The following is a 72,089-nucleotide window of genomic DNA, read 5'->3' on the forward strand; positions in this document are numbered from 1 at the left end:
TAAAAACCATCGAGAAAGTCGGGATAGAAGGACTTAATCATCATAAAATCCATTTGTGAAAAGCCCACAGCTAATATCATCCTCAATGGGGAAAAACTGAGAGCTTTCCCCCTGAGATCAGGAACATGACAGGGATGTCCACTCTCACCTCTGTTGTTTACCATAGTGTTGGAGGTTCTAGCGTCAGCAATCAGACCACAAAAGGAAATCAAAGGCATCCAAATTGGCAAAGATGAAGTCAAGCTTTCACTTTTTGCAGATGACATGATAATATACATGGAAAACCCGATAGACTCCACCAGTACTCTGCTAGAACTGATATGTGAATTCAGCAAAGTCGCAGGATGCAAAATTAATGTACAAAAATCAGTTACATTGTTATACACTAATAATGAAGCAACAGAAAGACAAATAAAGAAACTGATCCCATTCACAGTTTCACCAAGAATCATAAAATGCTTAGGAATAAACCTAATCAAAGATGTAAAAGATCTGTATGCAAAAAAATATAGAAAGCTTATGAAGGAAATTGAAGAAGATATAAAGGAATAGAAAAATCCATTCTGTACTAACGCGTTGGAAGAATAAATATTGCTAAAATGTCAATATTACCCAAAACGATCTACACATTCAATGCAGTTCCAATCAAAATTGCACCAGCATTCTTCTTGAAGCTAGAACAAGTAATCCTACAATTTGTATGAAACCACAAAAGACCCTGAATAGCCAAATATTGAAGAAGAAGACCAAAGCGGGAGGCATCACAATCCCAGACTTTAGACACATAGACCAATGGAATAGAATAGAAACCCCAGAATTGGATCCACAAATGTATGGCCAACTAATCTTTGACAAAGCAGGAAAGAATATCCAATGGAAAAAAGACAGTCTCTTTAACAAATGGTACTGGGAAAACTGTACAGCAACATGCAGAAGGATGAAACTAGACCACTTTCTTATACCATACACAAAAAGAAACTCAAAATGGATAAAGGACCTGAATGTGAGGCAGGAAACCATCAAAACCCTAGAAAAGAAAGCAGGAAAAAACCTCTCTGACCTCAGCTGCAGCAATTTCTTACTTGATACATCTCCAAAGCAAGGGAATTAAAATCCAAAATGAACTATTTGTACCTCATGAAGATAAAAAGCTTCTGCAGAGCAAAGGAAACAATCAACAAAACTAAAAGGCAACAGACGGAATGGGAAAACATATTTGCAAATTACATACTGGACAAAGGGGTAGTATCCAAAATCTATAAAGAAATCACCAAACTCCACACCTGATAAACAAATAATTCAGTGAACAAATGGGCAGAAGACATGAATAGACACTTATCTAAAGAAGACACCCAGATGGCCAACAGTCATATGAAAAGATGCTCAACGTCACTCCTCATCAGGGAAATCAAAACTGCACTGAGATATCACCTCACGCCAGTCAGTGGCTAAAATGAACAACCCAGGAGACTATAGGTGCTGGAGAGGGTGTGAAGCAATGGGATTCTTCTTGCACTGTTGGTGAGAATGCAAACTTGTGCAGCCGCTCCTGAAAACAGTGTGGTGGTTTCTCAAAAAATTGAAAATAGAACTACCCTATGACCCAGCAATAGCACTGTTAGGAATTTACCCAACGGATACAGGAGTGCTGATGCATAGGGGTATTTGTACCCCAATGTTTATAACAGCACTTTCAACAGTAGCCAAGTTATGGAAAGAGCCTAAATGTCCATCAATTGATGAATGGATAAAGAAATTGTGGTTTATATACACAATGGAATACTATGTGGCAGTGAGAAAGCATGAAATATGGGCTTTTGTAGCAACATGGATGAAACTGGAGAGTGTTATGCTAAGTGAAATTAGTCATACAGAGAAAGACAGATACCATATGTTTTCACTCTTATGTGGATCCTGAGAAACTTAACAGAAGACCATGGGGGAGGGGAAGGAAAAAAAAAGTGGGAGGGAGGGAGACAAACCATAAGAGACTCTTAAAAACTGAGTACAAACTGAGAGTTGATGTGGGGTGGGAGGGTGGGGAGGGTGGGTGATGGGTATTGAGGAGGGCACCTGTTGGGATGACTACTGGGTGTTGTATGGAAACCAATTTAACAATAAATTTCATATTAAAAAAAAAGAAAGAAAAAAATTCCTTTAACCCCTTAAAACTCTCAAGAGATAATTATCTGCTAAACAGAGGAAATTACTAAAGTTTTCTCCAAGTGGTTAACCTTTTTCTGTCCTTAATCAACTTCATAGGACATTCTCCACCACTCCATTGAATCCTCTCTGTCAAGAACAAAAAAAAGACTATTAATTTCCCTATCACACCATACTCCCCTGGGTGTTCTACTTCTTTTCTATTCCCTTATTATCACCACTTCTTCCACGGCTTGGCATTTATCCATTGAAATATTTTGACCTATTATTTAGTTCTTTCTTTTGTATGTATTCAGTCCCTCCCTAGTTGATCTCCTAATCATTATGTACCATCTGCTTATCAATGACTCCTAAAATCTATGTTCACACTTAACTCAAATGATATACAAACTAAAATATCTAGCTTCTTTTCTGAAATTTCCACTTATATATTCAATAAATATTTCAAACTTAATATTTCAACTTCACTGTCCAGTCTTCTGAATACACCTTCCCCATTTCAGCACACCTGCTATTCTGCCTACCTGGAAGCCTCTTTACCTGGATTTTCCAATGCCTGGCTCTTTTAATGCCCAAATAGAGTCTCCCCTTAAAGGGAGAGAGTCTCCTTAAAGGAAGAGAATAGTCTCCTTAAAGGAAGGAAAGTCCTTCCTTAAACATGGTAGCTTCAGTAGTCCTCCACTGATGTCCATTATCACACTGTGTTATTGTATTTCTTGTCTACACTTCATTATATCACGTTATATTTTCTGAGTTTTAAGACATAATTGACATATAGCATTGTATTAGTTTAAGGTGTACAACACAATGAGCTAGAACTTTGCCCTTGTTAAAATGGCTGTCATCAAAAAGACAGGAGATAACAAGTGTTGTCAAGGGCACCCTTGTGCAGTATTTGGAGAATGTAAACTGGTTCAGCCACTGTAGAAAACAAGATAAATTTCCTCAAAAATTAATACAATAATATTTCCATTTCCACTTCTGGAAACATATCCGAAGGAAACAAAATCACTGATGTGGAAAAGAGCCCTGTATCTCCATGTTTATTGAAACATTGGTCACAAAACCAAGGCATGGAAGCAATTTAAGCGGTCATTGATGCATTAACGGATAAAGAAAATATGATATATATTTAATATGACTTATATTTTAACTTTTTTGAATATTTATTTATTTTTATTTAATTTATATCCAAGTTAGTTAGCATATAGTGCAACAATGATTTCAGGAATAGATTTCTTAATGCCCCTTACCCATTTAGCTTATCTCCCCTCCAACAACCCCTCCAGTAACCCTCTGTTTGTTCTCCATATTTAAGGGTCTTATGTTTTTGCCTTCTTCCCTGTTTTTATATTATTTTTGCTTCCCTTCCTTTATATTCATCTGTTTTTATCTTAAATTCCTCATGTGAATGAAGTCATATGATATTTGTCTTTCTCTGACTGATGAATTTCGCTTAGCATAATTCCCTTTAGTTCCATCCACATAGTTGCCAATGGCAAGATTTCATTCTTTTTTTTTTGAGATATATTTTTATTTATTTTATTTTAATTTTTAAATTTACATAAAAATAGTTAGCATATAGTGCAACAATGATTTCAGGAGTAGATTTCTTAGTGCCCCTTACCCATTTAGCCCATCCCCTCTCCCACAACCCCTCTAGTAACCCTGTTTGTTCTCCATATTTTTGAGTCTCTTATGTTTTGTCTTCCTCCCTGTTTTTATATTATTTTTGTTTCCCTTCCCTTAAGTTCATATGTTTTTTCTCTTAAAGTTCTCATATGAATGAAGTCATATGATATTTATTTTTCTCTGACTGACTAATTTCACTTCACATAATACTTTCCAGTTCCATCCACGTAGTTGCAAATGGCAAGATTTCTTTCTTTTTGATTGCCAAGTAATACTCAATTGTGTGTGTGTGTATATATATATATATACATACATATACGTATATATATACATACATACATGTATGTATATATATATATATATATATATATATATATATATACATACATATATATATATACACACACAAAAGTATATATATATATATATATATATATATATATATATATATATGATGTGGTGTGTGTGTGTGGGTGTGTGTATATGTATATATATATATATATATATATATATATATATATATATATATATCACATCTTCTTTATCCATTCATCCATTGATGGATATTTTAGCTCTTTCCATACTTGGCTATTGTTGATAGTGCTGCTATAAACATGGGGGGGTGCATGTGTCTCTTCAAAACAACACACCTGTATCCCTTGGATAAATACTTAGTAGTGCAATTGCTGGGTCATAGGGTAGTTCTATTTTTAGTTTTTTGAGGAACCTCCATATTGTTTTACAGAGTGGATGCACCAACTAGCATTGCCACCAACAATATAAAAGGTATCCTCGTTCTCCGCATCCTTGCCAACATCTGTTGTTGCCTGAGTTGTTAATGTTGGCCATCCTGACAGGTGTAAGGTGGTATCTCATTGTGGTCTTGATTTGTATTTCCTTGATGATGAGTGATGTCGATAATTTTTTCATGTGTCAGTTGGCCATCTGGATGTCTTCCTTGGAGAAGTGTCTATGCATGTCTTTTGCCCATTTCTTCACTGGATTATTTGTTTTTGGGGGTGTTGAGTTTGATAAGTTCTTTATAGATTTTGGATACTAGCCCTTTATCTGATACGTCATTTACAAATATCTTCTCGCATTCTGTCCATTGCCTTTTAGTTTTGCTGATTGTTTCCTTCACTGTGCAGAAGACTTTTGTTGTGATGAGATCCCAGAAGTTCATTTTTGCTTTTGTTTCCCTTGCCTCCAGAGACGTGTTGAATAAGAAATTGCTGCAGCCATGATCAAAGAGGTTTTTGCCTGCTTTCTCTTCGAGGATTTTGATGGCTTCCTGTCTTTCATCCGTTTTGAGTTTATTTTTGTGTGTAAGAAAGTGGTCCAGTTTCATTCTTCTGCATGTTGTTGTCGTTTTCCCAGCACCACTTGCTGAAGAGACTGTCTCATTCCATTGGATGTTCTTTCCTGCTTTGTCAAATATTACTTGGCCATACGTTTGTAGGTCCATTTCTGGGTTCTCTATTCTGTTGCATTGATCTGAGTGTCTGTTCTTGTGCTGGTACCACACTGTACCAGCTTTGTAGTATAGCTTGAAGTCTACGATTGTGATGCCTCCTGCTTTGGTTTTCTTTTTCAAGATTGCTTTGGCTATTCGGGGTCTTTTCTGGTTCCATACAAATTTTAGGATTATTTGTTCTAGCTCTGTGAAGAATGCTGGTCTTATTGTGATAGGGATTTCATTGAATATGTAGATTGCTTTGGGTAGTATCGAAATTTAACAATATTTGTTCTTCTTATCCAGGAGCATGGAATATTTTTTTTTCTATTTTGAATGTGTCTTCTTCAGTTTCTTTCATCAGCTTTCTATAGTTTTCAGTGTATAAATTTTTCATCTCTTTGGTTAGATTTATTTCTAGGTATTTTATGGTTTTTGTGCAACTGCAAATGGGATTGATTCCTTGATTTCTTTTACTGTCGCTTCATTTTTGGTGTATAGGAATGCAACCTATTTCTGTGTGTTGATTTTATATCCTGATTTTGTATGTGGTGTATATATGTATATACCCCATATACATATATACATAACATCTTCTTTATCCATTCACCCATCTATAGATATTTGAGCTCTTTCCATACTTTGGCTATTGTTTATTGTGCTGCTGTAAACATTGGGGTGCATGTGCCCCTTCGAAACAGCACACTTGTATCTCTTGGAAAAATACCTAGTAGTGCATTTGCTGGGTCACAGTGTAATTCTATTTTTAATATTTTGAAGAACCTCCATACTGTTTTCTGGAGTGACTGTACCAGTTTGCATTCCTACCAGCAGTGCAAAAGAGATCCTCCCCCCCCCCCCACCGCATCCTCGCCAACATCTGTTGTTCCTGAGTTGTTAATGCTAGCCATTCTTACAGGTGTGATGTGATATCTCATTGTGGTTTTGAGTTGTATTTCCCTGATGATGAGTGAAGTTGAGCATTTTTTCATGTGTCGGTTAGCCATCTGGATGTCTTCTTTGGAGAAGTGTCTCTTCATGTCTTTTGCCCATTTCTTTACTGGATTATTTATTTTTTTGGCATGTTGAGTTTGATAAGTTCTTTATAGACTTAGGGTGAAAGATCTCAATATTTCCTCATTAAAGATAATATTAGTATTGGGTTGTCATATATGGCTTTATGATTGTGATGTATCATCCTTCTATCTCTACTTTCTTAAGGGTTTTTATCAAGAAAGGATGATGTATTTTCTCAAAAGCTTTCTCTGTATCTATTGAGAGGATCATGTGGTTCTTGTACTTTATTTTATTCGTGTGATGAATCACATTGATTATTTTATAGATATTCAAACAGTTCTGTATCCCAGATGTAAGTCCTAGTTGGTCATGGTGAATAATTCTTTTAACATATTGTTGGATTTTGTTGTCTAATATCTTGTTGAGGATTATTGCATTCATGTTCATCAGGGAAATTGTTTTATAGTTCTCCTTTCTAGTGTTTTTTTTTTTTTTGGTCTTGTTTAGGAATCAAGGTAATTCTGGCTTCATAGAAAAGATTTGGAAGTTTTCCTTCCATTTCTATTTTTTTGGAACAGCTTCAAGAGAATAGGTGTTAACTCTTCCTTACATGCTTGATAGAATTCCTCTGGAAAGCCATCTGGTTCTGGACTTTTGTTTTGGGGGATTTTTTTCATTACTAATTCTATTTCTTTACTTGTAATGGGTGTGTTCAAATTTTATATTTCTTTCTGTTTCAATTTTGGTATTTTATATGTTTCTAGGAATTTGTCCACTTTTTTCAGATTGCCCATTTTATTGGTGTATAACTGCTCACAATATTCTCCTATTGTTGTTTTTATTTCTATCCTGTTGGTTGTGTTCTCTCCTCTTTCATTCTTGATTTTATTTATTTGAGTCCTTTCTTTTTTCTTTTTGATCAAACTGGCTAGTGGTTTATCAATTTTATTAATTGTTTCAAAGAACCAGCTTCTGGTTTCATTGATCTGTTCTAAGGCTGCTTTATGTTTGTTTGTTTGTTTTTGTTTTTGTTTCAATAGCATTGGTTTCTGCTCTAATCTTTATTATTTTGTGTATTCTGATGGCTTTTGGTTTTATTTGTTGTTCTTTTTCCAGATCTTTGAGGTGTAAGGTTACGTTGTGTATTTGAGACATTTGTTCCTTCCTTAGGAAGGCCTGGATTGCTATATGCATCCCTCTTATAACCGCCTTTCCTGAGTCCCAGAGGTTTTGGGCTTTGGTTTTATCATTTTCACTGGGTTCCATGTACTTTTTAATTTCCTCCTTAACTTCCTGGTTAACCCATTCATTCTTTAGTTGATGTTCTTTATTCTCCAAGTATTTGTTACCTTTACAATTTTTTTCTTGGGGCTGATATCGCTTTCATAGAGTTGTGGTTTGAAAACATGTGTGGTATGATCTTGATAATTTTTTACTTGTTGAAGGCTGATTTCTGTCTCAGTAGGTGACCTATTCTGGAGAACTTTCCATGTGCACTGAGAAGAATGTATATTCTGCTGCTTTATGAGGAAATGTTCTGAATATATCTGTTAAGTCCATCTGGTCCAGTGTGTCATTCAAAACCATTGTTTCCTTGTTGATTTTCTGTTTAGATGATCTGTCCATTGCTATAAGTGGGGTGTTGAAGTCCTCTACTATTACGGTATTACTATCAAGGAGTTTCTTTATGTCTGTGATTAATCGATTTATATATTTTGGTGTTTTCACGTTTGGAGCTTAAATGTTTGCAATTGTTATGTCTTCTTGGTGGATAGACCACTTATATGATAAAATGCCCTTCCTCATTTCTTATTACAGTCTTTATTTTAAAGTCTAGATTGTTTGATATATGTATGGCTACTCCAGCATTCTTTTGTCGACCATTAACATGAAAGATGGTTCTCCATCCCTTTACTTTCAATCTAAAGATGTCTTTGGGTCTAAAGTGGGTCTCTTATAAACAGCATATAGATGGATCTTATTTTCTTATCCATTCTGTTACCCTATGCTTTTGATTGGAGCATTTGTCATTGACATTTCAGGTGAGTACTAAAAGGTATGAGTTTATTGCCATTATGTTTCTTGTAGAGTTGGAGTTTCTGGTGGTGCTCTCTGGCCCTTTCTAGTCTTTGTTGCTATTGTTTTTATGTGTTTTTTTTTCTCCCCTCAGAGAGTCCCCCTTAAAATTTCTTGCAGGGCTGCTTTAGTGGTCATGAACTCCTTTAATTTATCTTTGTCTGGGAAACTTTTAATCTTTCTTTCTATTTTGGATGACAGCCTTGCTCAATAAAGAATTCTTGGCTGTATATTTTTCTGATTCAGCACATTGACTATTCTGCCATTCCTTTCTGGCCTGCCAAATTTCTGCGGATTGGTTTTGCCACAAACCTGATCTGTCTTCCCTTGTAGGTTAGGGACTGTTTTTTCCTTGCTGCTTTCATGATTCTCTCCTTGCCTGAGTATTTTGTGAACTTGATTATGATATGCCCTGTTGATGGTTGATTTTTGTTCAATCGAGTGGGGGTCCTCTGTGCTTCCTGGATTTTGATATCTGTGTCTTTCCCCAGGTTAGGAAAGTTTTATGCTATGATTTGTTCACATAATGCTTCTATCCTCATTTCTCTCTCTTCCTCTTCTGGGACCCCTATGATTCTGATGTTGTTCCTTTTAATGAGTCACTGATTTCTCTAATTCTTAAATCACACTTTTTTGCCTTCATCTCCCTCTTTTTTTCTGCTTCATTGTTCTCCATAATTTTGTCCTCTATATCACTGATTTTCTGCTCTGTCTCATCTATCCTTGCCACCATGGCATCAATTCGCGATTGCAGCTCAGTTATAACATTTTTTATTTCATCTTGACTAGTTTTACTTCTTTTATCTCCTGAGAAAGGGATTCTAATATATTTTTGACTCCACCTAGTAGTATTCTTATCGTGATTCTAAATTCTGGTTCAGATTTCTTGCTTGTATCGGTGTTGTTGAAGTCCCTGGCTTTCGTTTCTTCCTACTCTTTCTTTTGGGGTGAATTCTTTTGTTTCATTATTTTGAAGGAAGAAGAGAAATTGATAAGGTAAAAATATAAAATTAAATAAAAATTAAAAACAACACACACACACACACACACACACACACAAAATCAAATAAATGATGCCAGATTCTAGATGGGTCTGTGTCTGGTTATTGAAAGGAGTTTGATAGATTAGAGAAAAAGGGGAAAAAAGGAAAACATTTGAAAATTTGTGAAAATTAATGCAATGAACTAGAATAAAATAAAATGTTGGACGTAAAACAGAACTTGAAAAATTTACAAAAAATAAAAAATATAGTAGAAAAAATAAAGAAAAATGTTTTGAATAAAAATTGAAAATAAAAATAATTTTCCTCTTTCTGTATTCAAGAAGAAGAAAAGAAACAATAAAGAAAAAAATGAATAGATGAACTAGCTAAAAGACTGAAATACAATTGAAATTATGTCAGGTTTATTGTATGTCACAATTTATTTATCCATGTCACCACCAGTGAGCTTTTGAATAGCTTCTATTTTTTTTTCTGTTACTATATATCTTTTGGTAAAGATTATGAATACATGTTTGTTATAAATTCACCTGAGTGTGTTTATTCTGTGGTGCAGGGAACAGATATGTTCAGCTTTAGTCACTGTTGCTTCATACCATGTGGTAGGGATTCAAGCTGTTTGCTTGATTGCTTGTTTGTGTTTTATTTTTATTGCTTTCCCCCATTGGAATGTAAACTTTTCTGAGTATAGGTGCTTTATCTATCTTGCTCACAGCTATGATGAACAAATGAATGCCTGGACAAATGAGTGAGAAAGCTATATCTGAAAGATATAGTGTTCAATCAACCACACGTCTTTTTTGCAATCCAGTGAACTAATTTAAAATGTTACCATACAGAAGTCCCTCACTTCCCTGAAACTCACTGTTATCATCTGTAATTACAACTCTTAGTATGTGCTTTATTTTTATGAAGTTATTAGATGATGATGAATGTATGTGAATTTTTAAGTTTTAGAGAGATTAGTATGATTGATTATGATTATTAATAATTTCATAAAGTAACCCCTATGATACTTAAGTAAACTTCTTATATAATCAAATGCAACATTGAACATGATTTGCTATACACTTATTGTCCTCAATTCTTGGATCATGGGGAGCATGAATATGGAATATAAACAAACTTCTACTATCCAACTGTAGTATGGTTTACCCTGATGACATTGTGACATATTTGAAAATTCACTTTAGTATCCTCCCAAACCATACTCCTGTATGTTTAGTAAATGTTTAGGCATATAATATCCTCATGTTGCCTTTTTTGGGCGAGGTTCTTTGCTCTCATCCATGAATGTTAACTTATCTGACAAATAGTTTTCACTTATGTGTTGCAAATAAAAGTTAAATACTACATTTCTACTTAAAGTAAAACATGCCTAATTATTGCAGGAGTATAATGGCTATTAAAAAAAAAACTATATTCAGTGACTCTTCCTACCAACTGAAAAACTGGAACAAACAGAGCTTCACAACTATCTTCCTAAAGGCTATGTCAGGTATTAGTCTTCAAAATAGAGAAGATAATATTTCTCTTATACTTAGATGGTAAGTATAATTATACAGGATTATCACATATACAGAAATTACCATCTTGCCTCCTGCACTCTTCAACACAGTTCATGCAATTTAAAATTGCATGCAATTTATTTTTATCTCTAAAATGTAAAAACTTCAAGCAAGATTTTTTTTATTTCTTAAAAACACTGGGCATTTATTTTGAATGCAAGTGAACAGGTCATAATAAATGGAAGATATAAGAAAGGAAAGAAGAGATGAAGGAATGAAGATTAAGAGGATACATTTCTTATATTGCTCTTTTTCTTTTCCTTTTTCTTCTTCTGCACAATTATATCTTCCCTCCAGGTTAATCCTTCATTAAGAGCATGGCCACAATGTCCACAAAGGCTCCTATTTGTCATCCACATGAGAAGAAGACATTGTCAAAACACATCTCCTGACACTTTTTGTGTACATTTGAACCTGCCCATTGCCCTCTTCAGAGCTCCAGTCACATCCTTGTTCCTCAGACTGTAGATGAGTGGATTCAGCATTGGTGTAAGGATTGTGTAGAACACAGAGAAGACTGTATCCTGGGCTGGGCTATGGTAAGAGTGTGGCAGCATGTAGGTGTACATGGCAGCCCCATAGAACAAGGTCACTACTGTCATGTGAGATGAACAGGTGGCAAATGCCTTCTTTCTTCCCTCAACTGAACTCATGTGGTGGACTGTGGTCAGGATTTGGGCATAAGAAGCCATCACCACAGAGAAAGGAATCAGCAACATCAGGACACAGCACACATACATTACTGTTTCATAGAGGGCTGTGTCTGCACATGCCAAACTCAAGACTGCAGGTGCCTCACAAAAGAAATGGTTAATTTCCCGTGAGTTGCAGAAAGGAAAGGTCATGGTTATGGGAGTTAGAAGGAAGCCATCCAAAAAGCCTCCAAACCAGGAACCTGCTATGATCATCCAACAGACCTGGCGACTCATAAGGACAGGATAGCGAAGGGGGTTACAGATGGCCACATAGCGGTCATAGGCCATGAGGCCCAGTAGGAAGAACTCAGCTCCCACAAGGGTGAGGTAGAGGAAGTGCTGAGCTGTGCACCCCATAAAGGATATGGTTCTTTGACCCAGCAGATAATCAACCAGCATCTTGGGCACAATGGTGGAGATGTACATCATGTCAATGAAGGAGAGATGGCTGAGAAGGAAGTACATAGGAGTGTGCAGTCGAGAATCAGTGTGGATCAGGAAGATCATAATCCCATTGGCCATCAATGCAGTGAAAAAGATGATAGAGACAATGGCAAAGAGAAGGCCTGAGATGTCCTTCTTGTTGAACAGTCCCATCAAGGTGAAGTCTGTAGAGGATGTGTTGTACACTTCCATGGATCCCATGATGGTGCTGCTGTGACCTAGAATCTTCCAAATAAAATGAGAATATTCGCAGGGAATTAATATAAGGACATATAGGTTGATTGTTAAGCAAAAACTTGTAAAAGTCTGAAGAAAATACCTAAAAATATTTCCTTACAATTTTGATGCTGGTATCTATCATTTAATCTATTATAGAATGTTTTTACATAAAATTGATCACCTTAAATCAATAATTCTTTAAATACATTTGACAAGATTATGTCAACAGATGCTATTGTACTATAGTGATACATATAACAACACATAGTGTATAAACCATATTGTTATTCTGTTAAACATACCCTAGTCTGGTGTGTGCATGTGTGTGTGCGTGTGCGTGTGTAACTACTATGTTAGTTTAAATTGGCATCCTTATTAAATGAATCTTTTTTTTTAAGTTTATTTATTTATTTTGAGAGAAAGGGAGAGAGAGAGAGTGAGCAAGGGAGGGGCAGAGAGAGAAGTTGAGAGAGAATCCCAAGCAGGCTCCACATTGTGCAGTGCCTAATGCATGGCTCCATCCCACAAACCATGAGATCATGACCGGAGCCCAAATCAGGAGTCAGACCTTCAACTGACTGAACCACCGGAGTGCCCCAAACGAATCATTATCATAATCAACAATACCACCATCTTAAAAATATCCCAGCACTGACGATAAGTAGTCTATCTCTGCCATTTAGCTACAAATGAGTGATTGTCAATGTGGACTGTGAGAATTTGAGAATTATGAGTATTCTTTTGATACCATTTCATCTGTGTTGCAGACAAAATTGTATGGGAGAAAATGGGAAATAGAAACCACTCTTGCAAACTCAGAAAAAAAAAAGAGGCAATCACTCTTATAGAATTATTTTTGTTTATTTTTAAGAAATAAATTTAAATTTAGGATGATGAAGAATTGGCATTAGGATTATGTATCAGCATCAGCATTCGCTATTTATTAGTATTTAGTATTTGCAATTAGGATTCAGAGGAAATAACACAGGGACATACATGGTTAGCCATAAACCACCTGCTATTTTTGGAAATTGAATTTTTTTCATATAGATTGGTAATTAAAAATACTGATCATATTTTACTTAATTTCAAGTGGTGATAAAAGAAAAAATCTACAAGCTTTTTTGAAAGTTAATTAATTTTTCATATGTTTAACATTAAGTATGTCAAGGTAAGATATATTTTACCAATGTGTTTTAAGGTAGATTGACCAAACTAATCCATTCCTGTAAATATTATGCAAATATGAGCATTTGAATTAATTGCACAGAAAAGAAAATGCTATTAAGAATAATTACAGGGGCACCCGGGTGGCTTAGTCAGTTGAATGTCTGACTCTTGATTTTTGGCTCAAATCATGATCCAAGGTTGGTGGAATCAAGCCCCGCATCGGACTCCATACTGAGTATGGAGAGAGATTCTCTCTCTCTCTCTCTCTCTCTCTCTGCTCCTCTTCCCTGTTGTGCACACTCTCTCTACCTATTCTATCTTATTTAAAAATTTAAAAAGAATAATTAGAACAACACTGTGAAGAGTTTACTTTGTGCCAAGTGCTTCATTTCGATTGACTTGTTGAGCTTCACAATAAACCTAAGAAGTGAGGAACTATAACCCTCATATCACTGATGGCAGAATTGTGAATAATGTTCTTCTGGTCACACATACTCTTAATAGCAGGGATGTTTGGACCAGGCAGCCTCAAATCATTCTGTGCTCTTACCTACAATCAAAAAATTAGGCATTTACATTATCTGTCAAATTAAATGTGCCAACAATGTAAATTTGTGAATTTTTTAACTATATGCAATAATTAATATTGCTAATGAAAATATGTCATAATTGAGAATATACCACACAAATTATTACACTCAAGACTGCTGTTTTTAATAGAATAAACTCTATTTTTTCTCTTTTATCTTTTTATGTGTATGAATTTCAAACTATTTGAAACTCATTTTATAAATTTCCCTGACACCATATACCATGTCATCATCATTTCCAATCGGCCTCATTTCCTTTACCTTTCTAATTAAAATATATATCTAAAGGGAAACTGCTGTCAAGTTTATGGAATAGCCTAAATATAAGTTGTATTCTGTTTCTACACCTTTCACATTTTCAGTCTAACTCTTATGATGCACGAAATTCCCAGTAACAGAGGCAAAATTATGTATTCCTTTACAAGGTCAAGTAGTTTTCCCTGTTCATCATTCACATGCATTCCAAAATATTTTAAAAATATCTATCTTTCTGTTTTTTTTTTTTCTCTATCTCATCCTATAGTCCTAGCATAACAAAGGCAAACTCTAAAGTCTTCTCTATTTTGCATCTGGCTGGCCTTACTCTCCTTTTTGCACGTAAAAGTTCTAAATGGTCAGAGAGCAAGTCCTGTTTGGTTAAATCTGCTATTTTACTATGAGGAAATATGATGAGAAGGACCCATACTTATTAAATTTCTGCTGAGAACAGATTGTATTACTTTGTTATGGTTAGTACAAATGAAAATAATCAGAAAATGTCTAGAATAATTATGTGACCATATACAGGAATTTCCTTCTGCAATATTATAGTAGACATAGAGTAAAGCAAAATTTAGAATCAGATGAATTGAGTTCTTCTACTCATGTTAATGCTGTTACCTTGGATTCTCTCCCCCAAACACTCTGAGCCTCAGTTTCCATTTATATTAGATTTATTTTTTTAAAAATTTTTAATGTTTATTTATTTTCAGAGAGAGAGAGGGAGAGAGTGAGGAGACAGAGTGAGTGAGGGAGGAGCAAAGAGAGAGGGAGACACTAAATCTGAAACAGGCTTCAGGCTCTGATGTCAGCAAAGAGCCCGATGTGGGGCTCGAACTCAGGAACCATGAGATCATGACCTGAGTTGAAGTGGGACACTTAAATGACTGAGCCACCCAGATGCCCCTAGATTTAGATAATATAATATACAGGGCTACTCTATGGATCAAATGAGAAATTCTTAGATGATAATATTTTATACAATGCAAAGTAAAATGCCAATGTTTTACCCATATATGTTAGTTATTTCAAAACTATTGGTATGTGAGAATCTCCAATTTCTTATTTAAGTAGTCCACATATTCAACTAAAATACATGGATTTGAATTGCAAAATAGTCTTTGAATTCAATTGTATGGGCTCTGGAATTCCTGGAAAAACTATTTCAGCCATTAAATTCTATATTTTTTCTCTAATTATGTCTTCACTTGAAGGAAATCTCCTTTAGCATAAATTCTCAGAAATATGTACATCACATTTAAGCCTGAAGAGAATCTGAACATCTATGGAAATCGTATATATGCTTGGGCTGGAAATTATGAGAACATAAGAAAAAAGTTATTAAGTAGCACCAGAGTGGCTCAGTAAGTTAAGCATCTGACTCTTGACTTCAGCTCAGGTCATGATCTCATGGTCCATGGGTTCCAGCCTTGCATCGGGCTCCATACTGATAGTATGGAGCCTGCTTGGGATTCTCTCTCCTCTCTCTGCCTCTCTCTCTCTTTCTTTCTCTTTCTCTCTTTCAAAATAAATAAATAAATAAAATTGAAAAAAAAGAAAAAATATTAAATGAAATTGACATGACTTTATTGGATGAAATTGTCTTCAGAACTTACTTAAATTATATTTGTTACACTATATCACAAATTTTTAAAAAATGTAATACATTTATTTTATCTTGACATTTGCAAATATTCCCTTATTTTGTAAGGAGTACACATTTGATTGAGTAGAGATGTTTGAAATTACTTCTCCTACCTAACTTGAAGTCAGGATATGATTCTTGCTCAGGCCTGGGATGATCACTAAGCCCATCCTTTTAATAAAATTACAATGGAATCTCTAAGTTGTAAGTTGCAGCCTTTCCCTGATTCTATATGACCACTGGTGAACTTTCTGCCAAATGAAAGAACATACTTCATGTTCTTTCAGTGCAACAGGTCCATTGCTAGGAAGCTCTGTGCTCACTTGCATTAAGAATTGCCTCATGAAACTTCCATCTTTGGCTTCTAGATCTGCTCAGAAGCAGCTTCTTCCCTTTTTAACTTTCAGCCTTTCATAATGTGAATATGGTTATAATCTTTCTTCATGTTTTTCTGTGTCAAGCTTCCTGATTACCATATGACTGCACTCATGAAGACCTTGCCAAAATGCTCAAGTTTCAGACACTAACTTGAGATGGTCTTTGACAATGTCCATTTTAAAACGCAATATCTCAATTTCAGCAACTACTTCATGTGAAGCTTTTCCGATGCAGAATACACTAAGAATATTACTTTTATATTTTTATATCAGATTAATCACACTGTTGACACATTATGTACACATTAAAACTCTTCTGGTTGAATTATTATATGAGAGTTCCCCAGCCAGGTCAATTCTTAGTTGTGCAGTTGTTTTTTTTTTTTTTAATGTTTATTTATTTTTGAGAAAGAGAGAGAGAGACAGAATGCGAGTGAGGGCAGGGCAGAGAGAGAGAGAGAGAGAGAATCTGAAACAGGCTCCAGGCTCTGAGCTGTCAGACACGGAGTCTGATGTGGGGCTCAAATCCATGAGCTGTGAGATCATGACCTCAGCCCAAGTCAGATGCTTAACTGAATGAGCCATCCAGGAACCCTCACTTGTGAAGTTTTTAAAATAAATGCAAAACCTTACATTTAACCCTGAATCTTCTTTATATTTCTAAATTCTGCAAAAATTGTAATCATCCATAATCAAATCAAATAGAATAAGAAAGACAAAATTATTAGACAGTAAAATGTCAATGTAATCAGACAATTTCACCAAGTGTCTATTATTGTTTACAACATCAATCCAAGAAGTGACTTAGAACTATATTCCTTTGTTGACCATGTAGTCCTCCTGCCAGAACCTCTAAAGAGATCACACACTTGGATAACCATTGGATAACCATAATTAGAGAGACCCACTCTTTCTGATTAAAGTTTATTCCATGGTACAGTGGACATTTATAAAAATGTTTCTGAACCACTATCAGAGTGGAACTGAAATATACAAGTATCTGTACAACCTTTAAGATCATTATGGAAAAGTGATATGTAAAATGTTTGCATTACTGACAATGCAAGAGCTCTGGGCTTGAAGTCAGAGGACCTACAACTGAAATATACAGTTGCCTGTATGACCTTTAAAATCATTATGGAAGAGTGATATGTAAAATGTTTGCATCACTGACAAGGCAAGAGCTCTGAGCTTGAAGTCAGAGGACCTACAGGAGTCTGTCTATGTGTCATTAAGGCAAGGACCTCCATCTTCCAAACTTCAGTTTTCTTTTCTGTAAAAAGAGTGCAAGGATACAAAGGCAATCATGCCAGTGCTGGTGGTGATGGGAGCTCCAGCAGGGAATTAGGAAGACTTTTCATAATTGATGCCCTATAAACTAAGACTAAATGCAACTTTTTCATTTAAATTTTCTGTGTCTTTCCAATAATATTGCCCTTTTCCCATCCAATTAATAAGGTCAATTTTTGCTTAAGTCATTAAAAAAGAAAAAAAAAGAGAAAAGGAAAGATTTTGCTAAGATCATGTACACACAGACATAAACAGGTATTATTAGGAAAGAATATTCTTTGCACTGTTCCACTCAATAGCACCATTACAACTGTATATTTGAAATGCATTCTCTAGATAATTTCCAGAAATAATTAAACAAGCAGTCTGCTTCTCAATGTATTTGAGGTGGGGGACGTGGGGCAGTCATCACATCACTAAGTTTCCACCTGAGATTTGCATCCCGTGAGTTGTAGACAGCACTGTCTCCATTTCCTTAAATTTAACTTGCATAAGTCTTTGATTTATTGAGACCCTTAAAAAATGTTGTGGAAGCTCATTTATTTCCTTATTCAACAAATATTTAAAGTGTCATTTGAAGAGCCAGGCTATGTGCTCATCAGCATTTGATTAGTCACCTGTGATCTTGGTGGACACCTTCAATAGACCTGGATTTTCATTAAAGAAATAGGAATTAACAATAAACAGAGTTGGTCTAGTATTTCAGCAGCCCCTAGATAATCACTAAATTGCTTAATAATGAATTTTGCATTGTGCAGAAAATAATAATGAATTTTGCATTGTGCAGAAAAACTTCAAACTATTTAATCCAACCATTTAATTTCCAAAGAGCTTCAAAATGATTTATTCATTTACCCAATATCTTCCCATTTTAACCCCATCAATTTACAGTCCTCGATACTTTTCTCAGGCATGCAATTTGACTGCTATGTATTAAAAGCAGCTTGCTACACACATTTCTTGGTATGCGTAAAAGAAGGGAATGCACATCATCAATATAAAAAATCACCTGATGCCTAAGTTTATACTAAACTTAGGTTCAACTAAGATAATCTCCGTCACTTACTTAGAGGTGAATCCCCTCCACACAGTCATTCAGAGTAGGGTGCGTTGTCCAAAGGTAAAGACGGTTATACAAAATTTGTTAAAAATGAATGAATAAATGAATGAATGAATGAATACATAAATACAAAAAAAAAAACTCAGCAGGAAAGCATAAGAACTTTCTATAACTAAGAAAGAAATGGGAATTGAACAAAGACTTCAGAAAACAGAAAGTGATCTGTTACTAGAAGAGAAATTATTGTTTAATGAATTTGATTTATCCTCTAGTTTATGTTAACAAATTAAAAACACAAAGCTATTCACAGTCATAGGTATCCATGGTAGGAGAGATTTCAAGATCTGGCCAGTCTGTATGCCCAGATGTCTGCTGCATGAAAATCCAGCACACAGAGGTTTTTAATTTGTATTTATGAACTTGAATTTTCTGAACTATAGACTAAAAGTATCCTTAGCAACTCGTGATGGAATTAGCATAAAGAGATATGCACAGCAAGTTATCAAGAGCTATTTTGCAATATAACTCTGCAGAAGGAAGTATCATTAAAAGAAAATTCCCATACTAAAACTCCTGAGACATTTTGCAATGCCAGGACAAATCATACAAATTTTCCATTCTTCTATAAAGGTGTGTTAATTCTTGCATTCTATCTTTACAAGAAAATAGCTAGAAACCAAAAAGAGACAATTATGAAAGATTAAGAAGGAAGAAAGCTGCAGACCATTAAAGAATGCTAAATCATCTCTGGGTGTTCTGTGTTTGGATTCCCTAGCACAAAGGGGAGCACCCAGAGTGAAAAGAGGCAGGAATTTAAATAGTTTTATGACAATGACAGAAAATGAGGTGCTCTTAAAAAGAGCACATCTCATCCCTATGGATTTCAGTATATATTAATGAGACAGATTTGTCACAGCTAATTAGAATTGTATTCATGGGGTGGAAGAGAGTGAGCCCTAAAGTCATATTGGGCTTTGAAAAAATGTTTCCAACACTTGGTTCCCAAGTGCAAGTCCCTGATATTCTGACCATTTCATCAGAAATTTCCTCCAGCATCTTTTCCTACTAGAGAAATGTGGGAATTACCATGAAAAACAATAAAAAATATTAAAAATAGCCTAATTCATGCTATTTTTTAACATTTTATTGATGTAATAATAATTATTACATCTGTGTATTATGGCAATACATACCTTGAGGAAAATATGAATTGTTTAAAAATTTAGAATATTCCTTAATATCCAGAGATAGTTGCCAGAAACATATCATATAGAAAGTTATCTGTACAGGGGCACCTGTGTGGCTCAGTTGGTTGGGCTTTGTGGGTTCGAACCCTGCATCCGGCTCTGTGCTGACAGCTCAAAGTCTGGAACCTGCTTCAGATTCTGTCTCCTTCTCTTTCTGCTCCTACCCCACTCATTCTCTCTCTCTCTCTCTCTCTCTGTCTCTGTCTTTCTTTCTCTCAAAAATAAGTAAACATATTAAAAAAAAGATTATCTGGGGGCTCCTAGGTGGCTCAGTCATTTGGGCGTCCAGCTTCGGCTCAGGTCTTGGTCTCCCAGTTCATGAATTTGAGCCCTGTGTCAGACTCTGTGCTTACACCTCAGAGCCTGGAGCCCGTTTCAGATTCTGTGTCTCCCTCTCTCTCTGACCCTCCCCCATTCATGCTCTGTCTCTCTCTGTCTCAAAAATAAACATTAAAAAAATTATAAAAAAAATAAAAAAAGATTATCTGTACAAAATTGCATTTCCATTGTGTGTATACATACATGCATAAGTACAGTGTATGTGTGCATACACACACATACTGTATAATATTTATATACTAACACATATATATGCATGGGTATGTTTATGTATTACATATAGTTTGGCAATTTATATTGTTCACGAACTACTTCTTAAGAAGTGTCCTTCATGTGAAATACTCTTCCAAATGTAACAGTCAATGTCCACAGGATATTCTATCTTATGGATATACTCCATTATATTTAACCAATATTTCAATTTTGATGCACACATTGTTTTAACAGTGGCAGTAATAAATCATGTAATGATAAAAATTCTTATACTTAATTTTGAGTGTGGATCCTTGAGTGTTTTTTTTCACAACGTTTTCTTCCATCAGAACTATTTAATCATTTTGTGTAAATGTATTTAAAGTTTTTATTTATTTTTTAAGTTTGTATTTATTTTGAGATTGTATATATATGTATGCATATATATGTATATATATACATACATATATATATATATATATATATACACATATATGAGAGAGAGCACGAGAGAGAGAGAGCTAGTAGGGGAAGCGCAAAGAGAGAGGGAGAGAGAGAATCCCAAGCAGATTCTGCGCCGTTAGCTCAGAACCTCATGTGGGGCTGGATCACGTAACTGTGATGTCATGACCTGATCCAAAATCAAGAGTTGGATGTTTAACTTACTGAGACACCCAGGTGCCTCTTTATTTCACTTTTAAGTTGCATTTTTACAATTTCCCACTTTACTTTTCTACTGCCTATCAGTTCCCATTTCCCTGGTGCATTCTCATAACACTGTAAAATTAAATAAACACACAAATTTACATGTCTGGTAATTCTGGCGTAAGATGACTTAATATAATTATTTTTAAATTTTTTGAGTAAGGTTAAAACTTTGAATATCTGTCCATTTGTTTTTATTTATTATAAATGCTATTTTTTTAACTTTCTCTTTGAATATTTAAGTATGAATATGTGTCTTCCCTGTATGTCTCAAGTATTGCTTGCATTTTCTTGTTTTTTTTTTAATTTTGTTATTGTTCATAGCTTTTTTTTGTTAATCAATAATATTTTTTTAATTATGGAGTAAAAGTCATCATTACATCTGTAGTTTCTTCTGCTGATTCTATACTTTGAAATCCTTGAATAGCTTCATTGTGAGAAACTTGTTTTTTAACTTTTATCAGTTTTCATTTGTCTGTATGTGGGGATGTTTTACACTTAATTCTTCAAAGTCTAGAAATTGGAGATATGAATATGAAGCAGAGATTTACTGTATTGTCTCTGAAAATTATGTATTTGTCTTAAAATCAACTATTGATAATTTATTCCTTTATCCAGTCAGTTTCAATGTCATTTTTTTTCATATACTAAATCTTTATAATTTTCAGGAACTTAACTCTTCTAATTCTTAAAACTGTAACTAAAAACTAACATTTTATCAGATATGTCATTTGAAATATTTTTCCCCATTCTGAAGGCTGCCTTTTAGTTTTTTTATTGTTTCCTTTGCTGTTCAGAGATTTTTATTTTGATAAAGTCCCAATAGTTCATTTTTGGTTTTGTTTCCCTTGCCTCAGGAGACACATCTACAAAGAAGTTACAAGGCTGTTGTTCTCCTCTAGGATTTTGTTTCAAGTCTTACATTTAGGTCATCAATCCATTTTGAATTTATTTTTCTGTATGGTATAAGAAAGTGGTCCAGTTTCATTTTTCTGCATGTTCCTATCATGTATGTTGGTTTTCCCAACATCATTCGTTGAAAAGACTGTCTTTTTCCCATTAAATATTATTTCCTGCTTTGTCAAAGATGAGTTGACTATATAGTTGTGGGTCTATTTCTGGGTTTTCTATTCTGTTCCATTAGCATGTGTGTTTATATTTGTGTTTGTACCCTGGTGTATGATCATTACAGATTTTTAATATAACTTGAACTCTGTTACATTGATCCATGTGCCTGTTTTTGCCTAAAGAAAGCAGAAGAAATAATATAATAAAGATTAGAGCAGAAATAAATACTTTTTTAGAAAAAAAATAAGTAATTGTATTAAAAAAAAACTAAGAGCTGGTTCTTTGAAAGACTTAACAAATTGATAAATCTTTAGCCAGACTCATCAAAAGAAAAAGAAACAGATAAAATCACAAATTAAAAAGGAGAGATCACAACCATCACCACAAAATGCAATTATAATAGCATACTACGAAAAATTATATGCCAACAAACTAGGCAATCTGGGTAAATGGACAAAATCCTAGAAACTCACTATTATTACTGAAACAGGAAGAATTAGAAAATTTGAACTGATCCATAACCATCACAGACATTGAATCTGTAATCAACAATCTCCCAACAAACAAGACTCCTGGGTCTGATGGTTTCCCAGGGGAATTCAACCAGACATTAAAGGAGAGTTAATACCTGTTCTTCTCAAACTGTTCCAAAATATATAAATAGAAGGAAAAAGTCCAAGCTCTTTCTATGAAGCCAACATTACATTGATTCCAAAACCAAACAAAGGCCCCACTACACAGGATAACTATAGGCCAATGCTTTTGATGAGCTTGGGTGCAAAAATTCTCAACAATTCAACAGTACATTAAGAGAATTATCCACCATGATTAAGTGGGATCTCTCCTGGGCTCTAGGGCTGGTTCAATATTCACAAATCAATCAATGTAGTACACCACATTAATAAAAGAAAAGATAATAACCTTATGATCTTGTCAATAGATGCAGAAAAAGCATTTGACAAAATACAGCATTCATTCTTGATTAAAAAAAAAAAAAAACCTCAACAAAGTAGGGACACATAGAACATATCTTAACATCATAAAGACCATATATGAAAAACCCACAGCTAACATCAGTCTTAGCAAAAACTGAAAGACTTTCCCGGGTCAGGAATAAGACAGGGATGTCCACTCTTACCATTACTATTTAAGATAGCACTGGAAGTGCTAGCCTAAGCATCAGACAACAAAAAGAAATAAAAGGCATCCAAATCAGCAAGGAAGAAGTAAAAATTTCACTATTTGTGGAGGTCATGATACTCTATGGAGAAAAACCTGTAAGACTCCACCAAAAAATTGTAGAAGTAATACATGAATTCAGCAAAATCATAGATATAAAATCAATGTGCAGAAATCTGTTGCATTTCCATACACCAATAACGAAGCAGCAGAAATAGGAATCAAGGAATCAATTCCAATTGCAATTGCACTAAAAACAGTAAAATACCTACGAATAAACCTCACTAAAAAGGTGAAAGGTTTGTATTCCGAAAACGATAGAACATTTATGAAAGAAACTGAAGAGGACATAAAGAAATGGAAAAGCATTCCATGCTCATGGATTAGAAGAACAAACATTGTTACAATGTCTATACTATCCAAAATAATTTACACATTTAATGCAGTCTCTATCAAAATACCACAAGCATTTTTCACAGAGTTAGAACAAGCAATCCCAAAATTTGTATGGAACCCGAAAAGACCCCAAATATCCAAAACAATACTGAAAAATAAAAACAAAACTGGAAACACCAAAATTCTAGATTTCAAGCTATATTACAAAGCTGTCGATGCACAGTACGATACTTGCGCAACAGATTTTTGTGTGTTGATTTGTATCCTTTGTGTTTACTGAATTCATTTACCAGTTCTTGCAGCTTTTTGGTGGAGTCTCAGATTTTCTATATAGAGTGTCATATGATCTGCAAATAGTGAAAGTTTAACTTGTTGTATTGGTCACCATTCTTTACAAACTATGTGTGTGTGTGTGTGTGTGTGCGTGCGCGCGCACGCAAGCGAATGCAAGTATGCGTGCACACGGGTGTGAATTCTCCTGAGCCTCAGAAAACACAAAATTTTATTTTTTTTCAATTGTTACTGATTTTTCTCATCAACAAAAAAATGGTTCTATAGATAAAAACATTCGATGCAAGACATCTGAATTTTTTGCCAATGCTGCTCTTGACAGCAGATTGTGTAACCCAGTATAGCTTGCTGGAACTCTGTTTCCTTATCTTTAGAATAATCATTTTGAACAAATCAGTAATAACAAATACAGGGTATTTGTGCCTGGCAACTACACCCTGGCACTCACCCCCAGGAGCACGCCTGTATCCATCCTGGTTGATGAGATTATACCACTCTTCTTACAAACCTTAACTCTGGCCTTGTCCTTGATGAAATTCTCAACACAGAAATCCAAGAAGCCACTGTCAATTGTTGAAATCAGCACATGTCATAAACCCATTGATCAGTCATTGTACTTACTCCCTTGAACTTTCTTCCTGTATGAAAGATTCCTCACATTTCCTTTGGACATCATCTACACAGTGCTTGCTGATTGTCAGGCCCTTGGCAGGTCCTGGAAGACCACTGGATTCCTTGTCTCACCACAGTGTTCAATTCACCTGTACTCCTTCCCATGGATGGTCTTGTTCTTCTTAGGGACACCAATTAATGCCAAAAATCACTCTATCTGCTATATACAGGTGCATTATTTTTAAGCAAATCATGTGTTCATGATGTTCTAAACATCAGAATAGAAACCACAGTTTAAAACTTTGGTCATATACTTCCTGAAGTTGCTGAAAGGGCCGGTGCACTACTCAAACTATTGTCAAGTTTTTTTTTTTGAAAGAATTAGCAATTATATCTGCAGGAATATTACCCATTTCATTTACGAAGAAACAGGCTGAGATGGCAGAGTCATATAAGTGACAGCATGAGTGATTAGCAGGACTAAAAGTCAAATTAATCACTGTTCTAGGCATTACTAATTCTTCTATGAATACAAGTTATGTATTTTCCTTATAGGTTTCCACCAGAGGAAGCACAAATTCCTGACCTTATCCATTGGCTCTAGCACTGATGTTCAACCTGATTTTTCTGCTCCACGCCTGAACAGCTCACAAGTGGAGAAATGACTACATACTCCTTTAAAGGACTTAAAAAATTTGCACTATATTTGCACAGCTATTATGGTCTGAGCTACATAACTTTTAGTATTTGAAACTTGTATTGAATGATAAAATACTCTCTGAGAAGAAAACCATTCCACTCACTCTAATGAAGACTTTTCCTTGCAGTAACAGCTTTCATTTGAGATTGTTTTCTCCTAGTGTGGAGAAGACAGAGATCAGGGAAATATTGACCATTTATTTCTCCTCCACACACAGATTCTGCATTACCAGTACCCTCTTACATATTCAGGAGGGGGAAGGAATGCTGACTTGAATTGTGGAATGCTAAGGAAATGTTACCTACCATATGCACAAGTGAAACTAAATGACATTTGGTCCAAGTTCTACTAATTATTCTTTCTAAAAAATATTATCCTCATTGCTACCCACTCCCAAAATGCACACAGCCAAATCCTAAAAGTAAGGCTAATAAAATTAACAAACTTTTATTATTTAATGCCCATCCCCACCCCACTTTTACCAGCTCCATTATATCTTGTGACAGCTTCTAGTGATTTCTTGAGTGAAATACAGTATCAGAGGGTTACATGGGTTTTAAGAAGGTTTTTATTAATAAAGTTTAAATCTTACTTTTTTTGGTTCACAGAAAGTTCAGCAGATGGTTCAGTGAGTTACCATATATTCCTTCTCTTTCTCCTATTATTTATATCCTGTATTAGTGTGGTTCATATATTATAATTGATGCGCTAATTTTCATACATTATTATTAGTTACGATCTATAGTTTATATCAGGATTCACTCATCCTGTTCTATGAGTTTGGACAAATGCATGTCATGTAACTTCCACTACAGCATCATACAGAATAGTTTAACTGCCCCAAATCCTGCGTGTTCTCCCTATTCATCCTTTCCTCTCCCTAAGCCCTTGGCAGTCCTAATCTTTTTATTTCTATAGAGCTTCTTTTTCTAGGATGTCATATAGCTGGAATCATATAGTATGTAGCTTTTTCAGATTATCTTCTTTCACTTTGTCCTATACGTTGAAGATTCCTTCATGTCTTTCCATGGTTTGATAGCTCAATTCTTTTTATTGCTGTATCATATTCTATTGTCTAAATGTACTGTAGTTTGTCCATTCACCTACTAAAGATAACTTGATTAATTCTAAGTTTTGGGTGATTATGAAAAAAAATTCTATAAACATCCACTTGCAGGTTTTTGTATAAACATAAGTTTCCGAATCAGTTGGGTAAATCATGAGAAACACAATTTCCAGGTCATATGGTACGGCTATGTTTCATTTTGTAATAAACTACCAAACTGTCTCTTCAAGTAGATGTACGATTTTGCATCCCCACCAGCAATGAATGTGAATTCCTGTATTTTAGAATTTTGGTATTGCCAGCAGTTTGAATTACAGCCATTCTAAAATTTTTTTTAACGTTTATTTATTTTTGAGACAGAGAGAGACAGAGCATGAACGGGGGAGGGTCAGAGAGAGGGAGACACAGAATCCGAAACAAGCTCCAGGCTGTCAGCACAGAGCCCGACGTTGGGCTCGAACTCAAGGACTGCAAGATCCGTGACCTGAGCCAAAGTCGGCCGCTCAACCGACTGAGCCACCCAGGTGCCCCAAATTATAGCCATTCTAGTATGAGTGTGATTCAATATAATTGTTGTTTTAATTATTATATTTTGAAAGTATGCTTATTTATCCTTTTTCTAATCATTCTAATAACATTTACTTTCAATTCCTGTAGTTGGGATATTAAATTTACCTATTATCAATCCTTTGTACCTTAGTATAATTAACAAGGGAGTATGATTATGTAAGCTAAGGATAGATAAAGGAAAATGGGGGAAGTAAGAAAAAAAAGCACGGATATTATGAAGATGAAAAGCAATTACATTTGTTAAAAATAGCTAAAATAATACTAACATTAATTACATTTTTCATATTTGATCTTTAAAATCTTATAAAGAAAAATATATATTAGCTAAAATGTCACAGGAAAGGAAATTTGGTTCCATTGATATTAAGTGATGGGCAGAGTTTCTTGAAAAAAATGGACCTGAAATTAATGCTCAGTTTTCAGGATCAGTCCCCTCTTTCTTTTCTGTTTTATGTATTGTGTTTCTTGTACTTCACCATCTTTGAGTTGGAAAGAAACTCCCTAATATCTAACACATGATGCTCCCCAAGCCAGTCTGAAAAGATCGAAGGATATGAGATCTTCCAGAAAGAAAGACTCAAAAAGATTAACTCTGGTTTGCAACTGATAGCCTTGCTGAATTAGATGCAAGCAGGTCTGTTTTCCTGATTAACTGGTAGTCCAATCCACAGTGTTCCAACATGTACTGTTTCATTGGTTAAATATTTTGTCTGCCACTCAACAGCTTTTATAGTGCAGTAGAAGGCTTGGGTGTATTTACCTCACCCACCACAACAAGTGCCTGTCAGCAGCAAAACATCACTGAACCCAGTCAGGATTTTTTCAGACTGGTAAGAACACAAAGCCTGGCATAGCACCATGCAGAAATGGCCCAAGAGGTCTGGGATATGGTTCAAGTTCTTCAACTGGGTCTACAATTAAACCTAAACACATGCATTCTCTGGATTTCAGCTTCCTAAAGAAATTGTACTAAGTCATTTCCAAAGAATTTGCCAGCTCTAGCTTTCAAATGAAAAACTACTTCTTTTCTTCCATTTTGAAATGTTATCCAATGGAAAACCAAATGTTGCAACAAAGAAAAAGTGGGCTATTCACTTTTTCTTTGAAAGAGAAAGATTTATAAAAACATCCCCACACAACTTACATCTAGAGAGACATTCCAGAAATCTAATAATTTTAATGAATTGAAGACACTTAAAATGGATTAGTGAATTTGTGAATTAACTGAGCACTTTTTTCTCTCTTATCTCTCAATGTCTTCTGATGTAATAATTAATTACCATTTAACAAATATAACATCATAGAATTGACCTACAGAGGATTAGTCTGCATTTCTGCAATAATATATGATTCATTTTCTCCAGCTCTAAATTTACATAAAGGAAGAATGTTTTCAGTTGCTAATCAAAGAAAGATGTCTGGGTTTCTAAATACTGATTTGTGTGTACTTAAGTATTCCCTTTGAAGTGTTCTGACACTTTAGTCTCTTTCAAATGTATACACCTCTAACCCTTTCATAAACCCCATCAATATGCTTTTAAACAATGTAATAAACATCACTAATTTTTATGAGAACACTGACAGTGATCAGACTATGTAATATTAACCAGACACTTGGGAGCATTTATATAAATTAATTACAATCAGAGGAGTGGTGTGAGATAAGAATTGGAGTTGTATAGTTTGTTGTCACCTTGGTTTCCATACAACACCTAGTGCTCATCCCAACAAGTGCCCTCCTCCCCGCCCACCACCCACTTTCCCCTCTTCTCCAACCCCCCATCTACCCTCAGTTTGTTCTCAGTCCTTAAGAGTCTCTTATGGTTTGCCCCCCTCTCTCTCTGTAACTTTTTTCCCCTTCCCCTCCTCCATGGTCTTCTGTTAAGTTTCTCAAGATCCACATATGAGTGAAAACATATGATGTCTGTTTTTCTCTGCCTGGCTTATTTCATTTAGCATAATACCCTCCAGTTCCATTCACATTGCTACAAATAGCCAGATTTCATTCTTTCTCATTTCCAGGTAGTTTTCCATCGTATATATAAGCCACATCTTCTTTATCCATTCATCAGTTGATGGACACTTAGGCTCTTTCCATAATTTGGCTATTGTTGAAAGTGCTGCTATGAACATTGGGGTACATGTGCCCCTATTCATCAGCACACATATTTATTTCTATCAATGATCAAAGCAATAGAAAAGTAAAACAACAATTAAAAAAAAAAGAACTGGAATCGTAACCAGCATAGAGGGTTGCTCCAGGTGGTATGTAAAGTTTTTTCTATAAGATGTTTTTCAGGAACCCAACTCAGAAGACCCACATGAAAAGGCAAAGCACCAAGACCTTTAGAACAGGACATGATATGTGCAGACATGGGATTTAACACAGAACTATTTTGAGCCAGATCAGAGCTGAAGCATGTGCAGAATTCCCCTGAACTTCTCTACCTTTAACTTTAGAGGATTACAACACTAAAATCTGCTCTGGAGGCAGATCCTAGGCAATTTTTTGAACTTGAGACATATGCACTATCATGTAAATGTGGTAAGTATGCCTAAGTAATAGAATATGTATAAGTTCCCTAGTGTATATGCAAGCTTCTGGCCTCTGCCCCATCTGCATACTAAATAAAATCTAATTGCACTATCCCCAAAGAGATACAATGCTTTAGGAAATATCCCCAGTATTCTCCTTAGTTACTGCAAGGAAATAAAAGCTTCCATACCAGACTGACTGTATGCCTTGTATGTGCTACTGGCTTGCATTCACCAAGCAAAGGGACCCATTGCGTCCAGTAACAGAATGGGAGGACATGGAGAAATAATAAACACCAGCGGTATTTAGGCACTCTGGCATTATTCATGTTACAAGGTTTCACATTTTTGACAAAATTAGTGCTGATGCACTTTTCAGCATAACTGGCATTAGCAGTTGCTGAATACATTAGTAATATTACCTATGGTATAACCCCAAGTAACAGCACCCATGCACCCCTGAGCAGATGTGGATGATTTAGACTGTCAGAATCCTTCCCGTGTCACACCATGAACTCCTTGACATCTTGCCAAGACCCTTTTAAAGGCCCCAGTTACATCTGTGTTTCTCAAGCTGTAAATGAGAGGATTTAACAAAGGAGTGAGAATGGTGTAAAAGGCGGAGAAGACCTTGTCTTTGATCGGTGTGTGGTAGGATTGGGGAAGCATATATGTATACAGGGCGGCCCCATAAAACAAGGTCACCACCATTATGTGTGATGAGCAGGTGGCAAAAGCCTTCTTCTTCCCTTCTGCTGACTTCATCTGGTGCACTGTGATGAGAATTCGGGCATAGGAAGCAATTATCACAGAGAAGGGGATCAGCAGCATCATGACACAGCAAACATACATTACCATTTCATAGGCAGCTTTGTCACCACAGGCCAGCCTCAGCATGGTAGGTGCTTCACAGAAGAAGTGATTGATCTTGCGGGAACTGCAGAATGGGAGACTCATGGTGATCGGAGTGAGGAGGAAGCTGTCCAAAGCACCACCAAACCAAGAGCTGGCCAAGATCATCCAACAGACCCGGTGGCTCATAAGAACAGGATAGCGAAGCGGGTTGCAGATGGCCACATAGCGGTCATAAGCCATGAGTCCTAGCAGGAAAAATTCAGCCCCCACAAAGCCCATGTAGAGAAAGTGCTGGGCTGTACAGGCAGCGAAGGAGATAGTCCCCTTGCCCACAAGATAATTGACCAGCATCTTGGGCACAATGGTAGAGATGTACATCATGTCAATGAAGGAGAGGTGGCTGAGCAGGAAGTACATGGGGGTATGGAGGTAAGGGTCTATATGGATCAGGAAGATCATGACCCCATTAACTATCATGGCCATGAAGAATACAGCACAAATTATGCTGAAAAGGAAGCCTGAGGTTGCACCATGAGTGAAGAGCCCTATGAGGGTGAAGTCACTGGAACAGGTTTTATTGTCTCCAACCATGGTGTTAAGTTGGACCTAGAGTGGTAAGGAAATAAGTGGGGGGTTAAAGAAAATTCCAGTAGATAATATGAATCATTTAAGATGTAAGTATAAGCATTAGTAAATTAAAATTACTTGTATAATATTAAACATTTTGTTCATGTGTATATGTTGTGGGGTGGATTTGCAGGTTCTTTCTTGGATATTTCTTCTTGTTGAGGAACAATTTTGAAGCTGAGTCTCCATGGCATGAAGACGAATGGATATTTGGCAATTGATCAGTTTAAGGGAGTGCAGTTATTATTGAAGAATGTGTGGACCCCACAGATCTTCACCTAGAGTTGGCTTCATGTTTATTTAAAACACAGATAGAGCTGTAAAACAATTGATTGAGTTAATTAAAATAACCAAATAATTTAGGAAGATGTTTTATTGAATTGGGAAGTTTATGGCAACTATGAAACTGACCTGCCTCATCTAGACATAACCATTAAGTTGTAGATATGGCTGAAAATTATGCAATATAGTAAATTGAATCACTGCATTGTCCATCTGATCATTATTCAACCTTATTTTTTTCTTCACTCATTTGTTGAATTAGTAAATTGTACACCTGAAACTACTATTATACTGTATGTTAACTAACTGGAATTTAAATAAAAACAAACCAACAAAAAGATAAAGTGATTCTATTATATAATAAAACACACTAAATAAAATTACAGGCATTGTTCATTAAAATATCAGAGAACCTGGGGTGCCTGGGTGGCTCAGTCAGTTGAGTGTCTGATTTTGGCTCAGGTCATGATCTCATGATCAGTGAGCTGGAGCCCCGCACTGGGCTCTGTGCTGACAGCTCAGAACCTAGAGCCTGCTTCAGATTCTGTCTCCCTCTCTCTCTCTGCCCCTCCCCCACTCATGCTCTGTTCTCTGTCAGAAATGAATAAACGTTATTTTTTTTAATATCAGAGAACCTGAAAAACGCACACACGCACTAATGCCCCATAATTATGAACTACTCTCAATTATAAATGTGGATTAAAATCTTCCCCGAATTAATATTAGTTATTAAACTAATGCATTAAAAAACCATATCTGCAAATCTGTTCATATAAACCCACTCCCCCTCTTTTTGTTAAAAAAAATGTTTATTTTTGAGAGAGAGAGAGAGAGAGAGAGAGAGAAAGAGGGAGAGTGAGCACAAACAGGGGCTGAAGCTCAGAGCCCGACACAGGTTTCAAACTCATGAGCTGTGAGATCATGACCTGATCCAAAGTCAGACGCTTAAGTGACTGAGTCATGGGCGCCCCTCCCTCTCCCTCCTAATATGCTTTAAAGTTCAGCATTATTTTTGGGCTAACGATAAAAGTCCTGAATGTGGTTTGCATGACCTTTGGTAGCCTGAATATTCAGGACTCTGTTCTCTAGTGCTTTGCCAGTTTCTCACATTTGTCTCCAAGAAAATAACCAGACTCAAAAGTCCCCCCTGCCTGGAACACAATTATTCTCTATGTGGTTTCTATAATCCTAGGTCTCAGCTCACATAACTTCCCACATGGACCCTTTCTGGTGTCAGTTATAGTGTCAAATACTCTCATATGTTAACATATTTGTTCATAACATCAACAAAATATTGATACACAATATCAACAAAAATGATGAAATAGCTGGTACTAAACTTGGAGAAAAGTGTAAAATTAACAAAATGCACCCTTAATTGAAATTCTAATAGGAACTTTTTTCTGGAGAAACTTGGTGAAATAATTCTAAAGTGTATCTGAAAGAATGAGCATATGTTAAATGTCCAGAGGGAAAAATGTTAAAAATTGACAGTACATTCACCTCTGTAACACCTATGCAAAATACAGAAGCTGAACAACTAGACAGAAAAGACGGATTAGAAATAAACATCCCTCACCACCACCACTCTCCAAAATATACAGAAAATCATAGCATGTAAATGGTTGCTGCACATAAGAATTCAAACAAATGGAAGGATTAATTTAATAATATATATATGGAAGTGAAGGAAAACCAAAAATATCACCCCAAACTCTTTCTCTGACATAAAAGTTATTTTGAGCTGAAGGAAATAAAGCAGAAGCAAACTCAGATAATTCTCTTTTCTACCTAAGGGCAGAATATAAATTATCCTTTTCCTAGAGACAGACTCTTATCAGCCCAGAGATGGCCCCTAATAAATCTGCAAAAAATCTTACTCTATTTGTTCCCTCCCTTATATTTACATTTCCAATGTGCTGCTCTTGGAAGTCTAAGAGTCCTATAATTTCTCTACAAACTCATTGTTCTTTTTTGAAGATGCTATATAAGTCTCAGTTTTAAGACATCACCTTGAGTTACTTTTTTTGTTTTGGTTTCTCCTAGGTGTTATACACTGCATGCATTAATAAACTGTTTTTCTTTTCTTGATTTGTCATTTTGTTAAAGAATCTCACCTAAACATTACATGAATAGAGGTAAAATTTTGTCTCCCCTACAGATTAAAAAAAAAAAAATTACAATTTAGAGTTAAAGGTTAAGACTTTTCTTTTAAACTCACAATTTTTACATCAGGTGGCTCAAAAGCTTGAGTAAAAAACATATTACATTTCTAAAAGAAAACTTTTAGACAAAGAAATATTATTTTTCATAAGAAAAAGGTATTTTCAAAGAATGACAGTAACACTTAGAATATTCTTTAAGATTTCATTTTTAAGTAATCTCTATACCAAACGTGGGGCTCAAATTTACAACTCCAAAATCAAGAATTGCACCCTCCACCAACTGAGGAAGCCAGGTACCCCATACATTTAGGATTTTCAGTATGAGAAAGCGGGTTCTAGAGAAAATTAAAAGATTTTCTCTAGATGTTTTTGGCAACATTTATTTTTTTTTTAATTTTTTCAATGTTTTTTATTTATTTTTTTGGGGACAGAGAGAGACAGAGCATGAAAGGGGGAGGGGCAGAGAGAGAGAGGGAGACACAGAATCGGAAACAGGCTCCAGGCTCTGAGCCATCAGCCCAGAGCCCGACGCGGGGCTCGAACTCACGGACCGCGAGATCGTGACCTGGCTGAAGTTGGAGGCTTAACCGACTGCGCCACCCAGGCGCCCCCATTTATTTTATATAAAACATCTTTTATAAACATCTACACTTTAGCTATTTTTACAAATTTATTCTGAGGAAAAAATAGTATGAAGATGTGAGTATATGCAAAGATGCTAATCAATCATTGCTTTTGACAGTAAAAATAAACTGGAAACAATCTAAATAATCAACATCACCAGACTGACAAAATTAAACTCTCTGCAGCTTACCTTGTACCTATTGATAATAGTGATGTAGTTTAGGGTTTCTGGTCATGTAAATATGTGCAGGATGTATTTTTTATTAAAAACACATACTACTACTCATTTACAGAAATACATATGTATAGAAAAATTATAATACTCTATACATAGTTTAGCAATTTTAGCACAGAGATAAGAAAGAATGAGCCCAAGGGCAGAGGCTCAAGAAACAGCAACCTTGAGGCTCTGCAGAATTGAATGGCGTTTGAGGAATCAGGAAGACACTTTACCAGAGCATCATAGAATCTGGTTTATTTTACTTACTGAATATTATAAACTTTATATTTAGTCCCTTTCCAAGTAAAATGGACTAGATCCTGATGGTAATCAGAGTCCCATAAACATATCTTGAATCTCTCCCTGATCCTCTCAATCTTCTGACCAGGGAGAACACCATCCTCTTACCCCCATGATAGCTTTTCCACTTGATTCCACAACTTGTAGCAGTGTGCCTAGGGTTTCTATTTGCTCCTTCTATCTTCCCAACTACAATGTGACATATTTGAGAGTAGAGCCATCATCTAAATAGTCTTTATATTTGCAGTTATTAGAACAGTCTTGCATATAACAGATGGTCTACATATCAATAGATTACTCCTAGAATTTAATGACTCCTATACTTAATATTTTCCCATTTCAAATGTGTACATGAGGGGACAATAAATATAAATATTTGCTTTTGCTACTCCCTGTGAAATCACACTGTACCAAAAAGGCTAACTTTGAAGACCTCTTAAGTCAGAACAAAACTGGGTCTCTGGGGAAGAAAGAAAGTGAATGATATCAGTCAGAGAGATGATGTTGTCAGCCATTGGTTCCCTTCTAACCACATAAATACATTATCCATGCACTTTCAACACAGCTTAACAGCATCTTTCCAACCAACAGCTACAACCATTAATGAAAAGCACTCCCACCTTTTGGATACTGCCTCTTGATGTGTCTAAAATGGGCCACAAAATGCAATACATAGAATCAGTTCATAAAATAGTTATTGGCTTTGTCACAATGCTACCAGAATGATTTTCCATTTGATTATCTTTATCCTAAGCCCTTCTGCAAGAAAGTGATATTTGTTTTAAACAAGTGAATGGATATTTGTAGTTGAAGCAACAGAAAATTTGCAGCCCTCTCTCAATGTTTCTATGATTATTATTACACTCTACCTATATATCTATATTATATTATAGCTATACAGCATATACACATATAGTATACCTATTATACTATATTTATATACCTATATTATACTATATCTATATATATATACTATATCTATTATTATACTGATGATCCCATTTTAAGTATTCCATTTTCACCTGAAAAACCTACCTTTATGTGTGCTAAATGAGTAATGTGACAGTAGTCAGAAATAGTTAAATAATAGCCTATGTTTTAAGGTTTGAAAACTAGTTTTTAGTCTACAATTTGGGCTTTATTAGTTCAGTCAAAAATATTTGCCTTTGGACTCCTGGCTTGTGCTTCATCTACTTCCAGTCCATTCTTCTTAAGGTAGATCACCCTAATTCCTTAAACCTCCACCAAAATTTCTACTTTACAAACCTATTCAATTTAATTGTTTTGGCATCTTACTTAAGTCTTTATGTTTTAAGTTTATATCAAGTTTGTTGTAAATGGAGGTGCAAAAAATATCTGAATTTTATCAAACCATTGACCTTTCTTATCCATTCTCCCGCCCATACCCCACCCTAGCCCCATGCACATTATTTAAGAGATACAAATGGTTTTCTTACCCTTAGAATGTAGGTGAAGAAGGTGATAACAGCAGATGACTTATATCTAGAAAAAGGTATATGAATCAAAAGCAAAACTAGTTACAGACAACATCACAAGAGATAAGACCTTAGAAAATAAGCAGATAAAATGGAACTTCCTTTGTTTCCTTATTTCTTATCCTCATAGAGGTCTCCTTCCTTCCTTGAAGTGATGGCAGGAGATTCAGGTTGAAAGACACAAACCATCAAAAAGAAGATTGTTAGAAGTATTTAAAGATGAAACCTTAACTGGAGCCATGGATTTTACACTTCAGTGCCACAAAAACTTTGGGGCACATTGCACCAGAGAACCCAAGAGAACGTTTAAATAACCTGCAGAATGTCGTCATAATCATTCTGAGATTTCTTATGGAGACATCTCCTTCTAAGAATCCAAGGGTTATCAATTAAACTGGCTCTGGTTGGTATTGAACCAGACTGAGACTTCACTCAAATGTCTAAATTGTAAGCAAACGTTCCACAGCTAAAGTGATTGGGTTGAATTCTCTCCAGTATTTTTTTTTAATTAGTAGCTTGAGAACAACTATTTTATGGATGTTTCATCACCAAACACTTATGTCTTTTATTCCTCTAGAGAACAGATTAGTAATAATGGGAAAATTGCCAACGGAAGAAAAGAGAAGTTTTCATTTGGTCATTTAATTTCTCACTTCAAGAACAATTGTCAGCTCTAATTCTGTCATTTTTCTCTTTCAATAATCACCTTCTCATAAAGACCACTCATTAACTAAATGCCACCAAAATAACTTGTACAATCACCAATTTAATAAAAGTACTGGCCAATTTGATAAGAAAGTATGTTTTTATTTAGCCTATTGTCAGTGTAATGGATGTAAAAACCCAATTTAAGAAAGTGATTATTATGAAACTTTATTTAACATATGGTTAGAAAACAAAGTTGGTGAAAATACTTTATTCCAGATTGGTAATTCTTGGCTGGGGGATGGGCGAGGGAGATGGCGCTGGCGAGCGCCTTTGTTCCCCACCAAACTGAGCTCTGTCATTCGGGGGCTCAGCAGCTCTCCCTCCCTTTGTCCTCCATCCTTCCCGCTTTCCGAGCAGAGCTGTTAACTTATGACCTCCCAGACGCTAAGTCGCGCTTGCTGTCAGAACACACTCCGTCTGGCCCCTCCGCTTTTGCCAGCCAGACTCGGAGGCTCTGCTTGGCCGGCAGGCTGCCCCTCCGCCTTGGCTCCCTCCCGCCAATCCGTGGAGCGCGCACCACCTCGTCGCCCTTCCTACCCTCTTCCATGGGCCTCTCGTCTGCACTTGGTTCCGGAGACTCCGTTCTGCTAATCCTCTGGCGGTTTTCTGGGTTATTTAGGCAGGTGTAGGTGGAATCTAAGTGATCAGCAGGACGCGCGGTGAGCCCAGAGTCCTCCTATGCCACCATCTTCCTCAACCCCACAGATTGGTAATTCTTAATTCATGTACAAGCCACCTTTGTTTGAAAAAAAAAAAAAAAAGGCATTGCTTTCTTTTTTTAAAACAACAATTCATTTAAAAAATGCAAAAACATGGAAAATAGTTCATCACTACAAAAAGCAAAAAATGTGCTAGTTCAATCTGAAAACTTTGATATGTTCAATTTATCTCTGGGAACACCAGACTTTGTGGTTTCAGATTAACACTTCTTGTGATTATTTAGGTATGGCCAAGATGGCAGAACAGCATGGAAGTTTTGTTATTGTTCCTGTTGTTGTTGTTGTTGTTGTCGTTGTTGTTGTTTTGTTTTGCATCTCTCGTCTCTGACATGCAGCCAGATCAACACAAAACAATCTTGCACACCTAGAAAACTGATTTTAGGATTAACACAGCAATCTGCACAGCCTGAACCACAGAACTTGGCAAGTATGCAGTGCGTAGAGGTGAACTGGGGAGAGAGAAGCCACAGAGGGCAGGGAGCCCTTTTTGCTTGTGGGGAGAGGACGGAGATGGAGGTAGAGTACAGGATTTATCCCTCCCCCCCCAAAAAAAAAGCATCTGGAGAGAAAGTGGAAAAATAGAAGCAGCCACAGGGACTGAACAAAAACGGGAGAAAGGAGAGGGTTTAAATTCCATGAAGACTATAAACAGCAGGAGTGCAGAGTCTGAAACTCTGCAGCCCAATACCTGGAGGTGCTCTGGTGGGAAGGGAAAATCCCCGGGATCAGAGAGTGAGGCTCTCAGGGTCCTCAGGCTACATGGAGACAGGCGGTTCCCCTGCTGGGATGACATTTGGTACAAGTTGTATGGTCACCCCACAGGCAAAGTTCCCAGTGGGCCCCAGAGAACAACCACATTCGCTGGTGCTGGAACAAGGACATTAAGGGGGAAGCCTGGTGCCAGATGTGTGTTGCGATTTTCCATAAACCCTGAAAAGATGCTTCTACAAGATTGTGCAAACTTTTTGGCGGCAGCCTGGTCACCCAGCCACAGGTTCTGGGCATTGGTAGCAGTATGGTCTTGTGAAAGTTCCTGGGGGTGGGCCATCACCCAGCCATTTCTTAGCAAGACCCTCCCCCAGAAGGTCTGAGTGGGTCAAAATCACAGTCCCTCAGAAGTGAGGGGTTGGGAAACACAGTCCCATTTGAGATAAAACTCAGGACTGATGTGCTATCTGGCAGCCTGACAGCTTGGTCACAGTCAGTGTAGAAGCACAAAGTATACAGAAGCTGGAGACAAAGGAGGGGTGCTTGATTGTCGGTGGTGGATAGCACTAGAGACTAGGAAGCTGAGTGACACCATTTTCACTCCTTCTGCACATGCGCATACATGCTTATACAAGCCACAGCCATCTACTCCAGTAAGCTAAGCAGCACCAACTAGTGGAGAATGGATCATTACATTAAATCCAGCCCAAATGGGCCAACAGCACTCTTGACAAAAACAAGTCTCAGCCTGCTTAGTTTACGGACTATAAAGTGCTTCAGAACTTAACTTCTATGGGAAATCAGATGTAAATTCAATTGTACTTCATTCTGTTCTCTGGTCTTTTTATTCATTTTTTTTCTTTTCTTATTCTTGAATATAGAAAGGAAAAATTCTATTTTTTTTTCCATTTTATTAAAAACATTTTTGTTCCATTTTTTTTCTATTATATTTTTTCCTTTTTTGTGAATTTTTGAAATTGTTTTTTACTTTCATTATTTCATTTTATTCTATTGTATTGTATTCATTTCTTTCAAACTTTTGAAAATTTGAAAATTCAATGAATTAATAAAGTAAAAAAAATTTGAATTTCCTTTTTTTTCTTCTCCTTTTTTTTCTTACTTTCCCTTTTTTCTCTAATCTATCAAGCTTCTTTCAACAACCACACCAAAACATACCTAAGATCTTGCATCTCTATTTTGATTTCTTTGTGTTGTTTTTAATTTTTTAATTGTATTTTTTTACTTTATTAATTCATTTTCTTACTCCAAAATGATGAAAGGAAGGAATTCACCCCAAAAGAAGAAACAGAAAGAAATGACAACCAGGGACTTAATCAACACAGGTACAAGCAAGATGTCTGAACCAGAATATAGAATCATGATAATAAGAATACTAGTTGGAGTTGAAAATAGATTAGAATCTCTTTCTGCAGAGATAAAAGAAGTAAAAGCTAATCATGATGAAATAAAAAATGTTGTAACTGAGCTGCAATCTCGAATGGATGCCATGGTGGCAAGGAAGGATGAGGCAGAACAGAGAATCAGTGATACAGAGAACAAAATTGTGGAGAATAATGAAGCAGAAAAAAAAGAGGGAGACTAAGGTAAAATAACAAGATTTAAGAATTAGAGAAATCAGTGACTCATTAAAAAGGAACAACATCAGAATCATAGGGGTCCCAGAAGATGAAGAGAGAGCAAAAGGGCTGACAGAAAACTTTCCTAACCTGGGGAAAGAAACAGACATCAAAATCCAGGAAGCACAGAGAGCTCCCATTAGATTCAACAACAACAACAAAAAGACCATCAACAAGGCATATCATAGTCAAATTCATAAAATACTCAGGCAAAGAAAGAATCATGGAAGCAGCAAGGGAAAAACAGTCCTTAACTTACAAGGGAAGACAGATCAGGTTTGCAGCAGATCTATCCACAGAAACTTGGCAGGCCAGAAAGGAGTGGCAGAACATACTCAATGTGCTGAGTTGGAAATATATGCAGCCAAGAATTCTTTCCCCAGCAAGGATGTCATTCAAAATAGAAGGATAAATTAAAAGTTTCCCAGACAAACAAAATTAAAGGAGATCATGACCACTAAACCAGACCTGAAAGAAATTTTAAGGGGGAATCTCTGAGGGGATAAAAGACAAAAAATAAATAAATAAAATAAACCAAAAGCAACAAAGACTAGAAAAGACCAAGGACTGGAGAACAGTACCAAAAACTCCAACTCTACAGGTGATATAATGGCAATAAATTCATATCTTTCAGTACTCATTCTGAACATCAATGTGTGAAATGCTTGATTCAGAAGACATAGAGTAACAGAAAGGAAAGAAAAAGAATAAGATTGATCTATATGCTGTTTACAAAAGACCCACTTTAGACCTAAAGACAACTTCAGATTGAAAATAAGGTTATGGAGAACCGTCTATCATGCTAATGGTCATGAAAAGAAAGCTGGAGTAGTCGTACTTATATCAGACAATCTAGATTTTCACATAAAGACCGTAACAGGAGATGAAGAAGGGCATTATATCATAATTAAGGGGTCTATCCACCAAGAAGACCTAACAATTGTAAACATTTATGTGCCAAATGTGGCAGCACCCAAATATACAAATCAATCACAAACATAAAGAAACTCACTGATAATAATACCATAATAGTGGGGGACTTCAACACCCAGCTTACAGCAATGGACTGATCATCTAAACAGAAAATCAACAAGGAAACAATGTCTTTGAATGACACACTGGACCAGATGGACTTAACAGATATATTCAGAACATTTCACCCCAAAGCAGCAGAATACACATTCTTCTCGAGTGCACATGGAACATACAAACTGGCACACAAATCATCCATCAAGTACAAAAAGATCAAGATCATACCATGCACATTTTCAGACCACAACACTATGAAACTCGAAATCAACTACAAGAAAAATTTGGAAAGATAACAAATACTTGTAGACTAAAGAACATTCTACTAAAGAATTAATGGGCTAACCAAGTTTTAAAGAGGATATTAAAAATAAATGGAATCCATTGAAAATGATAAAACCACAGCCCCAAATCTCTGGGACACAGCAAAGACAGTCATAAGAGGGATGTATATAGCGATCCAGGGCTTCCTAAAGAAGGAAGAAAGGTGTCAGATACACAACGTAAGCTTCCACCTCAAAGAGCTGGAAAAAGAACAGCAAATAAAACCCAAAACCAGCATAAGACAGGAAATATTAAAGATTAGAGCAGAAATCAATGCTATAAAAACCAACAAACAAATAAAACAAAACAAAACACATTAGAACAAATCAATGAAACCGGGCGCTGGTTCTTTGAAAGAATTTACAAAATTGGTATCCCCTAGCCAATTTGATAGAAAAGAAAAAGGAAAGGAACTAAATAAATAAAATCAAGAATGAAAGAGGAGAGATCACAACCAACACTGCAGAAGTACAAAAAGAAGAAGAAGAAGAAGAAGAAGAAGAAGAAGAAGAAGAAGAAGAAGAAAGAGGAGGAGGGGGAGGAGGAGGGGGAGGGAGAGGATAAGGAAGAGGGGGAGGGGGAGGATGAGGGGGAGAATAAGGGGGAGGACGAGGGAAAGAAGAAGAGAATATTATGAGCAATTATATGGCAATAAAATGGGCAATCTGGAAGAAATGGACAAATTCCTAGAAGACTATAAACTACCAAAACTGAAATAAGAATAAATAGAAAGTTTGAACACACCCATAACCAGCAAAGACATGAAATTAGTAATCAAAAATCTCCCAAAAAACAAGAGTCCAAGGTTGGAAGGCTTTCAAGGGGAATTCTACCAAACACTTAAAGAAGAGTTAACACCTATTCTCTTGAAGCTGTTCCAAAAAATAGAAATGGAAAGAAAACTTACAAATTCTTTCTACGAAGCCAACATTACCTTGTTTCCAAAACCAAAGACCCCGTTAAAAAGGAGAACTACAGAGCATTTTCCCTGTTGAACATGTATGTAAAAATTCCCAACAAGATACTAACCAATGAATCCAACAATACATTCAAAGAATTATTCACCATGGCCAAGTGGGATCTATACCTGGGATTCAGGGCTGGTTCAATATCCAGAAAACAATCAATGGGATACAGCACAGCATTAAAAGAAAAGAGAAGAACCACATTATCCTCTCAATAGATGCAGAGAAAGCATTTGATAAAACACAGCATCTTTTCTTGATAAAAAAGAAAAACTGAAGAAAGTAGGGATAGAAGGATCATACCTCTAGATCATAAAAGCCATATATGAAAGACACATAGTTCATATAATCCTCAATGGGGAAAAACTTGGGAGCTTGCCTCCTAAGGTCAGGAATGCAACAGGGATGTCCACTTTCACCACTGTTATTCAACATAGTATTGGAAGTCATAGCCTCAGCATTCAGACAGCACAAAGGAATAAAAGACATACAAATTGGCTAGGAGGAAGTCAAACTTTCACTCATTGCAGATGACATGATACTCTATATGGAAAACCCAAAATATTCCACCAAAACTGCTAGAACTGACCCATGAATTCAGCAAAGTGGCATGATAAAAAAAATCAATGCACAAAAATCGGTTGCATTCCTATACATCAACAATAAAGCGGCAGAGAGAGAAATCATGGAATCAATCCCATTTATAATTGCACCAAAATCCATAAAATACATAGAAATAAACATAATCACAGAGGTGAAAAATCTATACACTGAAAATTACAGAAAGCTTAAGAAAGAGACTGAAGAAGACACAAAAAAATGGAAAAAGATTCCATGCTCCTGGATAGGAAGAACAAACATTGTTAAAATGTTGATACTACTCAAAGCAATCTACCTCTTCAAGGAAAATACCTATCAAAATAACACAAGAAGTCTTCACAGAGATAGAAAAAACAATCCTAAAATTTGTATGGAACCATAAAGACCCTGAATAGCCAAAGTAATCTTGAAAATGTAAACTGAAGCTGGAGGAATCACATTCCAGATATCAAGAGGTATTACAAAGATGTAAGCATAAAGACAGCATGGTACTGGCACAAAAAACAGACACTCAGATCAATGGAACAGAATAGACAATCCAGAAATGGACCCCTAAACATATTTTCAACTAATCTTTGACAAAGGAGGGAAAAAATATCCAGTAGAATAAAGACAGTCTCTTCAGCAAATTGTGTTGGGAAAAGTGGGCAGTGACATGCAGAAAAATGAATGTGGACCTCTTTTTTACACAATATACAAAAATAAGCTCAAAATGGATTAAATACCTAAATGTAAGAAATCCTAAATCAAATCCTAAATTAAAATCCTATAGAAGGAAACAGGCAAAAACCTCTTTGACCTCGGTGACAGCAACTTCTTTCTCAACACATCTCTGGAAGCAAGGGAAACAAAAGTTCGGACCTCATCAGAATAAATCTTCTGCACAGCAAAGAAAACAATCAGCAAAACTAAAAGGCAACTGGCATAATGGGAGAAGATATTCATAAATGACATATCAGACAGAAGATTCGTATCCAAAATCTATAAAAAAAATTATCAAACTCAACACCCAAAAAACAAACAATCCAGTGACGAAATGGGCAAAAGACATGAATAGACACTTCTCTAAAGAAGACATACAGATGACAAACAGACACATGAAAAAATGCTCATCACTTATCATCAGGGAAATACAAATCAAAACCACAATGAGATACCACCTCACACCTGTCAGAATGGCTAACATTAACAGTACCTCAGGCAACAACAGATCTTGGCAAGGATGCGGAGAAAGAGGATCTCTTTTACATTGTTGGTGGGAATGCAAACTGGTGCAGCCACTCTGGAAAAGAGTTTGGAGTTTCCTCAAAAAACTAAAAATAGAACTACCCTACAACCCAGGAATTGCACTACTAGGTATTTATCCAAGAGATACAGGTGTGCTGTTTTGAAGAGTCACATGAATTCCCAATATTTAGAGCAGTGCTATTGACAATAGCCAAAGCATGGAAAGAGCCCAAATGTCCATCAATGGATGAATGGATAAAGAAGATGTGGTAAAAATATACAATGGAGTATTACTCGGCAATCAAAAAGAATGAAATCTTGCCATCTGCAACTACGTGGATAGAACTGGAGGTATTATGTGAAGCGAAATTAGAGAAAGACCAATATCATATGATTTCACTCATATGAGGAATTTAAGATACAAAACAGATGAACATAAAGGGAGGGGAGTAAAACATAAAAGAGTCTTAAATATAGAGAACAAACAGTGGGTTGCTGGAGGGGTTGTGGGAGGGGGGAGAGGCTAAATGGGTAAGGGGCATTAATAATCTACTCCTGAAATCATTGTTGCACCATATGCTAACTAACATGGATGTAATTAAGTAAAAAATAAATTAAAAAATAAAATAAATAAATAATTAACTAAATAAAAATAAGAATACTTCCTGTGATTATTTAAAATGAGAGTGACAGTAAATAAACATAGTAATACACATGTCACTCCACCAATAAAATAACCAGTGTTATAATTTGTGTATATAATTATGGATGGATCAAAGTGTGATAACTAAGTCATGTTAAGTATATTTACTTCATTATTTCACATCATAATATACTATAATTTCACAATTCTGCTATCTGATTTTACTTACCTCATGGTAAATTGCTATAAAGAAAAACAATTGTAACTTTTTTTTATGTTAGGTTAATTTTGGGCCATTATGCACAACAATGCAATGGATAACTTTGTATAGGAATATTCCTCTGAAACTCTACTTCAGAAGAGTTTTCAGGAAATGGAAATGCTACATCAAGGGACAAAAATCTGTATTGCCAAATAAACCTCAAGATTACTTTTTAACACTCTTGAGTAGCAATGTAATACAGTATATCTCTTTTACCACCCTTGTGTTTTCTGATATGTATGCATGCATGTGTACATGTACATATGTTTTTTTTTATTTAAAAAAAAATTTTTTAAGGTTTATTTTTGAGACAGAGAGAGACAGAGCATGAATGGGGGAGGGCCAGAGAGAGACAGGCTCCAGGCTCTGAGCTGCCAGCACAGAGCCTGACGTGGGGCTCGAACTCACGGACCCTGAGATCATGACCTGAGCCGAAGTCGGACGCTTAACCGACTGAGCCACCCAGGCGCCCCTACATATGTTTTTATATTAAGATGACTATAAGAAAATTAAAGGAGCTGTATCAACTCCATCACCAGTAGCACTTTAATTAACACAGTCTGAACTTTCACTTAATTTTTTTTGTGTGTATTGTATTGTGAACAATTAGATAAAGAATATAGTTAAGATGATTTTAGATGTTGATAAGAGGGTACTACAACTTTTCTTGGTTACACTACATTCCATATATAAAACTAGTCAATTGGCATTTACTGATATGCTCTGTTTCTCTCTGGGGTCGTAAAATGAATTCCGAGTTGAATTTTTCCTGTGGCCGGGGAAAGTAAATACTCATTGGATATCATATGATGAACTATCATCATTTTATATGAAGACTTTTAGATTACTTATCTGAATAGACAAAAATGATTAATTCAACAAATGAATTTAAGTGCTTACTATAACCTAGGTACTATATTGGAAATGGTTAACACTATTAATCAAAATAGAAGATGTAATGAGACCTAAGAGTTAGGTTAGTGATAAGGATTATATGAGTTAATATATTCAAAGTGATTAGGTATCATTTTCATTATGTTATATTATTATCAATAAAATGTCTTCTGTTTTGTTTTCTGAAGAAAGTATGTGCTTATCAGTTTTTAGTTTAGCAAATTTAATAAGAAAACTTGAGCACTGCTGGTAATTTCTGTAACATATATTGGGGTCACAGATGCTATTAATGACTTCAAGCAGAGTTTCAAATTTTCTGGCTTCTTTTTCCTCTCTCAGTAGTGAAACGTGGTTGGTTTGATGGAGGGTGATGGAGAGTGATGGAATGTGGGGAGGATAATAATAACAACAAGAACAGTAACAATAATAGCAATAATTCAAACTAGTGTTCTTATAAAGATAGGTAAGTTCCTGTACACAAGAAGAGAGCACAGGACAGATATTGTCAACCGTTTACAATTGTGCATTGATACGGCTTGTATTGTTTTTAAATGGCCTCAAAGTCTTTTCATGTGTATTATCAAATTAAATTCCCACAACAAACCTATACATTTACAGTTGAGGAAACTAATACTCAAGGAGGGTGTTTTTCATCCAATATTTGAGACCGAGAGGTCAAATGATTTGCAAAATTATCCAAAGAAGAATGCAGCGTTTTTTAATCCAAGGACATGGTTGGTTTAGTTATGAATTAAGGTAAAATACTTCTTTGCAACAATTGTAAAGTTAAAAATCAGAAAAAAAAAGAGAGAGAGAGAGAGTCATAGAACCAGAAAAGCGCACTTGCCCTTGCCAGAAGCATTTCCTCAAGAGAAACAGCAAGGCATCCTGAGGGGTTCCATAGGTTGGGCCGTCTGAAGCAGCAGCGGCAGTTCCCCCCATAGCCAGTAGGTGGCAGCATTGGTCGGCCTGCACAGGTCTCCTCAGGGCCCAAGGTGGCTGTCTTCCAACTTCCCGGAGACTGGGACCAGCTCTCACTCTGCGCTGCGCAAGGGGTGGTGGGAAACAAGAACAAACACATCCTCTGAGGTTCTGGACAGTAGTGCAGTGTCGATGCTCAGGGTGGTCATGTGTTTGCATTAGCCATATAGCTCAGAGCCCAGATCCGTTGCGTCCTGGACGGGCAACGTCAGCATCGGGCCTGGAGGGACATCCACGTAGCAACATTGAAAGCTGGGTGAAAGGAGGCACCCAAGGAGAGCAAGCATCCTTTTTGGGCTGCATAACTGAGAAGTCCTGCCCAAATGGAGGGCCACCCTAGTGCTCAGCACCCTGGGCTCCACCAAGGAACAGGCCAAAACACAGACACCTGTATAGTCAAGATGTGTCTAAGGGTGAGCTCAGGAAGACTGCTCTGAAAACAGACCCAGAGCCAGAGAACACACACCTTGTCCGAGCCCAGCAAGCTGCTGCACAGCCTGGAAAAGTGACCTCAAAGTCCCCATCTACAACAAGAGGGTGATAAAAAGCTATTAGATTCTCACAACTTTTTGACTTCCTCACTCTAAAGAGCAAGTTTGATGTGGACTTCAACCTAACACCATCTTCAAAACAGTGAGCAGGTGACTTTTAAGAAAATCAGTTGCCCTAGAAAGAGCAATTCCTTCATCCATTCCATAAACATTGAAGTAAGAAGCGGGCGAGATGCTGAGGTCAAAATGGAGAAAATGACTTACATGACCTCTGCCCTCTAGAGACTTGTTGGCAAGTGAGAAGATGCATAAAGAGGCAGTCAAGCATCATGGAATTGGAACCCTTAGGGAGCTCTCTGGGGAGGTACATGAAGCTGACACCCGGCATCTGTGATAAGTGTTTTTGTGTGAAGAAGAGAACAGACAAGGACGGGAACTCCATGTGCAAAGAATGTGAAGGAAGCCCAGAGAGAAAGATGTGATGTGTTCCAGAAATTTGTAGAACACAATGAGGTTGGCACTGAAGGGGTGGGGCAATGTGACCTTGGTGAGGGGTAAAGTGGGCTTCAAGGAAAGGAAATCTACCAGTCATCTATTTAGGAACAATTGTAACAACTGAATTAGAAACCTATTTGTTTCAGCACCTGATCATTTCCCTGAAAAAACTTCCCACAGGCTGTCCTCTTAAGCAATGTCCTGTGAAAACAGTTCCAGGTCAGCTTTCTCTCTATGGGAGCTATTTCTGGGCTGTGAAACATCACTGGCAATTGTTGATCCCCAAAACCCGTTTGAATGAATCATTTCCTCTAAAATTATTATCCCATTTTCTCTCCAATTGACTCCAATACAACGGTTGTTCCTTTTGAAACCAGGGATGCAAGACCCTGCAGACACCAAAGTTTGATATACGGCTACTAGCTGCTTCTGACTGGAATCATGTAGCCCCTAGTTGCTATCACAGGAACCTGTAGAATTGCCTCAGGAAATAATATAAAGTTGATTTCCAAAAGTTTGTGGGATGTTTTTCTTTCTGCTTGAGATAACAAACATAATGTGTCATGTTTGCAAGAAAAAAAAAAAAACTAATAATAACTTTAAGCTTAGTAATAGTCACAGGATCCAGAACTTTTGCCTTTAGAGGTAACATGTAAATCTAGAGGTGACATCATAATGCTATCCGCCAAGAAATGTTTTGCAGTTCCGGGCCCTTAAAGTGGAACAACCGGGCCACTGAAACAGAATGGCCACCTCACCACCACCACACTGGAACCAGACAAGGAGTAGCCAAAAGGAACAATATGATCAGGAAATGAAATTTTATACCAGTCCTAATCTTCAATCACATTTATCCAGGACCCTGAAGTCTTTACTCTGAATTTTCACCCTTTAAAAACTCCTGCTTATAAGCGGTGCCTGGTTGTCTCAGTTGGTTAAGCAGCTGACTTTTGTGTTTGGCTCAGGTCATGCTCTCATGGTTCATGAGTTCAAGCCTCGCATCGGGCTCTGCACTCACTGTGTAGAGCCTACTTCAGGTCCTCTGTCTCTCTGTCTTTCTCTCTGCCCTTCCCCCATTCTCTCTCACTCTCTCAAAAATAAATAAATGTTAAAGTTAAAAACAAAAAACAAAAGTTCTGTTTGTAAGCCATCAGGGAGTTTGCGACTTTGAGCATTAGCTCCCCATTCTCCTGGGAAGTGCCACACCAATGTCAGTTTTTAGTGGCTTGCTGCACATTCGGTGGACAAACTCTTGTTTGGTTCAGTTACACCATCAGTCCTCTGAGGAAACTCCCCAGAGGCAACAATGACACCAACCTTTCCAAATATAATGATTAATTTTCAGTCTTCATTTTTCTTAATGACCAGAATTGGGTATCATGGATCTCTTTCTCTTGTTTTTCCTTCATCATCAGAGACTGGATACCTTTACTGGAAATTCTTCATCTCACTGCCCTCTTGCCTTTAGAGATTCCCACTCTCTCTGTTCAGATTTCTCCAGCATTTCATCTAGAGTCATAGTTGCAAATGCCAAATACCTCCTGAAAACCACCAAATGAATATTTCATACCTATCCTCTGTCCTGCACTCCAGACTAGGATATGGCTAGTAGACATACCACTCTTTCCTATTCTGAGGTGAGCCCTTGTCTCTCTTCCTCCTGTGTGCTTTCCTCAGCCCACCCCATATTAGAAAATGTAAACTCCATTTTCAATATCTTTGCCCAATTAAACTCAAAGCTAATACTTCACTTCTCCCATAAATCTAAAGGCATCATCAAATCCTATTGCCTTTCTGGTAGATAAATATGTCCTAAAACCACCCCATTTTCCACCCCATTACCCTTCTAACACACATTATTTCTCCCAACTTTTCACTCCTTCATTCTCCACGAAGACATTTGAGTAAGTCTTTAAAAATATGTCTTTCTCGAAACTCTCCCATTATTCTCCGTGTCACTTGAAAGTACAATTACCTGGGACAACAAATAATCAAGCCTCATTGAACTCCCAGCCTTATTTTCACCATGTCTATTCTTCCCTACTCCACTGCAGGCACACAGAACACTTGGCTATTTTTCAACAATAATCCTTTCTCATAAGTTTCATACTTATAGTCATTTTTTTCCAGAAAACTTCTCTATTATTAGGGAATTTAACCTAACCACTATATGAACTAAACTCAAATCTTAGAGGCTTAACATCATAAAAATAAATTAATTCCTCTCTCAGGCAGAATAACATGTGATGGTTCCTAGTCAAGTTTTCTATAAGTGGTGCTTATCCAAGCAGTGACTCAGAGATCCAAGTTCCTCCCATTAAATGTCTCTTTTTATTTACAGCCAGGCTTCAGCCAAGGAAAAAGAGAGAAAGGGAGAGTTAAGTCTCATGTCCCAGAAGTAAATGATAGCACTCTTATTGATACTCCACAAGATGTTCTGCTCACATGGAATGCATTTGCAGTGACATCTCACTGAATGTCCTGTCGGTATAATATGACCCTCCACTTCTATTCCACAGGATGTCCTGTTCACATAGGATGTACTTCCATTGAAGTAATGAAACCATATCCACATGGTTTCATCCACTTGGGAGAATACTGAGACATAAAGCCCTAAGAGGGCAAACACATTTAGGAACATCTCTACCTAATGATAGGAAAGTATCCATCTCCAATAGAATACTGGCCATCTCTGCCACATTCAGTCACTTTGCTCACCAACAATTGCTAGATAGCCCTTTTTCCACGTATAGAATAAACCATCCTCATGAAAGAAAGTCAAAATCTGTCCAGTTATTGCAGCTCAAGTTCTCAGATTCCTGGAGGACTCAAAACAAAAGAGGGTCCTCTTGGCCTGCTCACTTACTAAGTAAAATATAAATAATTTCTGTCATCTGACTATCAGAGTCCAGAGGGCTAACCATTACACAATGGAACCGACTGTCATCTGACTATCAGGAGAACATAAAGGATACAGTTTATACAGTGGTAAAACTGAAACAAGATAATTCAAGAAATGTTTCTATTCAGAAAGCAGAGGAGAGTAATGGAGACAGACATAGTAATTCAGCAATAGAGACATACAAACATTGCTATAATGCAGATGGAGAAGCTTCTTCAAAAGGCCTTAGTTCAGATGTCAAGGAGAAAAACATTTAACCTTGTTGTTGGTAGCTCCCTGCTCCACCTTGTCAATTATTCTACCTTATCCATGCTGATTCCTAAATATATTTGATGTGAACATGGAAGATATGTCTTCTTTGAGGGATGTACTAAATGTACTTCTGCTCCAATGGCTTAAGGTAACCCAAACAATCAATAGAGATTGTTGTGTGTGTTTAAAAATTTCCTGCAGCTTATTTGTTTTTAATCTTCTGGATGTTTTTGTAATAAAAATGATATTCTTATTTGTATGCTTCCAATAAATTTTAAGTGCTAGTAAGCAAAGTTATTTTATATTTTAAAAAATGCTGAGAGGAATAACAAGATGGTGACAGAGTAACAGGACCCTAGGCTCATCTCCTCCTATGAACACAATAAGATAACTATCAAATCATTGTAAATACCACAGAAATAATCTTGAAGACTGAAGGAACAAAATCCACAACTAGGGGTGCCTGGGTGGTTCATTCAGTTAAGCCTCTGACTCTTGATTTCAGTTCAGTTCATGATCTCATGGTTCATGGGATCAAGCCCCATGTTGGGCTCCATGCTTACAGTGCTGAATCTGCCTGGAATTCTCTCCTCCTCTCTCTCTTCCCCTTATCTCTTCTCAAAATAAATAAATAAATTTAAAAGAAAAACCCCACAACTACAGACAGAGAATACACCACATTGAGGAAAGTGGGAAGTCCAGATGTATGCTTTAGGGGAGAAACAGATCACAGGTGCTGTGGATGGAAGAGAACTGTGGTTGTGGAGAAAGGTGAGAGAGAGAAGCACGGAGGGAAATGCAAAAGGAGAATATTTCCCCAAAAAACATAGGCTGGGAAAATGAAAGGTGCTTATTTTCATGAGTTTTTGCAGCCAGTGGGGCTCAAAGACTGGAGTTTTAAAGGTCAGTGGTGATAGAGCCTGGAGGACACTGTGCTGCTCCTGGAGAAAAGTCAGTAAACAACTCAGGGTCAGATAGTGTGGAACAACAATGTGAAGATTGCTTGGCGCTCACTGGGGAGAGATTGTTCACTCTTCTCAGAGTATGTCCCTGAGAGGCAGCGTTCCCCGAGACTCCTCTCTAAGAATAGGGAAGCTTGCCTGTGCCATTTTCCTACCCTGTCATTCAGGATAAACACAGAGCCACCTCAGGGAAGTAGCTCAGCATGAACACTGGCTGCCTAAGTTGCTACATCAAGCCCCACACTTGGTGCTCTGGTAGAACTGTCCTTGTCAGTCAAGCTTGTCGCAGACCCAGTGTGGTGATCCCAGAAGTATGTATTCTTTCCCTAGAGACTAGCCCAAAACTCTGCCCACACCATGTATCCCATGGCCAGAGAGTTCTGCAGGGCCTCAGTTCAGGGGAGTTGGTGTCAGGGCTCATTTAACATGCAGACCAGAGCACACTTGGCTAAAAGTCACCACATTCAGGCCAGGGACCAAATGCACCACACACAATAGGCAAGGAGAGACTCTGCAGATGACTGCCCTGAAGGATAGAACATCTCAAACACAATGGCAGAACACACACAGCAAACACTGAAGACAGTGCCTGAAGTGCCAGACCCTGGTCACCACATGACCTTTTATTCATAAAGCCATTACTTTCAAGAGCAGAAGACATAAATTGCTCCGCTCCTACATACAAGAAAGGAGACACAGATGAAACGCCAAGCTGGAGGAATTTATCCCAAATGAAAGAACAAGATAAGGCCACAGCCAGAGGTCTGAGCAAAACATATAAGTAATTGTCTGATGGAGAATATAAAGCAACATTCATAAGCATACTCACTGGGCTTGAGAAAAAAAATAGAAGACATCAGAGAGATCTTTACCACAGAAATAAAAGAGTGAAAAAAAAATCAATCAGAGATGATGAGTGCAATAAACAAGATTGCAAACAGGCTTCAAGCAATTAACAGCAGGCTGGAAAAGGCAGAGAAATTAATGAGTGACATAGAATATAAAATAATGGAAAATAATGGCGCTGAAGAAAAAAAAAAGAAGAAGAAGAATGCAACATGAGAAAAGACTTAAGGAACTCTGTGATTCCATCAAACATAAAAAAATGTATTATAGGAGTCTCAGAAGAAAAATAGAATTTATTTTGAGAATGATATCAGAAAACATCCCTAGCCTAGGGGAAAAAAACCCAGACATCCAGATCCAGAGGACTAGGAGAACTCCCATCAAAATCAACAAAAGGGGGCAAACACCAAAACACATTGTAATTAAATTTCCAAAATATAGTGATAAAGAAAAAAATTATCGTAAACACAGGTAGGACAAAAGAAGTCTTTAACTTACAAGGGAAAACCCATAAGTCTAGCTGGAGATTTCATAATAGAACCTTGGCAAGCCAGAAAGGAGTGACATGATATACTCAAAATGCTAAATGGGAAGAAGCTACAGCCAAGAATCCTCTATCCATCAAGGTTGTCATTCAGAATAGAAGGAGAGATAAAAAGTTTCCCAGACAAACAAATATTAAAAGAGTTTGTGATAACTCAACCAGCCCTGCAAGAAATATTAAAGGAGACTGTGAAGATAGAGTCCAAAAATGGCAAAGACAAGAAAGGAACACAGAAAATCTCCAGAAACAATGACAAAATAAGTGATAAAATGGCACTAAGTGCATATCTAAGATAATTATTTTGGGGGCACGTGAGTGGCTCAGTTGGTTAAGCATCTGACTTTGGCCCAGGTTGTGATTTCATCCCACATCAGACTTTGCTGACATCTTACAGCCTGGAGCCTGCCCAGATATTGTGTCTCCCTCTCTCTCAGCCCCACCCCCACTTGCACTGTGTCTCTCTCTGTCTCTCAAAAATGAATAAACATTTTTTTAAAGAAAATAGTTATTTTGAATGTAAATGGACTAAATGCTCCAGACAAAAATCACAGGGTGTCAGAATAGATAAAAACAAAAACAAAAACACAAGACCCATGTATATGCTGCCTACAAGAGACTCATTTTAAATATAAAGACACCTGCATATTGAAAGTGAAAAGGTAAAGAAACATTTATCACAAAATAAATGTCAAAAGAAAGGCCAAGTAGCAATACTTATATTGGACAAACTAGACGTTTTTGTTCTTGTATTGTTTTTATTTTGCTTTGGTATCAGGTTAGTACTGGCCTCATAGAATAATTTTGAATGTGTTTTCTCTATTTCATTATTTTCAAGATTTTTTATTAAGGCTGTCATTAATTATTATTGTGTTTTATTGTTTGATAGAATTCTCCAATGAAACCATGGGATCTTGGACTTTTCTGAGCTGGGAGATTTTTTTATTCCAAACTCCACTTTCATTTCTGTTATTGGTCTGAGATTTCCTACTTGTTGGATTCAAAATCCATGATTCAAACTTGATAACCTTTGCATTTAATAGGAATTTTCTTTTTTTCCCTAAGTGATCTGATTGTTAGTATATAATTGTTTCGAGTAATCTGTTACCACGCTATGTATTTCTGTGGTTATCTGTTGTATTGCTTTCTCTTCCGTTGTCAATTTTGATTTTTGAGTCTCCTGGTTTTCTTTTCTTAGTTAATGTAGTTAAAGTATTGCCAATTTTGTTCATTTTTTGGGGGGAAAAGTGGTTATTATTTTCAATGTTATATTGTTGTTTATTCTGGTCTCTATTTTATGTATTTACTATTTTTATTTGTTGTTTCTTTCCTCTACTAAGTTTTAGCTAAGTTTCTTTTTCTAGGTCCTTGTGGTGTAATGTTAAGTTGTTTGTTTGCAGTTTTTTGTTGTTGTTGTTGTTTGCTTATTTATTTTGAGAGGAGAGAGAGAGAGTGAGTGGAGCAGAGAGAAAGGGAGAGAGAGAATCCCAAGCAGGCTCCATCCACACTGTCGGTGCAGAGGCTAACATTGGGTTTGATCTCACCAACCGCGGACTGAAACCAAAATCAGGAGTTGGATGCTTAACCAACTGAGCTACCCAGGCACCTCTAAATTTTTTTTCTTAATGAAATCATTTATAGCATATATTTCAATCTAACATCTGCTTTTGCTGCTCCCATAGATTTTGTAATATCGTTTTCCTTTTGTTTTGAGACATATTTTGATTTGCCATTTGATTTTTTATTTGGTTTATTGCTTGTGCAGTTTTGTACTATTTAATATTTACATATTAAATATTTACATTGTAGGTTTTCCAGCTTTGTGGTATAGTTGATCTTTAGTTTTGTAATATTGTGGTTGAAAAATATACTTGGTATGATTTCAGTCTTCTTAAATTTGTAATATTTGTTATGTCTCTTTTTGTGTGATTTAACCAGGGCATTTTTCTGTGCGTAAAGAAAATGTGTGTTCCATTTTTCGTAGAGAGAATGCTTTATATATGTCTTTAGAACCATGTATTATGAAGGATGCTTTAGGCAAAAGATATTCTTGTTGAAAAAAAAATCTTTAACTGAGGGCACTTGTTTAAAGTAAAACACATCAGAGGGTAGGTGTGTGGGGGGCTGGGTGAAATAGGTAAGGTAGAGTGAATGAAGAGTACACTCATCATGGTGGGCACTGAGTAATCATGTATAGAATTGTTGAATCACTGTATTGTACACCCTAAACTAATAAAATACTGTATATTAACTATACTGGAATTAAAATTTAAAAATTTAATAAAGAAAAACAAGTGCTGAATCTTGGCTTATTTAATCATCATCATCTGTGTTTCTCTCCATATAAACTATTACTTTGAAATAATCTGAAACAACAGATGTAAAGTACACACTCAATCTGAGCTTTGTCTGAGAATTATAACTTGATGAGGTTTTTTTCTGATATAATTATTCAGCAAAGTCTTTAAAAAAATTCCTTCATTCCTATTTGGAGTGCAATAGTATCAGATTTTTCAAATGCTACAAGGACTTTCATTTCTGGCTCTGTCTGCTCTGTTTCACTTTGGCACATATTGACCAATTATATCCTGCGCTCCACTTTGTTTGAACCCTTTGCCAAAGGTAACTAGCAAAAAGAAACATATTCCAATTGAAGTTTTGATTTGCATTTCCCTGATGGTGATTTTGAGCATCTTTTTATGTGTTTGTTGGCCATTTGTATGTCCTCTTTGGAAAATTGTCTATTCAGGTCCTCTGCCCATTTTTTAATCAGAGTGTTTCTTTGTTTAGTGCTGAGTTTTATAAGTTATTTATACATTTTGGATGTTAACTGCTTATTGGATATGATATTTACAACATCTCCTCCTATAAAGTATGTTGCCTTTTTGTTTTGATGATGGCTTTCTTCACTGTGCCAAAACTTTTTATTTTGGTGTAGTACCAATAGTTTATTTTTGCTTTTGTTTCCCTTGCCTGAGAAGACACATCTAGAAAAAAATGCTTCAATAGTTGATATTAAAGAGACTACTGCCTATGTTTTCTTCTAGGAGTTTTATGGCTTCTGGTATCACATTTAGGAGAAACAAACAAACAAACAAAAGATTCTTAAATATAGAGACCAAAATGCTGGTTTCTGGAAGGGAAATGGCTGAGGAGATGAATAAAATAGATTAAAAAAAAAAAAAAAAGGTTAACAGTGCAGTTATCTTGATGAGCACTGAGTAATGTATAGAAATGTGAATCATTATATCCTACACTTGATATTATATAAGACTGTATGTTAATTATACTTTAATTTAAAAAAAAAAGTTACAGGGGCACCTGAGTGTTTCAGTCAGTTAAGCTTCTAACTCCTAGTTTTGGCTTAGGTCAGGATCTCATGGTCCCTGAGTTTAAGCCCTGTGTTGGGCTCTGCACCTCCTATGTGGAGTCTGCTTGGGATTCTCTCTCTCTCTCTTTCTATGACCTTCCCCTGCTCATTCTCTCTCTCTCTATTTCTCAAAATAAATAAATACTCTTAAAAGAAAGAGTTACAAATATCCAGGCATAAAGTCATGTATATGAAAAGCACAATATAGGGAACATTGTTAATAATATTGTAAAACATTGTATGGTGACAGATGGTGATTATACATATCATAGTGAGCATTGAATAATGTACAGAGTTGCAAAATCAATATATTGTACACCTGTAACTAATATAACATTATATGTTAATTATACTTCATTAATAAAAATAAAGGAATACCATTATTGCTTTGTTTTCTATCCAGCTGTCCTAGAATCATAAACTCTTCAGCTTCTCACAGGAACAATTTTACCAAGTGCTTAGACACTACATAATAGTGATAGCTATCATTTCAGCCATTAACCCATTTCTCACCATCTACCATCTGACTAGCCAAGAATATAGTTTTTAGGCTTCTTAATGTTAGTACCTACTGAAGTTACAAGTTCCAATATTAGATAATATCATCGATTCTAGCTTCCATAGCAACAACAATAACAACATCAGCAACACCAACACCCTGAAATTTTAGTGACTATGTAAAAAGTTTATTTCAACCTAGGCAAGTCTCACTGTGAATATTCCTAGTTGAATAACTAACATTTGAATCTGTCCTCTATGGAAAGACTCATGATCTTAACTTCTTCCCTTTAATGAGAGTCTTGTAAATAGATGATGTAAACTTATAGTATCTATAAGTACCGTGCAGTACTTATTTTCTATTGTAAGGGTTAAATTGTAGTGTAGGGCTAACGCTTAGCTTGAAAAATAACAGCTTTGTGTTGACACTGAAGGCTAAGAGATAACAGCCTTGCTTTGCTCTTGTAAACTACGCCTCATACTCTTGTAAATTAGGCTTCACCAATTAAGGAAACAAAAGTTCAAAGAAAAGAGCATTAGAGGCAGGGTCAAGGAGATCCACTGGTTGCAACTTAGAGGCAGAAAGTCTAAAATAAACACCTCATTAGGCAAATGTTTCTAACTCATCTGGCAACTATTTCTAACTCATCTGGAAACTGTTTCTTTGTTCTGTTCCCAGGTGATGATAAAACGATGAGATTGGTTATAAAACTCTGTACCCCAGCTGTTTGAGGCCGCACTCTTATCAAGAGTGTTGGTCCCAATCGGTCGGCCTTGCCTCTCATTGTAATAAACTTTGTTGTGACTGTCACTGGTGCCCGTAGCATTCTGTTTCAGGAGTCGTGTGGATGCAACACTATTCTTCATGATTTTCTTAATAATATTTTATCTCAGGGATGCCTGAGTGGCTCAGTCAGTTAAGCATCTGACTTTGGCTCAGGTCATGGTTTCATGATTTGTGAGTTTGAGTCCCGCGTCAGGCTCTGTGCTGACAGCTTAGAGCCTGAAGCCTGCTTCAGTTTCTGTGTCTCCCTCTCTCTCTGCTTCTCCCCCACTCATGCTCTGTTTCTCTTTCTCTCAAAAATAAATAAACATTAAAAAGTAAGAATAATATTTTATCTATGACTTACTTTATTGTAAGAATACAGTATATTGTACATAAAACATGCAATATATTTGTTAAGTGTTTGTGTTATAAATAAGGTTTCTAATCAACAATAGGCTGTTAGCACTTAATTTTGGGGGGATTCAAAAGTTATATGTGGACTTTTAAAAATTTTATTTATTTTGAAAGAGAGGGAGAGGAAGCGCAAACAAGAGAAGGAGAGAGAGAGAGAGAGAGAGAATCGCAAGCAAGCTCCATGCTGTCATGCTCTCAGCTCAGAGCCCCACATGGGTGTTAATCTCATGAAGAAAACATTTAACTGATTGAGCCACTCAGGTGCCCCTATATGTGGACTTTTGACTGTATGGGGGGTTGACACTCCTACACCTCATGTTTTAAACATGTAATGTTCTAAAAATCCCGGGGTAACCACTTCGTTTTTTTTTTTTTTTTTCTTTAGTTCTTAAATATACAACAGTGCATCTCACTTCTCGTACTTTGTAATATTTCTGGGACACATATGTAGTAGAAAAATTTTAAATATAAAACATTTTGGCAACCTCTAATAACATTGAGAAGTGTATGGCTAATAACAAAATCTACTTATAACTACATACTAAAAATAATCTTACTTGTTATGTTTATATGTATACAGAGATTAACAATGATATATATTTCACAATATTTTGTTGTAGCAAAAAGAGACATCAGTTTTTAATAATGAAATAATTAAACAGAATTCAAAGTAATGGAATGAAATTATGAAATTAATTTCTGGTCAAATTATGAAGTTATATTTTGGAGTAAATTGAACTGTGTATTTCTGAAAAGATAAACTTTCAAATATAATCATGTTAATGGACAATAGGTTTGGAACAATCTGTGGAATGAATGTAAATTTTAATAAGTTTTATAGACCCTGTCTTGATTCCCACTGACCTTCTCTCTCTTCTTCCCTGGCATGGACCTCTTAATTTCCCAGCATCCTTTGGTGTGGCTATGTGACTTAGTTGTGACCAATGGTCTGTGAATGAAATTGTGAACCAATGCCAGGGCTGACTATTGAGAATCTCCCAGATATTCTCTTCCATGATTTAGGATTTATGTTAACTAGAAATGGGCCTCCACTGTTTGCAGCATTATGTATTTTAAGGTTTGCTACAGTACTCACTTATGTAGTGAATATACATATATTTACATCAATAAAATATTTGTTATTTGGAGACATATATGAATGAAAATAACTTATGGGTTGTATGGTTCTCAAGATTGATGCTGCTTCTGTGAAAGGGATAAAGGATAGAGACACAGGGTGATTGACATTTTTCTTGAAATGATCTTTTTATTCTCTGTGAATTCACACCTGACTTTACAGCACATTATAAGGTTGGGAAGGGGAAATTAATTTTAAAATTACCTGATGATGGTATCTTAGACTATACTTATAGAACTATCTTTAAAAAAAAAAAAAAACTTTGTTTATGCACTTATTTATTTTCTTATTTTTTTCAACTTTTTACTTAAATTCTAGTAAGTTACCATATATTGTAAATTGATTTCTGGTGTAGAACTTAGCGATTCATCACTTACATATAACACCCAGTGCTCATCACAAATGCCCTCCTTAATACTCATCATCCATTTAGCCCAACCCTTCACCTCCCCTCTAGCACCCTTCAGTTTGTTCTCTGTATTTAAGAGTCTGTTTTTTTGTTTGCCTCTCTCTCTCTCTCTCTCTCTCTCTCTCTCTCTCTCTCTCTCTCTCTTTCCCCTTTGTTCATTTGTTTTGTTTCTTAAATTCCACATATCAGTGAAATCATATGGTATTTGTATTTCTCTGACTGACTTATGATGCTTAGGATAATACACTCTAGCCCCATCCACATCATTGCAAGATATAACTATATTCTTTCTGATTACTAAACCCCACTCTGGGATGGGCTTAGTATTTCAGAATTCTAGCTGCCATTTACTGCTTTCCATGTATGTTCAGGGGATTTTATATGTCCTATGGTGGAAGTTAGCAAATGGCGTTAGATAAGCCAGTGCCCATTTGTGCCTCACTGGTTTCTCAGCCAGCAGAGTTAGTCTGTGTTACCCCTAAATTGGTTTCTGCTGAGACAAGACAGCTGCTATTTAGAATTTGGGATGCCATGTTAGCATGCTCATGTTCTTCCCAGTATGCAACTGGCTGTGAAGTTCTTTAACCCAGAAACCTCTTCTTTGTACACCTAAGACTCTTTAAATTCACAGTTGTTTCTAAATGTCCCCAATTAGGAAGCTCAGTAAATAATACTGAACTTTATTTGCCACAGCATTTTTTGAAGAAACCTGAATATGTCAATGTGTGTATGTGTTTTATGTAGTATGTAAATGTTAGTTTTAATGTATCTAATTATGTTTAAGAAGTCTCATTTTTAGTCATCTGTAGAAAATGGTTTTGTTCATTATATTTCTTCAAGTGTTATTTTTTAACACATTTAAGAAGGCAGAAATTTTATGAAAAAATAATGCAAGCTTTTCTACCTAATGCATGTTGGTTAATTCTAAATTTGAATGAAGAATTCCAATAAAGGTCCTTACTATTCTCTGAAGGTTGTAGAAACCTGAAACCTTGTTACTATGGGTTAGAAGTGATTCATTTGGCCAAATGCTGGTGGTATCACTATTTTTATACATTAATAAAAAATTTGAAAATTTTAGACTATTTTATAGCAGCTACTTATTTGATACTAGTAAGAAACTGCATTTGGGTGCCTATAGCCCATCCATTTCAGTTTTTAACTCTAAACGAAAGGAATTTGGAGCAGCAATTGTTCCTCCCTGTCTGGGAATTCTTAGTATTAGACACTATATATAATTTGATAAATAACTTTCCCAACTGCATAGCTCTTGTAAAATCTTATTAGTAGAGACTATGGAAAATTATATTTTAGATACATTACTTAAAAGGATAGTCATTCTAAAAACATGTTTAAATAAATATTTTTGGTTCAAGATAGAGTAATTTTTAAAAATCTTTAGAATAGGGGCATCTAGGTGGATCAGTTGGTTAAGCATCCAACTGTTGGTTTTGGTTCAGGTCATGATCTCATGGCTTCATGATTTCGAGCCCCATGTCAGGTTCTGTGCTGGCAGTACAGAGCCTGCTTGGAATTCTCTGTCTCTCCCTCTCCATGCCCTTCCCCCACCCACACTGTATCTGTCTCTCTCAAAATAAATACACAAACATGAAATATCTTTGGAATAAAAAAAGCATATTTTATTTTATTTTATTTTATTTTATTTTATTTCATTTTATTTCATTTTGTCTCATTTTGTTCTCCATGTTTAGGGTGTTATAAATGGAATCATCAAATGTATCATTATAGTCCAGAAAATTGAGGGATGATACATACAATTTTCAATTACTTTAAAGTATGAATATTGTATTAATTCAGTTTTACTGCAATAAAAATTTTGGAAATTGGTTTTCTGATATTGTTTCTCCAAACACTGCAAGATCTTTATTTAACAGTTATGAACTAATCCAATGTGTCAAGAGAAAAAAATGATCCATCTGATTCTTCACCAGTTGGACATAGCCCATTATATAATTGTAGACATGCATCCATGTCTGTGTTTTTATGGAACAGGTTCATCAAGGACTCACATACTCCAAATATCCCCCTCCTACCTCCAATCCATCCTGGTGTCAAAGTATGGCCCGTTCCATTTAGATCAACACCATTTAGTTCATTTTTACTCACTTGGTCTCTCTACTTGTCATGCTGCTGCACTTCCCCAATTGACCACTAATGTAACATTTCTAAAATGCATATCTTTTTTTTTTTTTTATTTTTTTTATTTTTTAATATATGAAATTTACTGTCAAATTGGTTTCCATACAACACCCAGTGCTCATCCCAAAAGGTGCCCTCCTCAATTCCCATCACCCACCCTGCCCTCCCTCCCACCCCCCATCAACCCTCAGTTTGTTCTCAGTTTTTAACAGTCTCTTATGCTTTGGCTCTCTCCCATTCTAACCTCTTTTTTTTTTTTTTTTCCTTCCCCTCCCCCATGGGTTTCTGTTATGTTTCTCAGGATCCACATAAGAGTGAAACCATATGGTATCTGTCTTTCTCTGTATGGCTTATTTCACTTAGCATCACACTCTCCAGTTCCATCCATGTTGCTACAAAAGGCCATATTTCATTTTTTCTCATTGCCACGTAGTATTCCATTGTGTATATAAAACACAATTTCTTTATCCATTCATCAGTTGATGGACATTTAGGCTCTTTCCATAATTTGGCTATTGTTGAGAGTGCCGCTATAAACATTGGGGTACAGGTGCCCCTATGCATCAGTACTCCTGTATCCCTTGGATAAATTCCTAGCAGTGCTATTGCTGGGTCATAGGTAGGTCTATTTTTAATTTTCTGAGGAACCTCCACACTGCTTTCCAGAGCGGCTGCACCAATTTGCATTCCCACCAACAGTGCAAGAGGGTTCCTGTTTCTCCACATCCTCTCCAGCATCTATAGTCTCCTGATTTCTTCATTTTGGCGACTCTGACTGGCGTGAGGTGGTATCTGAGTGTGGTTTTGATTTGTATTTCCCTGATAAGGAGCGACGTTGAACATCTTTTCATGTGCCTGTTGGCCATCCGGATGTCTTCTTTAGAGAAGTGTCTATTCATGTTTTCTGCCCATTTCTTCACTGGGTTATTTGTTTTTCGGGTATGGAGTTTGATGAGCTCTTTATAGATTTTGGATACTAGCCCTTTGTCCGATGTGTCATTTGCAAATATCTTTTCCCATTCCGTTGGTTGCCTTTTAGTTTTGTTCGTTGTTTCCTTTGCTGTGCAGAAGCTTTTGATCTTCATAAGGTCCCAGTAATTCACTTTTGCTTTTAATTCCCTTGCCTTTGGGGATGTGTAGAGTAAGAGATTGCTACGGCTGAGGTCAGAGAGGTCTTTTCCTGCTTTCTCCTCTAAGGTTTTGATGGTTTCCTGTCTCACATTCAGGTCCTTTATCCATTTTGAGTTTATTTTTGTGAATGGTGTGAGAAAGTGGTCTAGTTTCAACCTTCTGCATGTTGCTGTCCAGTTCTCCCAGCACCATTTGTTAAAGAGACTGTCTTTTTTCCATTGGATGTTCTTTCCTGCTTTGTCAAAGATGAGTTGGCCATACGTTTGTGGGTCTAGTTCTGGGGTTTCTATTCTATTCCATTGGTCTATGTGTCTGTTTTTATGCCAATACCATGCTGACTTGATGATGACAGCTTTGTAGTAGAGGCTAAAGTCTGGGATTGTGATGCCTCCTGCTTTGGTCTTCTTCTTCAAAATTACTTTGACTATTTGGGGCCTTTTGTGGTTCCATATGAATTTTAGGATTGCTTGTTCTAGTTTCGAGAAGAATGCTGGTGCAATTTTGATTGGGATTGCATTGAATGTGTAGATAGCTTTGGGTAGTATTGACATTTTGACAATATTTATTCTTCCAATCCATGAGCAGGGAATGTCTTTCCATTTCTTTATATCTTCTTCAATTACCTGCATAAGCTTTCTATAGTTTTCAGCATACAGATCTTTTACATCTTTGGTTAGATTTATTCCTAGGTATTTTATGCTTCTTGGTGCAATTGTGAATGGGATCAGTTTCTTCATTTGTCTTTCTGTTGCTTCATTGTTAGTGTATAAGAATGCAACTGATTTCTGCACATTGATTTTGTATCCTGCAACTTTGCTGAATTCATGTATCAGTTCTAGCAGACTTTTGGTGGAGTCTATCGGATTTTCCATGTATAATATCATGTCATCTGCAAAAAGCGAAAGCTTGACTTCATCTTTGCCAATTTTGATGCCTTTGATTTCCTTTTGTTGTCTGATTGCTGATGCTAGAACTTCCAGCACTATATTAAACAACAGCGGTGACAGTGGGCATCCCTGTCGTGTTCCTGATCTCAGGGAAAAAGCTCTCAGTTTTTCCCCGTTGAGGATGATGTTAGCTGTGGGCTTTTCATAAATGGCCTTTATGATCTTTAAGTATGTTCCTTCTATCCCAACTTTCTCAAGGGTTTTTATTAAGAAAGGGTGCTGGATTTTGTCAAAGGCCTTTTCTGCATCGATTGACAGGATCATATGGTTCTTCTCTTTTTTGTTGTTAATGTGATGTATCACGTTGATTGATTTGCGAATGTTGAACCAGCCCTGCATCCCAGGAATGAATCCCACTTGATCATGGTGAATAATTCTTTTTATATGCTGTTGAATTCGATTTGCTAGTATCTTATTAAGAATTTTTGCATCCATATTCATCAGGGATATTGGCCTGTAGTTCTCTTTTTTTACTGGGTCTCTGTCTGGTTTAGGAATCAAAGTAATACTGGCTTCATAGAATGAGTCTGGAAGTTTTCCTTCCCTTTCTATTTCTTGGAATAGCTTGAGAAGGATAGGTATTATCTCTGCTTTAAATGTCTGGTAGAACTCCCCTGGGAAGCCATCTGGTCCTGGACTCTTATTTGTTGGGAGATTTTTGATAACCGATTCAATTTCTTCGCTGGTTATGGGTCTGTTCAAGCTTTCTATTTCCTCCTGATTGAGTTTTGGAAGAGTGTGGGTGTTTAGAAATTTGTCCATTTCTTCCAGGTTGTCCAATTTGCTGGCATATAATTTTTCATAGTATTCCCTGATAATTGTTTGTATCTCTGAGGGATTCGTTGTAATCATTCCATTTTCATTCATGATTTTATCTATTTGGGTCATCTCCCTTTTCTTTTTGAGAAGCCTGGCTAGAGGTTTGTCAATTTTGTTTATTTTTTCAAAAAACCAACTCTTGGTTTCGTTGATCTGCTCTACAGTTTTTTTAGATTCTATATTGTTTATTTCTGCTCTGATCTTTATTATTTCTCTTCTTCTGCTGGGTTTAGGCTGCCTTTGCTGTTCTGCTTCTATTTCCTTTAGGTGTGCTGTTAGATTTTGTATTTGGGATTTTTCTTGTTTCTTGAGATAGGCCTGGATTGCAATGTATTTTCCTCTCAGGACTGCCTTCGCTGCATCCCAAAGCGTTTGGATTGTTGTATTTTCATTTTCGTTTGTTTCCATATATATTTTAATTTCTTCTCTAATTGCCTGGTTGACCCACTCATTCGTTAGTAAGGTGTTCTTTAACCTCCATGCTTTTGGAGGTTTTCCAGACTTTTTCCTGTGGTTGATTTCAAGCTTCATAGCATTGTGGTCTGAAAGTATGCATGGTATAATTTCAATTCTTGTAAACTTATGAAGGGCTGTTTTGTGACCCAGTATATGATCTATCTTGGAGAATGTTCCATGTGCACTCGAGAAGAAAGTATATTCTGTTGCTTTGGGATGCAGAGTTCTAAATATATCTGTCAAGTCCATCTGATCCAATGTATCATTCAGGGCCCTTGTTTCTTTATTGACTGTGTGTCTAGATGATCTATCCATTTCTGTAAGTGGGGTGTTAAAGTCCCCTGCAATGACCACAGTCTTATCAATAAGGTTGCTTATGTTTATGAGTAATTGTTTTATATATCTGGGGGCTCAGGTATTTGGCGCATAGACATTTATAATAGTTAGCTCTTCCTGGTGGATAGACCCTGTGATTATTATATAATGCCCTTCTTCATCTCTTGTTACAGCCTTTAATTTAAAGTCTAGTTTGTCTGATATAAGTATGGCTACTCCAGCTTTCTTTTGGCTTCCAGGAGCATGATAAATAGTTCTCCATCCCCTCACTCTCAATCTAAAGGTGTCCTCAGATCTAAAATGAGTCTCTTGTAGACAGCAAATAGATGGGTCTTGTTTTTTTATCCATTCTGATACCCTATGTCTTTTAGTTGGCGCATTTAATCCATTTACATTCAGTGTTATTATAGAAAGATATGGGTTTAGAGTCATTGTGATGTCTGTATGTTTTATGCTTGTAGTGATGTCTCTGGTACTTTGTCTCACAGGATCCCCCTTAGGATCTCTTGTAGGGCTGGTTTCGTGGTGACAAATTCCTTCAGTTTTTGTTTGTTTGGGAAGACCTTTATCTCTCCTTCTATTCTACATGACAGACTTGCTGGATAAAGGATTCTCGGCTGCATATTTTTTCTGTTTAGCACACTGTAGATATCGTGCCAAGCCTTTCTGGCCTGCCAAGTTTCAAAGGAGAGATCAGTCACGAGTCTTATAGGTCTCCCTTTATATGTGAGGGCACGTTTATCCCTTGCTGCTTTCAGAATTTTCTCTTTATCCTTGTATTTTGCCAGTTTCACTATGATATGTCGTGCAGAAGATCGATTCAAGTTACTTCTGAAGGGAGTTCTCTGTGCCTCTTGGATTTCAATGCCTTTTTCCTTCCCCAGTTCAGGGAAGTTCTCAGCTATAATTTTTTCAAGTACCCCTTCAGCACCTTTCCCTCTCTCTTCCTCCTCTGGGATACCAATTATGCGTATATTATTTTTTTTTAGTGTATCACTTAGTTCTCTAATTTTCCCCTCATACTCCTGGATTTTTTTATCTCTCTTTCTTTCAGCTTCCTCTTTCTCCATAACTTTATCTTCTAGTTCACCTATTCTCTCCTCTGCCTCTTCAAGCCGAGCCATCGTGGTTTCCATTTTGTTTTGCATTTCGTTTAAAGCGTTTTTCAGCTCCTCGTGACTGTTCCTTAGTCCCTCGATCTTTGTGGCAAGAGATTCTCTGCTGTCCTGTATACTGTTTTCAAGCCCAGCGATTAATTTTATGACTATTATTCTAAATTCACTTTCTGTTATATTATTTAAATCCTTTTTGATCAGTTCATTAGCTGTTGTTATTTCCTGGAGATTCTTCTGAGGGGAATTCTTCCGTTTGGTCACTTTGGAGAGTCCCTGGCGTGGTGAGGACCTGCAGTGCACTTCCCCTGTGCTGTGGTGTATAACTGGAGTTAGTGGGCGGGGCCGCAGTCCGACCGGATGTCTGCCCCCAGCCCACTGCTGGGGCCACAGTCAGACTGGTGTGTGCCTTCTCTTCCCCTCTCCTAGGGGCGGGATTCACTGTGGGGTGGCGTGTCCTGTCTGGGCTACTCGCACACTGCCAGGCTTGTGTTGCTGGGGATCTGGCGTATTAGCTGGGGTGGGTAGGCAAGGTGCACGGGGGCTGGAGGGGCAGGCTTAGCTCGCTTCTCCTTAGGTGATCCACTTCAGGAGGAGCCCTGTGGCAGCGGGAGGGAGTCAGATCCGCTGCCAGAGGTTTGGCTCCGCAGAAGCACAGAGTTTAGTGTTTGCGCGGAGCGAGCAAGTTCCCTGGCAGGAACTGGTTCCCTTTGGGATTTTGGCTGGGGGATGGGCAGGGGAGATGGCGCTGGCGCCTTTGTTCCCCGCCAAGCTGAGCTCTGCCGTCCGGGGGCTCAGCAGCTCTCCCTCCCTTTGTCCTCCAGCCTTCCTGCTTTCCGAGCAGAGCTGTTAACTTATGACCTCCCAGACGCTAAGTCGCGCTTGCTGTCGGAACACAGTCCGTCCGGCCCCTCCGCTTTTGCCAGCCAGACTCGGGGGCTCTGCTTGGCAGGTGAGCCGCCCCTCTGCCCCGGCTCCCTCCCGCCAGTCCGTGGAGCGCGCACCGCCTCGCCGCCCTTCCTACCCTCTTCCGTGGGCCTCTAGTCTGCGCTTGACTCCGGAGACTCCCTTCTGCTAATCCTCTGGCGGTTTTCTGGGTTCTTTAGGCAGGTGTAGGTGGAATCTAAGTGATCGGCAGGACGCGCTGTGAGCCCGCGTCCTCCTACGCCGCCATCTTCCGGAACCCCCCTGATGTTAAGCCTAAAATGCATATCTAAACATTCTACTACTGTTTGTAAAACTCTGGGTCACAGAAGGAAAAGAAACTGAAGGAAAAGAAGTGCCTTTTCTGTGGTATCTTGCCCCTGAGAAAGCCTCCTCTGCCCCAGCCTCCCATACTCATCAGAGAGCACATTTAGTCAACATTCAACATAGGGCCCCAGATTCTGACCTCAGTCCCCCTTTTTTGACCAAATTTGTGTATCACAGGTAGAACAGATGTGTCATTGTGAGCTGTGCACTCTCACATGAGCATCAAGGCATATCATATACTGTATGGCACTTGTTTGCATATCAAACTATGCAGGCTCAAATTCCTTGAAAATAGCAACAATGCAGTATTCAGATTTTAATCTCATTTAGCTTTTGAAATATAATATACTATAAAATATCTATTGAATAATTTAATAAATGAGTGAATATTTGATATTCTGATTATCTCTTCTCTCTCCCTCTCTCTTTCTCTCTCTCTCTTTGCCTAATAAATTACATACTTCAAAACTTGGCTCAGATGTCACTTGAAGCAAGGAATCTCTCCTAAATGGAAGGAAGCTTCCATTCTGAGTTCATATTTTTCCTACAGTTTCTTATACAGTAGGGATGCAAAGCCCATCATTTGGTGGGGCTTTTAACCACTAGATGCCTGCAGTTTTGGACCATGTACACTTAATGTGCATTATCATGGTATAGCAAATTAAGGGATGATACAAAGTAGGAAGAGACAGGATTGTCCCAGTGATAATTAGTCACATTTAAATGAGCATCTTTTATAAGATATTATGTGATTTACACTACCATCAAACAGAACACAAACTAAAAAAGGGAGGAAGACTGACATTTTAACTGCTTGTGTGCGATAATTATATATTTACAGAAAATTAGAATGAATAAGAATGGTACAAACCACATTCACATAACTTTTACCATGACTCAACAATTCTTAACACTTTTTACCTCTTTTTCTTCATCACCTTTCTTCTTCTTTCACTTTAAAATGGATTTTATAGACTCAGATGAACTTTTTTTCTTTAAATATTTTAATTTATGTATTTTTAAGAATATGTAAGTTCTTCTACAGAGTCAGGATGCAGTTCAGTAAATACAACAACTCAACAACTTCAGTAAATATAACATCAATATAAGATAATTATATAATATATTTTGAAAGGAGAAGAATTAGAAAATTTAAGAGTTTTATAGTACAGACAGGCAATTCTTCAAAAAAATGTAAAAGTGAAATAAGACACCATGGTATAAAATTCTAAGAAATAAAGTTGACATAAATTTCTGAACTTACAATGTGTAGAGAAGGAAAAACAATAATGTCAAGGTTTTCTACTTTTAAGTTTTGTGAAAGACAGGTTCCACATTCCACATTTTCTTCAGAGCCCCCATAACATCCTTATTTCTTAGACTATAGATCAAAGGGTTGAGTACAGGAGTGAGTATTGTGTAAAAGACAGATACCATCATGTCCTTCTCAGGTGTATGGTAGGACTTGGGGAGCATGTAAGTATAAATGGCAGCCCCATAGAAGAGGATGACCACAGTCATGTGGGAAGAACAAGTGGCAAAGGCCTTCTTTTGGCCTTCTGCTGAGTTCATCCTATGGATGGTGATGAGGATAAAGTAGTAGGATCCTGAAATGACTGTCACAGGAATGAGAAGCATGAGGACACAGCACAAGTACATGAAAATCTCATAGATGGAGGTGTCTGAACAAGACAGTTTCAACACCGCTGGGACTTCACAGAAGAAATGATGGATCTCCCGAGATCTGCAGAAGGGGAAGGTCATGGTGATGGGAGTGAACAAGAAGCCATCCACTGAACCCAGGAACCAGCAACCAGATGCTAGAAGGAGAAACACCCTAGGGTTCATGAGGACTGGGTAACGGAGGGGATGGCAGATGGCTACATAGCGGTCATAGGCCATAGAGGCTAGAAGAAAAAATTCTGAACCTGCTAGTGTCACATAGAGAAACATCTGTATCCCACATTCTGTGGTTGAGATCTTGTTCATACCCATGACTTGGTCCATGAGCATCTTCGGCACAGTAACAGAAATGTACATTATGTCCATGAGAGACAGCTGGCTGATGAAAAAGTACATGGGGGTGTGGAGGTAGGCATCAGAATGTATCAGTAGGATCAGGATGGTGTTTCCAGTCAAGGCCATCAGGAAAGCCACAAAAATCACCAAACAAAGGAGAGCTGGGTGTTTGGATTCATTGAAGATTCCTACCAGGATGAAATCTGACCTCGCAGTGTAGTTAGCCACCCAGTTGGTTTTCTCCATGAGATTTCACTTGGAAAACATAGGAAACATTTAAGATTAATGAATCACTCATGGGACACCACACACTTAAATGAATGTTTAGTGGGAGAGAGAAAGAGAGAGAGGAAAAAAAAATGATTATGTTGACAGAAAGAAATTCCATGGTCCTATAAATTTGTAGATTAAAATTACCTGTAATTCCATAAATATACCAGAAAACTAATAATACACAAATATGAGTAAAGAGAATTTATAACATATAGTGAGGTTGCATTGTTAAAAGTCATGAGCTTACTTTTTGATACAGTCTCCTTTACCAGTAGCCATGTAAATTTGTTTAGCTATTGCCCTAAACAACACCAAAGATGAATCATATATATATATATATATATATATATATATATATATATATGTCACTCTTCTAGAATATATATGTATATATATATATATATATATATATAATCACTCTTCTAGAATTTTTGTTGTAGATCTCAGAATTTCATTAACCTCTTTTGTCTAAAGATCCAACTGAGATCTTGAATACTCTCCAAGGTGTATTCTGTACAAGAAAATTTTAACATTTTGCAGAGCATAGACATATCAAATCATTGCATTCTACAACTGAAACTGATAGAATATTATAAGTCAATAGTATGCCCCCCTAAAAGAGAACAATCTAAAAAGTAACCATGACACAATTTGGGGAAAAATCTATATGAAATGTTTGAACCCCCTTTTTCCTATAAGAATGAATCACACTGTGAGGCACTGTGATTGTATGGAGTAAGCCACAAATCCTCCAAAACAGGCCATGGTCATCACCAATATACCAATCCCTTAGATAGCCTAGGGACATCATTTTGGAGTCCAGACTCTGAGGCCAGACTGTGGCTGTGGGTCCAGCTTATCCTCTACACCCTATTGCTCCATCTGCTCTACATACAGAAAAAGATGATAAGTATAATGTCTTCCCTTATGTATAGTTAGGAGTAAATGATGAAGTGCTTAGAATATTACTAGTTACAGATGAATAAGCATAGAGTATATAGTGTTAGTTTAAATGATTAACTATAGTAATAATTATGCAGAATCTATGTAGGAGATGGATGTTACTATTATCATTTGATAATATAAGATCCATTTTGTCAGTTCACCAGCTTAATAACTATCTATGCATTTAAGAATTTGATTTGATCATCTTTTTAGTCCTAGACAACTAGTGTGTGTATATATGCATATATGTATTATACACATTCTTATTATGTATGCATATAATTATTTTATATAAATATGTAAACTTTAAATGATATATAGGGGCTCCTGGATGGCTTGGTCAGTTAAGTGTCTGAATCTTGATTTCAACTCAGGTCATGATCTCACAGTTCATCAGATTGAGTCCTGCATTGGGCTCCACACTATCAGCACGAAGCCTGCTCGAGATTTTCTCTCTCCCTCTCTCTCTGCTTCTCTCTCTCAAAGTAAATAAATAAAAGAACTTAAAAAAATGAAAATACGTATATATTTCTTATCTTAACCCTGATTAAGCAGAGTTTTATGTAAAAATCCATCCAATTTGTATCTAGTACATGTTTTTCCAAGTTGAAATTCATCTCCTTAAAGTTTCTACCATTTGCTTTAAATTTCAGAGGACAAGAAATAGGATTTAGAGGGGCATTGCCATTTTTCAGAGAAGACTTTACTTTTTTTCCCAAATGTTACCTACTT

At 36.7% G+C, this 72,089-nt stretch overlaps 2 protein-coding genes across 4 annotated transcripts in view; both read right to left on the reverse strand.

Annotated features, from left to right (window-relative positions):
• Positions 1 to 11,056: 11,056 nt before the first annotated feature.
• On the reverse strand, positions 11,057 to 36,415 carry LOC122215636 (olfactory receptor 2T1-like). Of its 3 annotated transcripts, XM_042931170.1 has the most exons (4): positions 36,089 to 36,415; positions 31,119 to 31,357; positions 30,414 to 31,019; positions 11,057 to 12,274 (listed from the first exon to the last, which is right to left on the reverse strand). In XM_042931170.1, the coding sequence occupies exons 2-4, from the start codon at positions 31,227 to 31,229 to the stop codon at positions 11,285 to 11,287; spliced, it is 1,707 nt and encodes a 568-aa protein (XP_042787104.1). In that variant the 5' UTR covers positions 31,230 to 31,357; positions 36,089 to 36,415; the 3' UTR covers positions 11,057 to 11,284. The 3 variants fall into 3 exon arrangements, with proteins under 3 accessions (XP_042787104.1, XP_042787123.1, XP_042787113.1); XM_042931189.1 differs by lacking the exon at positions 31,119 to 31,357 and having other exon boundaries at positions 36,198 to 36,415; XM_042931179.1 differs by lacking the exon at positions 31,119 to 31,357.
• Positions 36,416 to 69,428: 33,013 nt separating this feature from the next.
• The window catches only part of LOC122199717 (olfactory receptor 2T4-like), a 5,650-nt gene continuing 2,989 nt past the window's right edge, over positions 69,429 to 72,089 (reverse strand). The window contains exon 2 of the mRNA XM_042905011.1: positions 69,429 to 70,386. Coding sequence (XP_042760945.1) covers positions 69,429 to 70,385 — 957 coding nt within the window. The 5' untranslated portion in view covers position 70,386. The remainder of the gene's footprint in view (positions 70,387 to 72,089) is intronic.

This window comes from Panthera leo, chromosome A1 (genome assembly GCF_018350215.1).
Source record: "Panthera leo isolate Ple1 chromosome A1, P.leo_Ple1_pat1.1, whole genome shotgun sequence".
Lineage (NCBI taxonomy): Eukaryota > Metazoa > Chordata > Mammalia > Carnivora > Felidae > Panthera > Panthera leo.

What these genes read in the sequence shown, in the direction of transcription:
- LOC122215636 (XM_042931170.1), bottom strand. Translation starts at nt 31,229, where the DNA reads ATGGAGACTCAGCTTCAAAATTGTTCCTCAACAAGAAGAAATATCCAA. An exon ending in AAATGTTTAATATTATACAA is followed by an intron (nt 31,020 to 31,118) that starts GTAATTTTAATT and finishes TTACCACTCTAG; the next exon opens with GTCCAACTTAACACCATGGT. An exon ending in ACAAAGCTGCCTATGAAATG is followed by an intron (nt 12,275 to 30,413) that starts GTAATGTATGTT and finishes TTTATTTGGAAG; the next exon opens with ATTCTAGGTCACAGCAGCAC.